The sequence below is a fragment of the Triticum urartu genome, chromosome 2 (assembly GCF_003073215.2).
Source record: "Triticum urartu cultivar G1812 chromosome 2, Tu2.1, whole genome shotgun sequence".
In the NCBI taxonomy this organism is placed as follows: domain Eukaryota; kingdom Viridiplantae; phylum Streptophyta; class Magnoliopsida; order Poales; family Poaceae; genus Triticum; species Triticum urartu.
The window spans coordinates 450296456-450368544 of record NC_053023.1 but is presented as its reverse complement, the minus strand read 5'-3'; the positions used below and the strand labels follow the sequence as shown (position 1 = coordinate 450368544).

The 72089-nt window shown below is 46.1% G+C and overlaps 1 protein-coding gene across 2 annotated transcripts; it reads right to left on the bottom strand.

Moving 5' to 3' along the window:
- Positions 1-24435: 24435 nt before the first annotated feature.
- On the bottom strand, positions 24436-35953 carry LOC125537819. 2 transcript variants are annotated; one of them, XM_048701126.1, is made up of 6 exons: positions 35403-35953; positions 35227-35306; positions 34016-34160; positions 33054-33830; positions 32542-32605; positions 24436-24746 (listed from the first exon to the last, which is right to left on the bottom strand). In XM_048701126.1, the coding sequence occupies exons 1-6, from the start codon at positions 35676-35678 to the stop codon at positions 24664-24666; spliced, it is 1425 nt and encodes a 474-aa protein (XP_048557083.1). In that variant the 5' UTR covers positions 35679-35953; the 3' UTR covers positions 24436-24663. The 2 variants fall into 2 exon arrangements, with proteins under 2 accessions (XP_048557083.1, XP_048557084.1); XM_048701127.1 differs by lacking the exon at positions 24436-24746 and adding an exon at positions 29716-30562 and having other exon boundaries at positions 35403-35952.
- Between the last annotated feature and the right edge of the window lie 36136 nt (positions 35954-72089).

The following is a 72089-nucleotide window of genomic DNA, read 5'->3' as shown; positions in this document are numbered from 1 at the left end:
TCGGGAGAAGCCATTGGAGGCATGAACAAGACTTGAAGAGTTAGACGACATTGAAGATTTATTGACCTTTAGAAGACCAAACCCCTGTTATATACCTACGTTAGATGCGATGTTTGTGAGCTGTCATTTGTTTGATGTTTTTCCCGATAGCCACAAATAAAATCTGTCTTTTCAAAACTTTTGTTTGTATTGTGTGTATCCCTCTCTATCTCTCTTATCTCACCCCAAACCCATGGACCCAATAGAGGATGAATGAAGATGAGCTTATATTTTCTGGGCTGATGAGTCAATTGGAGACGGACCAATGGATTCAGAACATGGAGGATCACATGAAGAATAACCCTATAGTTGGAAAGGATATGATCCAGCATGCTCTTTGGTGCTTTGAAAGAGGTGCTGCTGCTTGGTGGAGGATGTACCAAACCATCAATGGATGGCAAGGAGTAACCACTTGGAAAGATTTTAAGTTGACTTTGCTAAAGTCTCGGTTCGTGTCCCAGAAGTTGAAGCCTTATGGAAAGGATATGAAGAAACCTTGTGCATGCAAGATTTGTGGAGAAATAGGACACACCCATAAAGAACACAAGGATGAATGCCCTAATTGTGAAGGAAGTCACCCAGTTGAAGAATGCCCAACTAGACAGATTACTTGTTTCTTGTGTGAAGGGACTACCCACTATCCTGCTCAGTGTCACATTTACCCCATGGTACAACAAACCATCCAGCAGAAGAAACAAGTAAAGAAAGGAGCCCTTATGGGAATTTTAGAAGAAACTGTGATGAAGGAAGAGGTGGAGGACACACCTAAAGAAGACCCGAGTAAACCCTGCACTAAGTCTTGCTATTCATGTGGAGAAGAAGGACACATCTCCCAAAATTGTTTGAATGGGGATCTAGTAGAATTCCCGACAGAGGAAGTAGAATATGACCCATAGGAAATAGAAGCCCTGATTGGAATGGAAAAGTCCAGGAAGACAAACCGATTGGAGCCCAGGAGGGACCTGAGTCATATCATCTGTTACATGTGCAAGGAGTCAGGGCACTACCTCAACAATTGCCCAAAAAGGAAACCTCGATACTTGTCAGAAGTAATATGTTTTAGTTGTAATGGAGCAGGGCACTTTGCCAGAGAATGCCCTAAGGAGAAGGAAACTTGTGCTAGATAGTTGAGTTTGCAACAAAATAAATTGAGTAGTAGAAGTGAGAACATTTTCTTTTCTATTGAGGTGTTGAGTTGAGACATGTAATGGAAAAGAGAGAGATTTTAATCATTGGAGAATGAATAAAGTTAGCATCGTTGGTGCTGATATGGATTTTATGAGTTGTTACTCTATGAAGAAGGATTTTGACCATTTTTGAGGATATGAGAAATATGGTCTATGGAAGATTTGTGCATTTTAATGGTGGTAGTACCCTGTAAGAACCGTTGACCCCTGGAAAAGATAAGGATACTCCACTGAGTGGATTTCAGACAAAATGAATACGAGTTTTGTCTCGATATGTGTGATGCCCCAAGAGTATGTGGGATGAAGTTGGAGACCGTCAGTTGTTTGGACCAAATGTGATCAAGGAGTCAGAAGAGAATGTTAAGTTGATTCGAGGTAGACTGGAGGTAGCTCAGTCCAGGCAGAAGAGTTATGTAGACTCAAAAACTCAAGGAGGTAGTCTATGAAATTGGAGACAGAGCATGTCTTCGTGTGCCCCCTCTGCGAGGAGTTAAACGATTTGGAGTTAAGGGACAGTTGGCCCCGAGATTTGTAGGACCATACCGAGTTTTGGAGCGTATGGGAGAAGTGGCCAAACAGTTGGAGTCACCCGAAGGACTGTCAGGAGTCCATGATGTGTTTCACGTTTCCTAGTTGAAGACATGCCATGCAGAGATGGCCAATATTCCCCTGCAAGGATGCTTGACCCTGGAAAGGATAATGATGTTCCATGAAGTGGAATATGGACTCCATAAGTATAAGTTTTTATCTCGGTATGTGGGATATCCCACGAGGATGAAGAGATAAATTACTATTGGATATAAAGGAGGTATGATGTCGGAAATATGGATCAATGGAAACTCCATGATGAGTCTGAGTAATCATGTCCTAGTTTGGTGCCAATAGAAGGAAGGAAGATAGTACAATAGGATGGATTTAAGAATACTAGGAAGTTGGAAGTTGGAATAATGACCAGTTGCCCGATGATAAGTTCAAGGACTACAAGTGATAAGATGGGCCATAACCCACAGGCCCCAGGACCTGCCAAGGAACAAGCACACTCTTGCTGAAGGAAAAACCCTGGAGGAAGATACGACGTTTATCGACAGACAATTTTATAGGAGTAAGGCAAAACCTGAGAGTTGTGAAGGAACGATAGATGTTTGTTTGGCTTGCAGAATCCATGGAATTATCCGAACTTAGTTCGTCGACAAGAGAAATTCTGCAATGCTTGTGAGGATGACTGAGTGTTAGTATGCGAGATTCGCTAAACTGTATACATGGTAATGACTTGGGTGCAGGATGGATTGATCACCATACCGACTTACTCTTATTATTCGCCTTGCTATATGGGATGGTAAATCTGAGTGACTTGCCTATAGTAGAGAGACGACAATATTAAACCTTGTTTGAACCTTAGAATGGTATAGGTATTTTCCCTTGTACAAGGCAGCTTTGCCAATCGTAGGTTATACGGTGAGGATCAACCAGACCCATTTCCTGCAGAAGGAACCATAAATTGTTGACCGTCATGAGATATCGATAGTTGTTTAGTTTTGGCGCCAGACCCGTCAGCTAAGAAGACCCAGTCACAGAAGAACCTTACCAAGATGAAAGACACAAGAATTTAGGAAAAGGTTGTGCCACTACCGAAAGATCCCAGATAAGAAATTATCCTAAAAGTCTGAGAAGACCGACATTGTTAACAATATGGATGAAGTATATGAGTTTTGATGGAACCGTAACCATGCTTCTAAGGGTGGTAGCACCCCAGACCCCGGAGACGATTGATGAAATTTTGAAGAGACCCCAAACCTAACCTATTTCTTTCTAGCCTCTCCGAATCTCGAGGACGAGATTCATTTTAAGGGTGGTAGGTTTGTAACATCCCAAAATTCTAAATTTTGGAATGTTATATTAAATAGATAGATTTGATTGATTGACTGAAAGTGAGTGAATTCGAACTTTTTGAAAGTTAAATGGGAGGGAATAAAAGGACTTTCCCAAACTTTCATTTTTTCATTTATGATCTTCATGAATTCAAATTCTTTTCAAATACAAAACCCTAGAGAGAAGATGACATGACTTCTTCCTTTAAATAAATGAAAAGGGTGTTTGAAAAATATTTGAATTCCATTGGGAAATATTTTCCAATTCAGAAACTTTATGCAACTTAGTGATTTTCACGAGAGAAGATAAAATGACTTCTTCAAATTATGAAATATGAGTTGGGAGTTTCAAAGATCACATTTAAAGTCTCTTTTGGAATTATTTTTCAATTTGGAGTTATTTGGATTTTATTCAAATCATTTTTCTCCAAAAATAAAATACATGGAACATAGGGTAACATGATTCCCTACAACAGAAAATTGGAGAGAAATAAATTTGATTTCATTTTGGTATATTTAAAATGATTTTTGTTGGATCTTATTAGAGCAGGAACACTGTTAGAATTATTAGAATTTGTGTGTATTTTATTTAATGCCAGAAAAAATGTCCATGTCGTAGAAAATCTTTTTCTGAAAATTTTGATATATAATATGCCTATATAAATTTTTTATTTTATTTTGTTATTCGGTTTTCCTTCTATCTCTATTTAAAAAAAAACTGTACATGCAGCCCATATTTATTTATCGCCTACATGCGCAGTATGATAGTTTCTGGCGCCCCATTGTTTATTTTCTCTCTTAAATAGGCCAGGCCCAGCCAGCCTTTTTTTTCTCTTAAGTCGAATTTTGTAAAAAAAACTGCACCACAATGTGCGCGCGGCCGGCCGAAGGCCTTTAGGCCCATCCGCCTCTTTTCTTCTCTGTTTCGTATATTTTCGTCTACGTTTAGTCCCACATTGCCTAGCCTTTGACCCCTAAGCCTCTTTTCCACCAATAAATATAGACCCATAGAGCCTCCAAAAAAATCATCCGATTCGGGTTAAATCAATATTTTGGTTTGACTAGATTCATTTAAGAAAAATATATTTCTCCTTTCCGGCGCGACTTTTGGAAATTGTCTCCTTTCTCCAAAATTGTCTTTTCTCTGCCTTATAAAGGTATCTTTCTTTGTTTTTTCTTCTTATACCTCCGTAGTTTATTATTTTTAGACTAATATGATAAAATAATTAGATTATCAATTAGTCTATGTATTTATACATTAGACCCTAGCCCGTAGCTATTTTTTCTTCCGTAAAACAGCTTGGCCTTAATTTTTCAAATAGCCATAACTTTTTACTCGTTTGTCCAAATCCAGCGAAACCAACGCCCAGTTCTTCGTTATGATCTCCTCTATCTAGTAATCCAACTCAAACACGTTTTTGAAAAGTTTAAAATTTAAATTAGATCAAATTTGAGTTCAAACTTCATTTGATCATAACTTGAGTTTCGTAGCTCCGTTTGAGTTGATTCTTTTTACAAATCGAAGCTCTTGACCTAAACTTTTTGATAAGGCCAAATTCATATAATTTTGGTACTGTTAGAAATTGTTTTATGTTGCAAGAGTTATTTGCTTGGTTTTGATGTTTTCCGAATTGTCTTCTTCGATCTTTCTGATACTTTGAGTGATTGCTTATGTGTGGTTACTATTGCTTGCTTACGATAGATTGACCGGAGTGTGACGAGTAGAACTATCAAGAGTTTTGAGTGTGAATCATCTTCAGCAACATTACAGGCAAGTTCACACTTTGATCATACATCTTTCATACCCAGTTTTTATTGCATTAGACCAAACCTCCAACATTGCATGATTAGGATCTAATTAAATTGTGGGATGGGAAGTAGTTGAGGTAGTACCTATTACCTGTTTATTATCAAACCCTTGGGAGTTACTATTACATTATGCTTACATTGCCATGGTATGCTCGTAGACGTGGATTGGGTTTTGGGAGTATTCATGACAGATGTGAGAGTGTTAATTAATGGTTTACTTAAGGTGGCAACTTAAACACACATCTGGGTGGATTGAGGCACCTGGGTATTCCAGGATTGACTGTCTAGGCACCTGGGTAGACCAGGATTGCCTGTTTTTTTGGACCACCACCCAGGCTCAAAGGGATCATGAGATTATTCATACTAGAACCTTCTGTGTGCAGCCACAAGCTATTATGGGCTCTAGCATAGTTGATTAAGTCATGCGAACTCTTATAGGGTAGACTAGCAGATGTAGGGGAAAGTAGGTGTAACGGTCTATCCATCGTAAGGTGCTAGCGCTTCTGAAAGACTATGTCTCGGTCATCCGTCTTCTCAAACACCATGTAGTGCGAGAAACCCAAACGGAGTCGATCAAGTCTTGTGGGGAAAAGTGTGCAAACCTCTGCAGAGTGTATAAACTAATCATGATTAGCCGTGTCCCCGGTTATGGACATCTTGAGTATCTAGTACCTGGATTATCATGTGAATCTCAACATGTTACTCTAAAATTTAATTTTGTTGGGTTTTGTTTAATGATGATGCTTAATTGGGATTGAGAATGCTGTCAACCATTCTCAATGTTTAACAACTACCATGATAGTTAAATAAATTTTATTACTTTGCAGTAGGGAAAAATTGGCTTTACGCAAAACTATAACCATAGAGCTTTTCCACCAGCCAAATATGCATGTAGTGATAGCCTTTATTCATCATTCTCTATGGTGTGAATTTGCCAGTACATTCAATGTACTGACCCTTTGTGGCTGCAATGTCTCATGTTGCAGGATTATCTTACGACGAGTAAGTGATATGTTAGGGTTACGATTTCTACACTCAACTTTGCCGTTGGTGTTGATGGGAACCCACAACCTTGTTACTTCCGCTATTTGGATTGAGGTAATAGTATTTACGTTACTTTATACATGTGATTTACCTCTGTTATAAATCCTCGAGTACTGTGTGTGTCAGCATACCGATCCAGGGATGACACGTAAGCACAGAGACTTGATCCATTCGGATCGGGTCGCTACAGTAGCATTTCTGATATTATATGTAGATGATATATTGTTGATCGGAAATGATACTGAATTTCTGAATAGCATAAAAGGATACTTGAATAAGAGTTTTTCAACGGAAGACCTCGGTGAAGCTGCTTATATCTTGGGCATCAAGATCTATAGAGATAGATCAAGACGCTTAATTGGACTTTCACAAAGCACATACCTTGATAAAGTTTTGAAGAAGTTCAAAACGGATCAGGCAAAGAAAGGGTTCTTGCTTGTATTACAAGGTGTGAAGTTGAGTCAGACTCAATGCCCGACCACTGTAGAAGATAGAGAGAAAATGAAAGGTGTTCCCTATGCTTCAGCCATAGGCTCTATCATGTATGCAATGTTGTGTACCAGACCTGATGTGTGTCTTGCTATCAGTTTAGCAGGGAGGTACCAAAGTAATCCAGGAGTGGATCACTGGACAGCGGTCAAGAATATCCTGAAATACCTGAAAAGGACTAAGGATATGTTTCTTGTATGTGGAGGTGAAAAAGAGCTCATCATAAACGGTTACGTCGATGCAAGCTTTGACACTGATCCGGATGACTCTAAGTCACAAACCGGATACGTGTTTTTATTAAATGGTGGATCTGTCAGTTGGTGCAGTTCCAAGGAGAGCGTCGTGGCGGGATAGCGGAATACATAGCTGCTTCGGAAGCAGCAAATGAAGGAGTCTGGATGAAGGAGTTCATATCCGATCTAGGTGTCATACCTAGTGCATCGGGTCCAATGAAAATATTTTGTGACAATACTGGTGCAATTGCCTTGGCAAAAGAATCCAGATTTCACAAGAGAACCAAGCACATCAAGAGACGCTTCAATTCCATCTGCGATCAAGTCAAGGAGGGAGACATAGATATTTGCAAGATACATACAGATCTGAATGTTGCAGACCCGTTGAGTAAGCCTCTCTCACGAGCAAAACATGATCAGCACGAAGACTCCATGGGTGTTAGAATCATTACAATGTAATCTAGATTATTGGCTCTAGTGCAAGTGGGAGACTGAAGGAAATATGCCCTAGAGGCAATAATAAAGTTGTTATTTATATTTCCTTATATCATGATAACTGTTTATTATTCATGCTAGAATTGTATTAACCGGAAACTTAGTACATGTGTGAATACATAGACGAACAGAGTGTCACTAGTTTGCCTCTACTTGACTAGCTCGTTGAATCAATGATGGTTATGTTTCCTAACCATAGACATGAGTTGTCATTTGATTAACGGGATCACATCATTAGAGAATGATGTGATTGATTTGACCCATCCGTTAGCTTAGCACGATGATCGTTTAGTTTGTTGCTATTTCTTTCTCCATAACTTATACATGTTCCTATGACTATGAGATCATGCAACTCCTGAATACCGGAGGAACACTTTGTGTGCTACCAAACGTCACAACGTAACTGGGTGATTATAAAGGTCCTCTACATGTGTCTCCGGTGGTGTTTGTTGAGTTGGCATAGATCGAGATTAGGATTTGTCACTCCGATTGTCGGAGAGGTATCTCTCGACCCTCTCGATAATGTACATTACTATAAGCCTTGCAAGCAATGTAGCTAATGAGTTAGTTACGGGATGTAGCATTATGGAACGAGTAAAGAGACTTTCAGGTAACGAGATTGAACTAGGTATTGAGATACCGACGATCAAATCTCGGGCAAGTAACATACCGATGACAAAGGGAACAACGTATATGGTTATGCGGTTTGACTGATAAAGATCTTCGTAGAATATGTCGGAACCAATATGAGCATCCAGGTTCCACTATTGGTTATTGACCGGAGACGTGTCTCGGTCATGTCTACATAGTTCTCGAACCCGTAGGGTCCGCACGCTTAACGTTCAGTGACAATCGTATTATGAGTTTATATGTTTTAATGTACCGAAGGTAGTTCGGAGTCCCGGATATGATCACAGACATGACAAGGAGTCTCGAAATGGTTGATACATAAAGATTGATATATTGGACGACTATATTTGGACATCGGAATGGTTCCGGGTGAGATCAGGCATTTACCGATGTACCAGGAGGTTACCGGAACCCCCCGGGAGGTATATGGGCCTTATTGGGCCATAGTGGGAGAGAGGAGAAGGGAGCAAAGGAGCCCCCCCCAAGCCCAATCCAAATTGGGAGGGGGTCCGGCCCCCCTTTCCTTCCTCCTTCCTCCCCCTTCCTTCTCTCCTAATCCAACTAGGGAAGGGGGGAATCCTACTCCCAGTGGGAGTAGGACTCCCCTTGGGGCGCGCCTAGGAGGCCGGCCCCCTCCCCCTCCTCCACTCCTTTATATACGGGGAAGGGGGCACCCCATAAACACACAAGTTGATCATTGATCTCTTAGCCGTGGGCGGTGCCCCCCTCCACCATAATCCACCTCGGTCATATCGTAGCGGTGCTTAGGCAAAGCCTTGTTTCGGTAGCATCATCATCACCGTCATCACGCTGTCGTGCTGACAAAGCTCTCCCTCGACACTCTATTGGATCGTGAGTTCGTGGGACGTCACCGAGCCGAACGTGTGCAGATCGCGGAGGTGCCGTACGTTCGGTGCTAGGATCGGTCGATCGTGAAGACGTACGACTACATCAACCGCGTTGTCATAACGCTTCCGCTTACGGTCTATGAGGGTACGTGGACAACACTCTTCCCTCTCGTTGCTATGCATCACCATGATCTTGCGTGTGTGTAGGAATATTTTTGAAATTATTGTGTTCCCCTACAGTTATGGTTTGCGGGGCGTGGGGAGGGATAGATGTAGGCGGGGCGGGCCGGTTGTGTGGGCTGGCCTGGCCGACCGGCTGAATGGCTAGCTGGGCCACGAGGCTCACTGGGAAAGGGGGGTTTACTTTTATTTATTATATTTCTTTTCTGCTTTTATTTATTTTAGAGCATCTAACCATTCCCTAAAATTTTGGTTTCTCCGCCAATATTACCAAAAGATTATTTGTAACAACTTGAATATTTTAGTTTGCATGTTTAATAAATTTGAATCTTGATATTAATTTGGATTGATATTTGAAAGATGTTTGAAATCTAGTGAGGATTAGCAACAGTAAGAGCGATGACATGGCATCATTAGCATGGGCTTACTGTAGCATAATTATCCGAGCGTTACACCAAGTGAAACGGTTTAGTACTCCGTCCTGAAGTAAATTTGGGTTCAGTAGTCGAGCAATTGCTCCACTGAAGAACGTACCAATGTTTGGTGACACTGGCAATCTATCATCATTTGTCCCATGAACTCGCGTCGCCGCCGCCAAGTGCGGCTACGGCGGCAGATCCCAGTCGATTCAAGAGGCCGGCCGCAGCACCCAGCACACCCTAGTGATTCCCTTGCTCCCCTCCTCCATTTCCTCCTATCAGATCTCACTCCTCTTTCGTCCTCCAGGGCGACACCGGGGCGGAAACCCTAGCGCCGCCAAGGACACATCCTAGTGGCTCCCCTGCTGTAACGCCTGGATAATTGTGCTACAGTAATCCAACGCTAATCATGCCATGTCACCACGGTTACTGTTGATAATCTACCGTTAGTTCAAAACCGAGTCAAATTCAAATTTAAAATAAAGTTAAATAATAAAAGTTTTCAAAAGTTAAATAAAAAATGTTCGGGCAGTGCCATAAATTGCATATTTAATTATGGTGTAATAAACACATTTTTATAAAGTGCCTAAGAATTTTAAAATGGATTAAAACAGAAAAGAAAAATAAATAAAAAGAAAAGGAAAACACAAAAACAAAACTAACAAAAGAAAAAAAGAGAAACCCCCTGCCCCCGGGCTTCGGCCTGGCAGGCCGCAAGCCCCCCCCTCCTTGGGCCTCAGCCCGCCAGGCCCAACCGGCCACCCCCTCCCCTTATCCCCCCAGTACCGTAACCTAACTCCCACCGACACCCACTCTTTCCCCCCACTCCCTCGACTGGATCTGGATCGGGGCAAACCCCCGATCCCATCGCCCGTCGCCGCGACGACCTCGCCGCCCGGAGCACGCGCCACCTCGTCGGCCTGCCTCCTCTTCCTCGCCGGCCTGCATCCCGTCTCTGCCACGCTTGGCGTCACCGTCGTCCTCCCCAACAACCGTTGCCCCGTGCCCTACCTTCCCCTTGTGAGCCCCGACCTCTCCTCTCTCCCCCGCCGCGCTCACCGTGTCGCGTCGCGCCCCTTTGCTTGCTATGCCGCTCGGAACCGTGCCCCGTGCACTCGCCCGCCGTCTCGCGCGTGGCCTCGCCCCGGTTCGCCAGCCCCGCTCCGCGCCCTCCCATGCATGTCCCCGCGCGCGCTCGCGCTCGCCGCGCGGCAACCGCGCCCTGCCTTTACTCGTGGCCACCACGGCCACGGCCGCGCCCGCTCGGCGGCGCGTGTGCCTGCGCCTCCCCTCGTCCGCCCGCTTGCCGCTGCCCTACTCTGCACTGCCGCGACCTGTGCCGCGCGCCCCCACCGCCGTCCGCTAGCTGGCATGCTTCCCTGCTGCGCTGCTAGCTCCACCAGTGGTTGCTGCCGCTCCTACTTCTGCCTATGCCCATCGCTGGCCACCGCCCCGCATGCCTCCGTTTGCCGACCGCGCCGCGTGTCCACTCCCCCTCCCCGTCCGGCGCTGCTCACCGGAGATCCCCGCCGCTTGCCCCCGCGGCCTTCTCCTCGTACCCGCGTCGCCACCCGACGCCGCGGCCAACAGGCGTCGTGGCCGTCGTCCCCGCCACTGGCCTTCCACTCCCGGTGCTGGCGCCCACCACCGTTGGCCTGGGCAAGCGCCCAATTGGGCTGGCGCCCGCGCGCCCGAGACCCGTGCCCATTTGCCCGCTATGGCCCTTGGCCAATGACGAATGGGCCCACGCCCAGAACGAAAATTTAAAAAAAGAGGTTTATAAAAAAAATAAAAATAATAATAAATAGATAATAAATAAAATTAATAATTAATTAATTAACTTAATTAATTAAATAAATAATTATTTAACTTAATTAATCCTGCTATGATTAACCTAATCACTAATTAAACTAATTAAACATTAATTAATTTGTTTAATTAAAATGCGTCACTGACCAGTGGGACCCACTGGTCAGGTTGACCAGTCAACCCCTGTTGACTGCTGAGGTCAGCATGACATCATGCTGATGTCATAAATCTAAATTTCGAATTAAATTAAATAATTAATTAAATTCCAGAAATTAATAAAATCTTTAGAAAATCATATATTTTAATCCGTAACTCGGATTAAATTATTTTCAACATGAAAGTTGCTCAGAACGACGAGACGAATCCGGATACGCATCCCGTTCGTCCGCCACGCATCCCTAGCATAGCGAACACGCAACTTTCCCCCCTCCGGTTCGTATGTCCGAAAACGCGAAACATCGGGGATACTTTCCTGGATGTTTTCCCCCTTCGCCGGTACCCCCTCGTACCGCGTTAGGGCACACCTAGCATCAGCTTTGTCATGTCATGCATCATCATGCATTTGCTTGCATTATATTTATTGTTTCTTCCCCCTCTTCTCTCGCTAGACATCGAGACCGACGCCGCTGCTACCCAGTACGACTACGGTGTTGACGACCCCTCTCTCTTGCCAGAGCAACCAGGCAAGCCCCCCCCCCCTTGATCACCAGATATCGCCTACTCTTCTCTATACTGCTTGCATTAGAGTAGTGTAACATGTTACTGCTTTCCGTTAATCCTATCCTGATGCATAGCATGTCCTTGCTACTACTGTTGTTACCTTTACCTGCAATCCTAATGCTTAGTATAGGATGCTAGTTTATCATCCGTGGCCCTACATTCTTGTCCGTCTGCCATGCTATACTATCGGGCCGTGATCACTCGGGAAGTGATCACGGGTATATACTTATACATATATACATGCTATACAGGTGGTGATTAAAGTCGGGTCGGCTCGTAGGAGTACCCGCGAGTGATTCCGATGTTGGGGGCTGAAGGGGCAGGTGGCTCCATCCCGGTAGAGGTGGGCCTGAGTTCCCAAAGGCCCCCGACTGTTACTTTGTGGCAGAGCGACAGGGCAGGTTGAGACCACCTAGGAGAGAGGTGGGCCTGGCCCTGGTCGGCGTCCGTGGTTATTTCAAAATAACACGCTTAACAAGATCTTGGTATTTGATCTGAGTCTGGCTACTGGCCTATACGCACTAACCATCTACGCGGGGACAGTTATGGGCACTCGACGTCGTGGTATCAGCCGAAGCCTTCATGACGTCAGCGACTGAGCGGCGCGCGTCGGGTTGGACCGCGTAACGCAACTTCCTTTGTAATGGAGGTTGCTAGGTCTGCTCTCCGGCCGCGTACGCAACGTGCAGGTGTGTAATGGGCGATGGGCCTAGACCCCTGCACCATAGGATTTAGACCGGCGTGCTGACCTCTCTGTTGTGCCTAGGTAGGGCTGTGATGTGTTGATCTTCTTTGGCCGGGCATGACCCAGAAAAGTGTGTCCGGACAAAGGGGATCGAGCGTGTTGGGAAATGTGGTGCACCCCTGCAGGGAAGTTGATCTATTCGAATAGCCATGTCCCTCGGTAAAAGGACGACCCGGAGTTGTACCTTGACCTTATGACAACTAGAACCGGATACTTAATAAAATACACCCTTCCAAGTGCCAGATACAATCGGTGATCGCTCTCTCACAGGGCGACGAGGGGAGGATCATCGGTTAGGATTATGCTATGCGATGATACTGGGTGAACTTTCCATCTACTCTCTTCTTCTGCTTCAAGATGGAGGTTACCAGAAGCGTAGTCTTCGAAAGGACTAGCTATCCCCCTCTTATTCCGGCATTCTGCAGTTCAGTCCACATATGATACCCTTATTCCATTTGATACCAATGCATACATATGTAGTGTAGCTCCTTGCTTGCGAGTACTTTGGACGAGTACTCACGGTTGCTTTGCTCCCTCTTTCCCCCCTCTCTATACCCGATTGCTGCGACCAGACGTTTGAGCCCAGGAGCCAGACGTCACCGTCGACGACTACTACTACTCGGGAGGTGCCTACTACTACGTGCAGCCTGCTGACGACGACCAGGAGTAGTTTAGGAGGATCCCAGGCAGGAGGCCTGCGCCTCTTTCAATCTGTATCCCAGTTTGTGCTAGCCTTCTTAAGGCAACTTGTTTAACTTATGTCTGTACTCAGATATTGTTGCTTCCGCTGACTCGTCTATGGTCGAGCTCTTGTATTTGAGCCTACGAGGCCCCTGGCTTGTAATATGATGCTTGTATGACTTATTTTATTTGTAGAGTTGTGTTGTGATATCTTCCCGTGAGTCCCTGATCTTGATCGTACAAGTTTGCATGTATGATTAGTGTACGGTCAAATCGGGGGCGTCACACCTGCCGCCGCTGCCATTGGCGTGGCCACAGTGGTACGGGCCCCGGTGCCGAAGGTGCTGGGATCGAAAGGTTGCGGCCGTGACTCCCCGGGGCAGCTGGGGTGGCGTCAGTGGAGTTGGCCGGGCGCGGTGGCCAAGGCGGCATCCCTGGTCATGGGACGCATGTGGCCTCCACCCTGTCCATCTTCCCGTGAGGGGGCTGATTGTGGCGGGTGGAGAAGGCGGGCTGGCGGATTCCGGGGCAGTGGCCCAAGGTAGCAGATTTAGCGACGGCCTGCTTATCCGCACGACGGCAGGTCGGGCATGGCTGCCTTGGGGCGGCGTGCGAGGGATTCGGGACCTAGTGCCCGGATCTGACAGCCGCAACGGCGGTTGCCATTGTATGGGCAACGACATCAGCTAGCGCGGCGCTGGGTGCTCCATGTAGCACCCGGAATTGGGGCGGCGACCCTTCTTCTTCGATGGAGGCGGACTCCGGGGTCGTGAGAGCGACTCGAAGGATGGATCTCGAGGTGGAGGCGGCCTTTCTGAGGCTTGTCGCGGTATGTGTGACGCCCCGAGACCGATGTGCCAGGTGTCCCCCAGTTATTCGCCGTCGTTGCCATGTCATTTGCTTGCGTGTTGCATCTTGTCATGTCATCATGTGCATTGCATCATCATGTTTTCGAAACTTGCATCCGTCCCGGTCTCCTCGTTCTCTCTGCTGTCCGTTCTGAGCCCAGACACACTTGCACGCGCCCGCGGCATGTCCGAAATAGTATTTTATAAGTGGCTGGAAAATGTTCTCGGAATGGGATGAGAGTTGGCATGCGGTGTTGTTATAGTGTTAGTAGGTCGCTTGCCAAGTTTCATCGCATTCGGAGTTCGTTTGATAGCCCAACCGTTAAACTATAGCGGCAATATAGCCGGTCTAACGTCGGACGTTTTCGGTCTCCGAAAACAGACACCGGGCCTCCCTCTCTCTTCTCTCGTCTCAGTCCAAGGCCTTCTGCACAGCCCAACACCTCTCCAAAGTGGCCCAAAACCAACCTAAACCTCCTCCATCCTCTTGGTCGCTCGATCACGATCGCGTGGCTGAAAACCGTGCTCAATTTGGAGCCTCCTAGCTCCCTCTACCTATAAATATGTGCTCTCCTTCGAAAATTCTGCACAGATCAAACCCTAACTTTTCCCCTCACGCCGCCGGACACTTCTTCTACCGACGGACATGTCCAGCCGCCACCTCACTTCATCCAATCAGAAGCTGCCACGTCACCGCCTCTGCCGCCTCAGGGAACCGCGAATCGCCACCTGTCCACCGCCGACGTCCCCGCGCCGCCGGGCCCGCGGAGCCCATCTCCGGCCCGCCCCGGGCCGCGCCGGGCCCGAGGAGACCCGCAGCCTCGCCGCTCGCCGGATCTTCGCCAGACTTCGCCGCGCCTCACCGGAGTGCCCGCCTCCACCTCGCCCTACCGCACCTTCGCCCGCTGCGAGCTTGCGCGCAGCCCGAGCGCCCCGCTCCTCCCTGGTCGTGCCGCCGGACCTCCTCCTTGCTCCGCCGCCGCCATGGAAGCACCCCGCCGGAGCTCCTTCACTGCCTGCCATCACGCGCCGCCGCCGGATCCGGCCGGAACGGGTCCGGCGTGACCGAATCGGGTCGTTCCCGAGCGCCCAGCGCCTCCCCGCCTTGCTTCTAACCTCACCGGAGGTCTCTGCCGTCAGCGTCGCCGCCATGACCTCCTGCCTCGAGCGGTCGCAGGAGGGAGACGGCCGGTTAGCCTCCCGGGCCGGCCTCATCCGCTCGTGGGCCGCGCCAAGCCGTCGGCCCAGCCGCGCCGGCCTCACCCCTCCACGTCCTGGGCCGAAGCCCATGGTGAGCCTGCCTTATCCAGCACCCTGTGCATCATTTAGCTATCCAACGCTCACCTCTCAGTCCTGTTTTTTTCTCTAAGTCCCAGATCATGTTAATTATTTTGCCATTTTCATCATGTCGTAACTCTGCATCTGTAGCTCCGATTTGAGCGTGTAGCATATCAAAATGTTTGCCTAAACGAGTACATCATTTCATCTCATTACATCATTTTCATTTGAGCTCATATTGCTGCCCGAAATGTTGTTGGAAGAGGGCTATGTGAGTATTTTGTCAGATCTGTTTCAGCAAATGGCATTTTGTCATTTTTGCCATGATTAATGTGTGCATGCTATGACCCTGAGCTCTACATGTGTTTTGTTATATGCCATGCCATCTTCACAGTGCTGCTTGCCATGTATTTTTGGGATATTTGTGGTGACTAGCACAAGCTTGCAAAGTAGCGTAATCGGTAATGCTGATTTCAGGGACTTAGAATTTCACCAAGTCCTTGTCCTGTTTTTGTCGTTATGCCATATGTTCATATTGTTTCCTAGTGATCCGTACCTCTTTTGAGGATGATCAGTAAGCATGTTTTGTTAATATTGTGTTGCTCTATGCATCCATCTCTTTGTTTGCATTTATGGAGCACCCTAGCTTGAGTCAATCGAGCTCTACTTTTGCTATAAAATATTTCTGGCAGATCGCTGACATGATTAGCGATTTTGCCGAGGTTGTTGCTATTGATCCGTGCATGCTATGTTGTTGTTCTTTCCATGTCTAGCTTCTATGCCATGTATTCTTGATGAGTGTATGCTTAGTTTGTCATGCCATGCTCTGTAGTGAGTGCATCGAGCTCGTAAACATGCCTTATCGTTAACTGTTTTGCATACTCCAGTTTTTCACCAAGTCTGAATCTGTTTATGTTTTTGCCATGTTCACATGCTTGCAATTGTATTTTCTGATCCCTTTTGGCTCAAGGTCACTAAGGGACTTTTGTTAAGTGCTTTGAGTATCTTCATGCCGTGCCTTGCTTTGCCATGTCATGTTCCTATAGCATGTAGTTTTCATGCCCTAAAGTGTGCTTCCTGATGATAAATTCCAGACTTGTGTTAATTTCACTTAGTCTGAAACCTGTTATCATTTGCACTTTTGCCATGCTTTTTTGAGCTTGCTATTGAGTGAATTAGCCGTAGCTCAGTGTTCATCTTTTGTCAAGCATCTTGAGTGGATTCCTGCCATGTATTTTGTTGCCATGTTTGAGTGCTGTAGCATTTTTATCTTGATGCATTTAGTTGGTTACTTGCTGATTATCGCAGACCGGTGCCATATTTGTTTTGCTTGCCATTTCCAAACCGTGCATCCGATTCCGGTGATCTTTATATCGATTTCAACCGAAATAACCTCATCTTTCCAGTGGCACTCTTGGATTTCCAAGTTGAGGCCAGGTTCAATCATTCCTTTGCAAATCATGCATATGCATCACATACCGCATCCCGCATATCATACCATGTTCATGTGTGGTTTGTTTACTATGTTGTTTGCTTCTTTCCGGTGTTGCTTCTTCGGGTTGGTTCCGATAACGTCGCGTTTGTGAGGAACCATTCGACTATGTCCGTTTGTATTCTTCATGGACTCTTTCTTCTTCCTTGCGGAATTTTAGGCAAGATGACCATACCCTCGAAATCATTTCTATCTTTGCTTGCTAGTTGCTCGCTCTTTTGCTATGCCTATGCTGCGATACCTACCACTTGCTTATCATGCCCCCATATTGTTAAGCCAAGCCTCTAACCCACCTTGTCCTAGCAAACCGTTGTTTGGCTATGTTACCGCTTTGCTCAGCCCCTCTTATAGCGTTGTTAGTTGCAGGTGAAGATTGGAGCGTGTTCCATGTTTGGAACATGGATATTTTGTTGGGATATCACAATATCTCTTATTTAATTAATGCATCTATAAACTTGGTAAAGGATGGAAGGCTCGGCCTTATGCCTGGTATTTTGTTCCACTCTTGCCGCCCTAGTTTCCGTCATATCGGTGTTATGTTCCCGGATTTTGCGTTCCTTATGCGGTTGGGTTATAATGGGAACCCCTTGACAGTTCGCCTTGAATAAAACTCCTCCAGCAATGCCAACATTGGTTTTACCATTCACCACCTAGCCTCTTTTTCCCTTGGGAGTCACGCTCCCGAGGGTTATCTTTATTTTAACCCCCCCCCCGGGCCAGTGCTCGTCTGAGTGTTGGTCCGACCGAGTAGACTGCGGGGCCACCTCGGGGCAACTTGAGGGTTGGTTTTACTCGTAGGACGTCTCATCTGAGTGTGCCCTGAGAACGAGATATGTGTAGCTCCTATCGGGATTTGTCGGCACATTCAGGCGGTGTTGCTGGACTTGTTTTACCATTGTCGAGGATGTCTTGTAACCAGGATTCCGAGCCTGATCGGGTCTTCCCACTAGAAGGAATATCCTTCGTTGACCATGAGAGCTTGTGATGGGCTAAGTTGGGACACCCCTACAGGGATTTGAACTTTCGAAAGCCGTGCCCGTGATTATGGGCAGATGGGAATTTGTTAATGTCCGGTTGTAGAAAACCTGAAGTTGATCTTAATTAAAATACATCAACCGCGTGTGTAACCGTGATGGTCTCTTTCCAGCGGAGTCCGGGAAGCGAACACGGTGTTGGAGTTATGTTTGACGTAGGTTGTTCTAGGATCACTTCTTGATCATAGTTGTTCGACCGTGCTTTTGCCTTCTCTTCTTGCTCTCTTTTACGAATAGGTTAGCCACCACATATGCTAGTCGCTTGCTGCAGCTCCACATCATACCTTTACCTTACCAATGAGCCTAAATAGTCTTGATTGCGAGTGTGTGAGATTGCTGAGTCCCCGTCACTCACAGATACTTCCAAAACCAGTTTGCAGGTGCTGATGATACCAAGCAGGTGACGCAACTGAGCTCCGGAGGAGCTTGATGAAGACTTTGTCTGTTGTGTTGTTTCGTTCCAGTTGATCAGTAGTGGAGCCCAGTTGGGACGATCGGGGATCTGTGTAGAATTTGGGGTAGTCTTCTTTCATTTTGGTTCCGTAGTCGGACCTTGATTGTATCTGGATGATGTAATGCTTTATTCATGTATTGTGTGAAGTGGCGATTGTAAGCCAACTATGTATCTCTTTCCCTTATGTATTACATGTGTTGTGTGAAGATTACCTCACTTGCGACATTGTTTTCAATGCTGTTATGCCTCTAAGTCGTGCTTCAACACGTGGGAGATATAGCCGCATCGAGGGCGTTACAAGTTAGTAATCAGAGCCTTCCCCGACCTTAGGAGCCCCTTGCTTGATCGAATCGCTGGCGTTATTGAGTCTAGAAATGTTTTGAGTCATTTAGGAATTATATATATCGGAGAGTTAGGACTTCTTTTTACTCCCCAGCCCCTTCATCGCTCTGGTGAGGCATCCTGACGTAGAGTTTTGACTCTTCTCTTCTCAAATTTCACTAAAAAAATTTAGGATCGTGCGGGTATCTTGGAATCGTTCTGATGGTTTTGTGACGAGAACATTGTTCTTGGTGCCTCCTGACATTTAGGGGTTGTGGCAGTGTCCCGGGAGTTGAGCTCCGAGGTGTTGTCGTCAAAATTTTATCATTGCAGTTCTGGAATACCTGAGATTAGTTTCACCGACATCGAAAATCTCTTTTATGCAGTTGTTGGTGAGATAACCTCGACGCCACCCAGTACTGGGGCGGGAGTTCGGGAGTATTGCCATAACTCGTATAACGGATGCTTTTCGAAGGTTGAGGTAAACGATTTCCGAAGGTTTCTTGGTTATGTGTTGAAGGATGGATACAGCTGGATGTAGGATTTGCTAGTTTTGGGTGAGATATTATGCTTCCCCTGTATCCCCAACACCTGATTGCATAACCGGGAAAGTTTCGGGAGTTTATAAGTGGGAATTCAAGTAGCTCTTAGTATATCTTTCCGACAGATGTTTGATATGAAATTGGGGTTCGACGTCTAGTGGTCCGCCTATCCACGGTTGGTTTTACAGTGGTCTCGTTGTGTCTTAAAGAGTCCTTGGCTATGCCGACTCGGGGACACTTCGTATGTCATGTGCACTGCCTTGTACATGATGGTGCTGTACGATCGAGCCCGTGTAGGCCCCACCACGAAAACTGCGGACGAAATCTCTATCATATGTTTGTTCCGACTTATTTTGCAAGCCAATCATTTGTTTTGTTTTTGAGTTGTGGTATTCGAGTTGCTTCAATGTCAAGTGTTGATTCCATACCTTCCCCAAATGGTGTTCTCATACTCCGATGTGGATACCAATCCTTCTTGATCATCAAGATTGTTTTGTCAATCCTTTTCACCGGCGTGTTTCTCTTCAAGTGGATCCGATCATTTCAACATCAGCAAGATCAATTATCAGTCCTTCTCAACGATGTTTGCTTTATCCGTTCCGAGTTGTCTTTGTTTTCCCCCCCCCCCCCCCCTTTTTTTTTTTGAAGGATTTGGATTTCTTAATCAAGTATCCATTTTATTCATGTGAAGACTCTTCATTCTTGTCTTTGAATGTTCTTACCCGGTGATTCTCATGAAGATTCTAATGGAGCTTCAAGCTCGTCACTCTTCACTCATTTTCTTCTCCGGTGGATTCAAGTCAAGCTTTGTTGATCACATCCTTTTCCTCGTTTCAAAATGTTTTCTCATGCCGGTGCACCTCATAATCATCCACTTCTTCCTATTTAATTATTCCGGAGTGCTGAAAATATCTCGGAAGGCTCGTCTTTTCCTTCAAGATCCGTTTAAACCTATTCCGAGATTGTTATCTCATTCTAGCCATTTAATTCAACTGGCGCAATCTATCTTTTAAATCATTTCAATGGTGTATCTTTTCAGTGGGCCCTAACCCACAAGTCTTTTTCTAGGATCTTACCTGACTCTTATTATTTTCTCAGAGCTATCCTCAAATTTCTTTTCAAAGTTTGACGTAAGAATGATTCATCATCAGTCATATGTATTTCTCCAAGATCTTTCAAATTCTTTTCATAGTTGGCTCAACCTCTCCGCTTTTGATTCTTCCGGAGTATCTCAACAATACATGGTGGTGTTTCTCATCATAATTCTCAGATTTGGAAGGCCGAAGAAGATTTTCTCTCAATCTTGCAACATTCTCTTCAAGATTCGTGGTTCTAGTTCAAGGCCATCCTCTCATAATTGTTTTGATTGTGAGAATTCCTTTCACCTATCTGGAGTCCATCAATTCAGGTTTATTCATTCTCAGCTTTCAGTTATCATTATCCAATCTTACCGGTGCTTCGTTCAAGTGATCTCTAATAGGCTCGTGATCTCTTTGTTCTCATGTATCTAAATCCTCTCAAGCATCTTCATTCATTTTATAATTCTTCCTAGTGTTTCTTTATCTTCTCTTCGTTCATTTTCAATTCTTACGGTGGTTCGTTCAAGAATTCTCTTCCTTGGTTATCATATCAATTTATTCGTTGTTTCAATCCTTCTGGTGGACCGTCGAAGACCTTTCCAAGTTTATGCTATATCACTCTTAATCCCTTCTACGAGAATAAGTAGTATACCAAATCCGCTGCTTGTCATCAATTTAAATTGGTGAAGGATACGCATAACATAATTCTTATTCTTTCTTCATCCAAGTGATTAATTCCTTATTCTGGAGGCTCATAAAATTCTCGTTTTCATTTGTTTCATCTTTCTTTTCCGGAGTTCCAAGCTTTTCCCCATTATCTCGTCGCGAAGCTCCTTCTAAATCATCGCAAGGTTTCACTTTGTGTTTTCAACTTCTCTTTCTTTTCATTGTCCTTGTTGTTACCGGAGTTCTTCATGAAGGTTCTACATGATGGTTTATCAATGATTTAATTCCTTCTCGAAGTTTTTCATTGAGATTCTTTCTAAGGAGCTCAAGTATTCTTCATCTTGCAATCTGGAGTGCAATTCTTTCTTCCATATCAATAGAGGTGGTATTATATCATTCTTGATAATTTGAGTTCATGTTTCATGATTCACATGTTGTCAAGAATGAGGTATTTAAACCCATCACTTTCGGCATTGGAATTATCTTGGGCTATATTTCACCTAAAGCTTTCCCTAAGGAATGTTGTTATTTATGGTGCTTATAAATGACCCAAGTTCTTCTTTATCCTCCCGGTGAAATAGCTTTCTCGTCTCCTTGTTCATACCAATCCAATTCTTCTTCATGTGAGTGGCAGGTTGTCACCTCATAATTTGACATGTATTCCATAAGACCATATCAAGCTTATTCTTTTCATTGTTGGTTTTCCAACAACTCCGTTCGACCCTTCTCCTAAGGATGCCTTCTCAAGCTCTTTTTGGCAGAAGTTGGCATTTTCTCCTCATTTCTCCTATTTTCAATTATCTATATTCTATTCTTTTGTTCCGGAGGCATTGTGATGTTGATCTTCTCAACCCATCATCTCGTTTGTCAAAGATCATGTTCTTTACATGATTTTCCATTTAACCAGAGTGTCGTGTTTTCATTCGACCTCTCTCATCTTATCAAGTTTTGCCTCCCTTCTCAACCGGAGTGCCATCTGAAATCTTTCTAACCCCTTGTACCATTCTTTCAATAGTTCCGGAGGCAGTATGTTGTTGATCTCTTCAAGTATCCTCTCATCTTGTCAAGTTCATGTTCAATTCCTTTTCTTTTCAATCGGAAGGCTGCCCAAATTATATCATTCTTTTTCCTTCTCTATCTTGTTTAACCGGAGTATCATTTCTATCATTCCTCTTCTAACCGGAGTCTCATCCAAGTGCTTTCATTTGGCAAAGTTTATATTCTTTACCTTCCATGTCCAACCGGAGTGTTGTCGTAATTGATCCTTATCGTTCCTTGTACATCTCGTTTCAATCGGAGTGCTTGCATGTACCTATTGTCCATTGTAACACTTTTCTTATGTCTTTCAACCTACAAGGGTCTAGTAAGGTTCCTTGTTCCTCTTCTCTACCGGAGGTTTCAACTTTGTTCACCTTCGTTGTATTCTATTCTCGAATTTGTTCAACCTCGCAAGGTTCTTTGGTTTCACTCATTTGTCAAAGAAGCAATTAGTTTTACCTCTTCTCTTCCTTTTCCGTTTCCCTCCGGTGCCATTCTAGATCTCGGGACGAGATCCTCTCGTAGTGGTGGAGTGTTGTGATGCCCCGAGACCGATGTGCCAGCTGTCCCCCAGTTATTCGCCGTCGTTGCCATGTCATTTGCTTGCGTGTTGCATCTTGTCATGTCATCATGTGCATTGCATCATCATGTTTTCGAAACTTGCATCCGTCCCGATCTCCTCGTTCTCTCCGCTGTCCGTTCTGAGCCCAGACACACTTGCACGCGCCCGCGGCATGTCCGAAATAGTATTTTATAAGTGGCCGAAAAATGTTCTCGGAATGGGATGAGAGTTGGCATGCGGTGTTGTTATAGTGTTAGTAGGTCGCCTGCCAAGTTTCATCGCATTCGGAGTTCGTTTGATAGCCCAACCGTTAAACTATAGCGGCAATATAGCCGGTCTAACGTCGGACGTTTTCGGTCTCCGGAAACAGACACCGAGCCTCCCTCTCTCTTCTCTCGTCTCAGTCCGAGGCCTTCTGCATAGCCCAACACCTCTCCAAAGTGGCCCAAAACCCACCTAAACCTCCTCCATCCTCTTGGTCGTTCGATCACGATCGTGTGGCCGAAAACCGTGCTCAATTTGGAGCCTCCTAGCTCCCTCTACCTATAAATATGTGCTCTCCTCCAAAAATTCTGCGCAGATCAAACCCTAACTTTTCCCCTCGCGCCGCCGGACACTTCTTCCACCGACGGACATGTCCAGCCGCCACCTCACTTCATCCAATCAGAAGCTGCCACGTCACCGCCTCCGCCGCCTCAGGCAACCGCGAATCGCCACCTGTCCACCGCCGCCGTCCCCGCGCCGCCGGGCCCGCGGAGCCCATCTCCGGCCCGCCCCGGGCCGCACCGGGCCCGAGGAGACCCGCAGCCTCGCCGCTCGCCGGATCTTCGCCGGACTTCGCCGCGCCTCGCCGGAGTGCCCCGCCTCCACCTCGCCGTACCGCACCTTCGCCCGCTGCGAGCTTGCACGCAGCCCGAGCGCCCCGCTCCTCCCTGGTCGCGCCGCTGGACCTCCTCCTTGCTCCGCCGCCGCCATGGAAGCACCTCGCCGGAGCTCCTTCACCGCCTGCCATCACGCGACGCCGCCGGATCCGGCCGGAACGGGTCCGGAGTGACCGGATCGGGTCGTTCCCGAGCGCCCAACGCCTCCCTGCCTTGCTTCGAACCTCGCCAGAGGTCTCTGCCATCAGCGCCGCCGCCATGACCTCCTGCCTCGAGCGGTCGCAGGAGGGAGACGGCCGGCCAGCCTCCCGGGCCGGCCTCATCCACTCATGGGCCGCGCCAAGCCGTCGGCCCAGCCACGCCGGCCTCACCCCTCCACGTCCTGGGCCGAAGCCCATGGTGAGCCTGCCTTATCCAGCGCCCTGTGCATCATTTAGCTATCCAACGCTCACCTCTCAGTCCTGTTTTTTCTCTAAGTCCCAGATCTTGTTAATTATTTTGCCATTTTCATCATGTCGTAACTCTGCATCCGTAGCTTCGATTTGAGCGTGTAGCATATCAAAATGTTTGTCTCAACGAGTACATCATTTCATCTCATTGAATCATTTTCATTTGAGCTCATATTGATGCCTGAAATGTTGTTGGAAGAGGGCTATGTGAGTATTTTGTCAGATCTCTTTCAGCAAATGGCATTTTGTCATTTTTGCCATGATTAATGCGTGCATGCTATGACCCTAAGCTCTACATGTGTTTTGTTATATGCCATGCCATCTTTACAGTGGTACTTGCCATGTATTTTTGGGATATTTGTGGTGACTAGCACAAGCTTACAAAGTAGCGTAATTGGTAATGCTGATTTCAGGGACTTCGAATTTCACCAAGTCCTTGTCCTGTTTTTGTCGTTATGCCATATGTTCATGTTGTTTCCTAGTGATCCGTGTCTCTTTTGAGGATGATCAGTAAGGATGTTTTGTTAATATTGTGGTGCTCTATCCATCCATGTCTTTGTTTGCATTTACCGAGGATTTACAACTGATCGACTTATCACGTGCGGCGGCTTACAAGAGGTATATGTAATACAAGTGATCTAAGTCAATACTGATCCGTACCGCGGGGGGGCTTCGCCCTCCCCCCTCCCGCACCCCACAGGCGTCCCTGTCGATGGGCGGCGGCCCACATGGGCTAACTTCAGACTCGCTACGCTCCGCTTCGGCCCAAGCCCACCGACGACGGGCCTCGCTCCGCACGCTCGTCAGAAGTTAACCTTCCTCTTTATATTTGAATTTGGAGCATAATATAACAGACTCCACCTTTGAGACAAATTCCATCTTGTAGCATGAATGAGAATCTCCTCCCTGAACAACAAAGAAAACACTTTCAACGCCAAACAACCACTAGGGCTAATAAGTTATACCAACTAAGACTGAGCAAAGCTCAAACTTAGCAACATGTAGCTTTGTCAACATATCAGCGGGATTATCATGAGAATAATCTTGCATACCTTCAGTTTACCATTTTCGACTGACCAAACTCATTGCAAATGACAAATCAGGCCTAGAACACACCATTAAAGAATCAACGGCACTGGAATATGAAACTCTTGACATATACTCAAATTCTTCATTATTACTAGGGGCCCAAGCCTACCGGCGACGGGCCTCGCTCCGCTCGCTCGTCAGAAGTTAGCCTTCCTCTTTATACTTGAATTTGGAGCATAACATAACACAGAGAATGCGTGGGGCCAAACATTCTAGAATTCACGCGTGGGGTCAAACATTATAGGATTCGCGCGTAGAGCCCAACATGACTGAGGGTGTTCGCCCAAAAATGCTAAAATCTTAGGTCAGTTTTTAACATTCACGTTATCAATAGGAATTTTCTTAGGGGAGAAAGCACTATGTATATTTACTTGGCATAAGTTAAATAAGTTTTAATACTTACTAAAAGGAGATTCAAACGCCTGCCTTTGCATCATTGTGATGGACACAATTATCTTTAGTAGTTGATGCAAAGCAGTGAGGTCAAAGACAATTTTGTATGCAGTCAAACCTCATGGTACACCGTTTTTCCCGTGGCGTGCCAAAAGGGCTTGATGATACAGCCTCTAGTTTCTGAATACTATAGGATTCAGGAGTGCATGACATTCGAACCTTGCATCTTTCACATTCCCGTGTTTCTGAAATGCCGTGAACAAATGAGCCCATAATATTTCTTCGATCCAAATAATTTTCATACAAGCCATGAAAAAGCTCGAGTCTTGAAAGTTGAAACTAGTAGCGCAACCTCCAACATGACGCTGCCTCTGTGAATACTGTTATTATTGTGTTGAATTTTGTGATTTGTTTTAACTGAGTCCCGAAGAACACAAGCTAATATGCAGAGAGCCAAAGACAAATGTATCCAAGTAACCGACTAAACCAAATAATCATATATACTGCTAAATGGTATCATAATTTACACCTTCACTGTTATCCCAAAGAAAGAGGGAAAAAGGACAATATAATCAAAGAAGCAATGAATAGATCAGCATGAATCAAACACTGGTGGTCTGTATCATGCTCTCCAAAATGATGAATGAACGAACGAAGTCGTCAGAGTTGCTAGCTTAGCCGCTATGGAATGAATGCATGGTGAAACTAGCAGCAGTGCGTCGGGGGGCTAGACCCTGACTGCTTGATGCCGCCGAGCATCCGTGTCACCGTCCCGATCCCGCCCTCCCTCCATCCTTCACCCTCCAACAGCCTCGCAGCCGAAGCGAGGTGGACGCTGAAGATCAGCATCAAGAACATGAGCAGCAACATCACCTCCGCAATCCTCGCCATCGTCATCGCTGTGTATCCCAGAGAGAGACGGAGAGAGACTTGTCTCGTAGTATTTCAAATGTCAGCAGTTCTGGCGCTAAACCAGATGGGCTTCGGTTGATTTGGAGAAATCATGCCATGGGTGAGCTTGCTTATATAGGCATCGCTGGGGTTCAGAGTCGCACGCACTGTTTCGGCAGTGTTCATGCCGTTTGCAAGGTTTCAAGGCCTGTGTTCTCGCTTGGAGGAGCATGCATGACCTTTGGCGCCAAGTTTCTGACCTGTTCTGCAGGATTCAAACGCGAGGAAGGAAGAATTTCCTGGTGGTAATATTTGTTTTTTCTCCCCTACGCGGGGGATTTTGGTCTGAATCGGTGGCCTGCTCAATACGTGCACTTCAGTTACTTGAATCGTTCTTCCTAGCTTGTTGGACCTTGGAACTTTCAGTTAAGGTAATAGAATGCGCGTTTGAATTCCATTCTCTATTCTTTCAGAGGTCAAAATAATAAATGTCAACTCATCATTCGTCCAAAGTCAAGTGGTCAGCACTGAGCAGTACACATGTAAGCTCTCTTCGCAAATGCATGACGGTTACCTCATCAACCATCTCATGCAAGATGTAACCACGATGGGGGACCGAGTCGCATATCATGGGACTTATTTTTTGAGGTGTCATATCATGGGACTATACCTAGCCATCCGTCGGGCCGGGCCGGGCTTCAGGCCAGCCCTAACAAAGCCCAAGGCAGAAAACCTAGACTCGGTTTCGGCCCGACAATGAAAAAGCCCGCCGAGCCTCGGGCCTCTTCCCTAAAACGCAAAAAAGCCAAGCCCAGGCCTGGCCCGTGTGCTTCACGCTCAAAACTCAGGTCCAGCCCTGGCCCGCATGCAAGACCGGGCCGGCTAGGCCAGGTATACATGGGACATGAGCAAAATATCCATCTATGAGAAACTATTAAGAAAAATTGTTTAAAAATCTTTGTAAAGTTTGAGATTTTTTTAAATAATATGAACATTTAAAATACTAGATAAATATAACATAAAAAATATAATTCATGATAGATCTAGTGATACTTAGTATTGTAAATATGGCGTTGTATCTAGTGCATCCGGGATGGTTTGTGAATCCCTGTATCTATCGACTCCTCGACCGCATGCTGCAAGAGACTTGTGTGGGAAACGAGCACAGCCCGTTGCAAAGTAAACAAGGACCACGTCTATGGATTTTATTGTTCCTGTTTAACGTTTCTAGTACTTGCAAATTGTCGCTTGTGAGCTTATCCATTGCAGATTGTAGCTTGTGAGTTCAGAGACTAGTGAATGTAGCTTGTTGTGAATGAACAATTCAGAAATAAACAAATTTCTTTGATTTGTGGTGTTCCGTGATACATGATGCAATATAACTCAACCAGGGCATACTATAACTTGTGCTTATGCATTCCTTGTGATTCTGAATTCCTACTTTTTTTACATATATTCACAAACAAGAAAATGCTGTTGAAAATTCCCCCCCCCCCCCCCCTTGAACTGAGCAGGTGTTATCTTTGCCTCTACTTGTTGTTGCTGCTGCTATGACACCTAACTTCTCTACCAACTATTAGTTTTCTCTTAGGAAAGGCTACAGCTTTATAACCATTGAACTTGCTCTATCTACATTAATGAAAACAGCCAGTGTCGGAGCTAGCCGAAATCACGGGAGGCGAAACATAAATCATCAATGTTTGGGGGGCCAAATGCTAAAAAAATATCTACTCTAAGCCCTCCTTAAAAAATCTCCAGGAATTGATCTAAGGTTGGGGGGGGGGGGGGCACTGGCCCCCTGGCCTCAACATAGCTCCGCCACTGAAAACAGCCCAATGTTGCTCTTTTGTCAAAACAAGAAAAAAGAAAAGATGATGTTGTTGTTGCAACCTTCCAAACCACTGCTAAAATGTTGAACACCCACCACTGTTTAATATCTTTTTGACGGATGCTATTGTGGAGGTTGACGTGGATTTGGCAATTGATTTGTTCATTGCTTGATTCATATGCTACTGTCAAACTTTCACATCTGATGCATACTACTGCCGGTACATACACCTTGTAATAATTGACGACTCGATGAACTCGGTGCTTTTACTGTTATACAATTGAATAAGGGGATGAATGCTCATAGGCCGACAAAGTTTCTTGTACATGTATTTCTCCTGGGTGATAGTTGCTGATTGTTTGCATAAAAACAGAGCATGTTTCAGGTTTAAACATAATGTAAGATGGTGCTCTTGCTACTTGCTACACTCAATTCAATACGCATCAAGTCAGGAAAAATAAAAGGACGACAGTTTGACAAAACACATAATTCCATCAATTACAAGAATTCAGTGCATCAAGAATCAACAATAACTCATATAAATTCATGTTTTCTAACAGACTAGGGCCATTTACCTTACTATTCTTAGCTTCATTGTGCCAAGTTCGATACTCCCTCAGTTAGGCCTTCTTTGTTCGTAGGATTTTTGTAGGAATTCTATAGGATAGAATTTTCAAAGAAAAAAAATCTTTCGGAGCCCTCCAGTTTGTAGGAATGGGTTCATATTCCTATGTAGGATAGAAATCAATCCTTCATATTTCAAAGAAAATATAAAATAACTTAGACTCAATGAAAAAATTCCTATCCTATACATTACCGGTATGCTATTATTGTTGTTTAATATTGTGTGCATCGCTTGATGCAGAGGCCAGGGATGATAGTTTTGATTTATGCAACAACATAAGCGTAGTTTACATCATAGGGAATCCAGTTTGCAACGTCAACACAAACCATACTGAGATCGACATTTGTTTTGTATTAGATTGAATGTCCTTGGGACCTAAAAAAATGTGCGTGTAATTATTCAAATTGTTGTATAAGTAAGTAATATTTAGGAATCACATTTTAAAATATGTGTATTATTCTAAGTAATTAAAAAAACTTTATATTCTAGAAACACTATTTTAATTATATGAACATTTTAAAAAAATTACTTGAATATTTTCTATATAAGTTATTTTATCTGTATGTATTATATATATTTATAACACGCAAACATATGAACTTTCTTTTTATTACTATCATTATAATTTGGGTACTTAGTATAGTTTCTCAAAAATAAAAATAAAAACAATCATGTGCAAACGGGGTAGACCGTAGACCATTTAAACCCCACTTCGTCTACAACAAATTAAGCCTTTTATGGTCAAAAAAAATCTAAGCCTTGTAATCTTACTAGACATCAAAATGCTATCTTGAGGTTGCCTGTTCGAGGTGAGACCCATCGGTCATAGAGACGTATACTACACAAGCTATCATGTTTTATTGTTGCATGTGGGTCCTGTGCCATGCTGGCACGTCAATCGAAATATGATGTCATGTCATTGCATTTTGCGTGTACGGACCAGATTAACACCATATTTAGACGTGTGTGCTAAGTTATAAAACCAGTTATCTGTATTTCGCGATAGCGGGCACCAAAGTGAATATTTGTGTCAAGTTCAAGCATCAAGTGATGTAATTAGCTCTATCAAGTGCTATATTCACACTTCTGGTTTTAATATTACAAAAGGGATAACTTAACTATACATTCCACAAATCACGATAGAAATACAAGAAGAGCAGAAGCTCGATCATGTTTCCATTTTCAAGGTTTGATCCATCCTTTTCTTTTGACCTGTGATCCACCTATATATATTGAACCAAAGAACAGTTTTACAGGAGTAACTTGTGCATGCACGTCAGCAGCAGTGCGTGCGGGTGCTGGACCGTGACTTAGCGGCGCTGAGCATCTCCGTCACCATTTCGATCCCGTTCCCGGTCCACCCGTGATCTCCCTCCAATGGCCTCGCTGCGCCGACGACGACGCCGAGGACATGGATGACCAACAGGAGCAGCACTGCCACGTTCGCCGTCGCGGCCGCCATTGTCGTCCCGACGTGGTATCTCGCGCACGGCAGAGGCGGACAGCTTCAGCTGAGAAGAGAAAGAGCTCGGGCTGCCTCCGGAGCTTCAAGTGCGCTTCTTGTGCTTTAGGCCGCGGCTAAGTTGGATTTGGAGCTTGAGCTCGTTTATATAGATGCATCAAGCAAACATGCAAACTCAAGTATAGTCTGTGAGACTGTTCTCTTGGCGTGTTGCAAACGTGAAGGAGGGAGAAATCGTGCAAGACTCGTTCGTGTTCTCTGCGCTTAAATTTCCACCACGCCGCGCTGCCGGTCTCACACGCGGGGGGGTCAGTTGGAGTTGATGGCCTGTTGATCCCATACTTACGACACTTGAACCGTTCATGTTTGCTCAACTAGCAGGCTGCAGCGTCAGGCATGGGTACGCGGCAGCTGATGAGAAGTGTCGCGGAAACCTGCACTAACGTGAAGGAAGACATGCTTTTGAATCCGCGGTTCGTGCTTTCAGGTCAAACCGAAGAATATGAATATTATTATGTTCAACACAAGAAGTCAATAATGCGAAGTTGTGCATCGGTGCATGATCGGTCTCCCACCCACCATGGCAGCATTTGGAGGAGGTGGTCTCCAGTGATAAAGGACGACATTGACTATGGTTATCCCAGACAGTGGTCGCCAAAGGGTTATGAACGCCATATGCTTTTCTTTAGCCTTCTCAAGACATTTGTTCAAATTACATGTCCAAGGTACATTTCTGCTTCCGTTGTGTGAACTGCAACTTGGTCATGAGACTTAATTTCTTAAACTTTACTTGTTTAAAGTTGTTGTATATATATATGTATATGTTGCTGTTCTATCGGAGTTTTGTTTTGTTATCTGTTGTTCTCATCACTGAATGAGCGACTCATGTACTAAGTATATATTGAATTCATGCTACAGTCAACTTATCCAAAAGTCAAACTGATAGAGGGAGGTGGGCAATATATTTTAAGAAATTTATCACTCTATGCCAAGCGATGACGCTCCGGCTCAGTTGCATCGTGTGAGGCCTTTTGTATGATTTTCTACAGCTAGATTTGCATAATCTTGATTCCACCGCTACGGACAATACTCGAGTGTTCAGGTAAACTCAGAATTAGGGACGACCATATTTTTAAAAATTGGGACAACATATATTTTAAAAATGATTTTTTTGGGACAAATCTACAGAAACAAAAGACCTTTTCACTTCAAATCGAGTCAAACTGCTTCAATTACCTTATGTGGGGTGGGTCTAACAGGTTTTCTGTTACTCTTTTTTTTGTGGGGTTTCTGTTACTCAATTTGTGTAGATGATGGAATCCCAGAAAGATAAATAAGCATCAGGACCATACCTCTAAAATTGTCGCTAAACATGCAGAGCGTGTCTAACAGATCAGGAGATGCAGATTGGTTTGAAACAAATACCATCACAAGCGCCCCTTCTTCCTAGTTACACTACTACATGCAAGAGTTGTACTTAGCCTACATACATACGATCTGGACCGTTCATCTATACTACTCCCTCTGTAAACTAATATAAGAACGTTTAGATAACTAAAGTAGTAATCTAAACGCTCTTATATTAATTTACGGAGGGAGTACTATCTAAAACACGAGGTCGTGGGATCCATACGATCTGGACCGTTCATCTTTAACTCAAATCGAATATGTATCTCTAAAGTGGTTCAGGAATTTGTGGCACTAATCATGGTTGGCAGTACAGCTTTTCTTTTGACGAACAATGTCTGCTAAGACGAGGAGAACACAATTTGTACCTAGATGGATTTGTGGACAAGCAAGCAACTGGTACTGTGTGATTAGCCAAGCATGCTGTCCTCCCATATAAGGTTATTATCTTAGTTTTTTTTCTCAGTTTCCATCTATTTGGTATGGTACTAATCATCATCAGAAGTTGTATAACCAAGTTTTAGATGGCTTGAGCTTGAACTTTTAAGACGGATTACATTTATTCAACAAACAAACTATCGTTATTTGGCTACTGCAGTTTCGCAATCACTATGTTTACATAGTACCAGGGCAGTGGATACAACTTTTTCGGTTTAGAGTACAAAAAGATCGATGCCCACTTATCTGGACTGAAGCATGATTTTTTAACGACATTCATTACCTGGGACAACAAAATATGATGTGCATACAGGGAGTTAAAGAGGTTTTGCAACACTTAATGTTTTTACCATACAAAAGCATTAACACTCAACTATGACATTGTTTTAAGACTTGCTTTCTAAAATTCGGAGGTGGCTTCACTTTCGTGCTATATATATTGTGTAAAGCATGCATTGCGCGTCGATGATTGCTAATAACTAGTAGCAAGCCTTTGTGATGTCACTGCCACCAAGTAATAGCTGAGAGATAAAAAGTTGATGAAATTAATGCAAATTATTTAAGTAACCTTTACGACCCGAATCATGTGATTGAAGCTTATCCAAAGCAGTGATTTGAGCAACTGAGCCACCCTACATAGTTACAAGTTTACACAATTTAGCAAAGGTACATACAAAGTAAAAGATCTTGAACAACACATGATTGCTAGAGAACATCAAAGAAAGAAGGGGCATAATTACACGACTATCACTATCAAATCATCATATGATAGTTAGAGGTTATTAGTAAAAATGTTAAGAGTTCTACAGCTGGCATGCCACTCAACTATAGTGTGGCAGCATTGTAATCATCAGGAGCAAAGGTGAAATATGACAGAACATTTCATATCTAGAAACAATGTATGGTTACTGTAACATGATATGATTAGAATGCTACATGATGGTTTGTTTAGAAGAGAATTAATCCCAGAATGTAGCATGTATCATGTGGTCAAAACTGGAACCCTGTCGTAATTGATTTTCATTATTAAGTTAACTGTTTCTCATTGTGTTTTCTTCCAAGGTGCGAAATTCAACCTACCTTTTTGTGACAAGTCGGACCGGCAGGGGGTGTTGTCTCTTCAGTTGGTATCACCTTCATACACAATGTTTCGTGCTGCATTGTCTTCCTCTTGGAGTATCGCCTCTTCAATGACGCACCATTAGACATTCCGTACACTTTGCCGCTCCGTAGTCTTCTTGAACACTGAACACTTCCATTCTCTGGACTCGCCCCTTGGTTTAGTGCTTCTAACACATGTTCTGTTCCGGGACACACTGAGCTGTTGCCCAACTTGGAAGATCCATGTTCTTCTTCTATTTTATATATATCATTATTAACTAAAGTAGAGTCCATGGAGTGAGTAACAATCCTCTGCCCACTTGCATCTGTCTCTATATCTTCATGTGAATTATCTGCTCTAGATGCTTGACCATTACATGTTTCTCCAGGTCCAGGATCTTCAAAAGATTCATCAGGCATACCCATCCTATCATTACATAATCCCTCAGATGCAGCCATGTTGCTCACTGAGATATCATAACCACCACTATTGCCAGAAGGTTCCTGAATTCTTGGTTTTACATAGTTTGGAAGCCCAGGTCCATCTGTATTACCAGTAGACTCTTTGGATGTTCTGAAATCAAACTCTGTCAAAGTATGTTCCATTGAATTGGCAAAGCTGCTGCGCAAGAACTTCTCTACACAATATTCAGTTGATTTTGCTGGAGATAGTGTGTGTTCATTCGCCTGTTTCATGTTAGAATTAGCATATTTCTCCCATTGAATAGGAAAACCAAGCCTGAACTGTTCTGAAACCTGCATAAATTTAATGTGGTTAGATGATAAAAGCTTGACCATATGTTAAGGTACCATCCAAAAATGAAATTCACAGGGATAAACAAGACGGACAAGGGGAACTATTTAAGTATGAAAAACTACGAACAATCATTTTGGTAACAAAAAATCTAGAACAAACTGATGTATGAAGAAAGAAAGCAAACCTCACGAGAAAATCCATTCCAATGCATCTGTTCGATATTTAATGGACCCCTAGTTAATACAATTTTGTTATCTGCAGTCTCAAGAGTACCATCAGCATGCCGCACCGTAATGGAACCAGAACTGAATACTCGACCTGCTCGATTCCTGTTAGCAAAATGAGTATGTTAATGTTATGAGGTGTCGAGAAAAACTGCTCATTAACAAGCTAACAGATGGTGTAACACTGTAGAAATTTTGAATGCTACCAGTTCTGGTGCATACAACAAATAATACAACGAGGCAAAATTTCCTATTCATGGAGATACAGTCACATAAACCAGCATATGAGTTAAAGTGATGTTTTGACACACGATCAGAAATACAATCAAGGTTTATGGTTTTGTCTGCACTAGAAATATGATTTTTTAACACAAAACAATGAGAAGCGATGTTCTAAAAAAAACATAATCATGTTCACAGTTTATCCTCCCATTGATGTAACACTATGTAACATATCATCAGCACAACTTAATGGAGTTACATCAGTGGTAAGGTGTTTATTTTCAAAATAAGCAAATGAGCTGCTTAAACCAGGTACTTGAGAATCTTATGTTTCCCATCAACTATTTTCCACCATGTACTCCCGTATTTTTTTACATATGTCGGTTTCAGAAAACCTTTAAGAACTACTTATGGTAAAGATCAAGTTGGAGATGGCGCCAACAAGGTTTATGATGTATATACCTTTTCTTCAGTCTACTCATGGTGGAACCAGTTTCCAGTACCAGTACGAATTTATGTCCACTAAGATCATAGAGAAATTTAAAAATTACACATAGTGCTGATGATATTGTTCATAATTTATGTGCATAATGATGTATTGTTCCTACTTAAACTTTGTTAGTTTTTTTTTTTTTGAAGTCTATTTCCTTTAGCAAAAGCATAGCTGTTGACTGAATGTAAACTGTACACTCACGCCCAGATTTGCAGGATTGCAGGATGCAGCAATAGATTTTGGGTCAAGATAACAATGTTAATATTACTGAAACCTGAGCGCAGCAACAAACTTGAGGCATAGGAAATCCAAGCAGACTGAGATGTAAGTACAATTTTTGGGTAAACATCCATCTACATGCCTAGCACCGCAATAGCAAACAAATTACAGCGAGGGAAGCAACCTCCGAAAAATCCGGCGGGGGGAGGGGGGAAAGATAGGGGGGAAATGCCTCACTTCTCGACGTTGTCGATGTACCCGGCAACACGGATCTTGCCGCCTTGACCCCTCACCAGCCACCAGTCAAGGAGCGCAACCTAACCGAAAGAGGAAAAGAAGCAGGGGAAGACGTCAGGCCCAGTGCTTAGCAGGACGGAAGCGAAGTGAAAGGAAGAGGGGAAGTGCGAGCGTACGCATCTCTGCACGGTGGCACAGTAGGTGGGAGCACGCACGGAGGCCGGCGCTGGGGCACGAACCGCCGTCCCGTGGGTGGAGGCACTCACGGAGGCCGGCGCTGGGGCACGAGCCACCGTCCCGTGGGTGGAGGCACTCACGGAGGCCGGCGCTGGGGCACGAGCCGCCGTCCCGTGGGTGGAGGCACTCACGGAGGCCCGCGCTGGGGCACGAGCCGCCGTCCCGTGGGTGGAGGGGACTGGTTCGGGTTTGGACGCCATGCTCCGTGTCCTCATTTGAGAGATTTTTGGCAAGGGAAATGCTTATCGGTAGTGGAGGGCAAGTGGAGAGGACCAAGACTGGAAGGTCGACGGCGGCGGCGGCGGCGGCGCTTGGCGGCGGGGGGAGACTCGAGACGCCGGAGAAACCAAGAGGTGGCGGAGAGAAGGGCATGAGGAGCTTATTTCGGTGTCCTTTGCTTCAGTCTAAAAGCATTTGCACGCGACTCTCCTCACCGGGAATGCACTGGGCTACAGTACAGCTGGGCGTGTCCACCAGAGACGGGCAGCGCTAGGCATCAGACTACTGATGCCCAGCCTCCCATCAGACCACTCACGAGCCCTACGATTAATCTAATCTGATGCGTTGGCTGCCCCGCTTGGGCAGTAATTTCTCGTGCGTACATAATCCAGCCTATATAAACTGCTTCCACAAGTCATGCACTTTATTGGGCCAGCCGTTAAGTGAGCCTCTAATTACATGTAATTATTTGGCGATAATCAACCTTGGATTTAGTAGGATGCAACTTACAGATTTTAGGTAGGTTGCTCGTTAGGAAGCGAAACTTTTAACCAACACCAAATTTGCATCAGATGCACGTGCTTCCACCTCTGTTTGTAATTCGATTATGTTTGCATTAATTGGAGAATTTGCTTATGCGGTGAATGTCTGCTTCGATTTATTTGAAAAAATTTGTCCTATCTAACATTATATTATGTTTCAAAAACATGACAATCTTGCTCTCATAGACTATCTTTCCCTAATAATAAAGTACGGATTGACTCACTGGGTTTACCGTCATAATACGATTTTTTTCTCATGTCATAATACGCTTTTACGATTTGTATAGATAAAATCGTAATATAAACGAGGTGGTACTAATTTGCCTGACCTCTCTGGCCCCAATACCCCTCCCCGCTCCTCCCACCACGATCTCCGGCGGCGCTCCTGCGCCCCCCACCTCCCACCCGACCGCCAGCGGTGCTCTTGCACCCCAACCTCCCACCCTCCTCCCGCCTCCCACCCCAACCTCCGACGGGCCCCTGCGCTCTGCTCTGCGGTCAAGCCCCTGTCCTAGCTGGTCTCCTCCCTGCGCATCACCTCGCCAGCAGCGCTAGGTCGGAGGCGTACCCCGTTTAGCATGGTCGTGGCCGATATGTGCAGCTTCTCGGAAGAGGTCGTGGGGGAGTGGAGGCCACGCCAGCGAGGCGTTCCCACCTACTAACCCGGCCTTCGGCGGCGCTCCTCCCGCCCCGACGTCCAGCGGCGCTGCGAAAATGGAGCCCAAACTATTGCTTCTCTCCTGCCCCTTCCTGCTTTCGTTCTCCTCCTGAAACTCGGAGCAGAAGTCAACTCGGGTCAGAAAGTCTCTGTTGTGTCTTGCTCGAGCATGCTATCAAGCGGTGCTGGACACGGACTCTATATGAACCGCCATGCTTTGCTGCATAAAAAGGCCTCACACCTATACGGAAGCATCTAATCTGACTATTGTACAATATCATCGTTCTACGAACTCCGTCGGAAAGCCGATCGCCCAATCTCGTCGTTGTACCAACTTCGTTAAACGATGGTTGCCACTGTTCCACCTGAGGTATGCCGTACAATCAGCAGTTTCTGATTAAGCAAACAAATGATCACTTTTAATTTTGTTATTCCTGCTGGTTTTCTATGAAGTATGAAGCATCCAAACAACAATTTGATGATGATGCAGAATTTAAAGATAGGGTTCAACAAGCTTGATCTTCTTAGATGCAGAGCCTAGAAAGATCGTGGTCTTCTCATTCTCTTATAAGCGATATAAACACTACAGGGAGGGGAGCAGAAGACGGCAGGGATGAATTTGACCACGTTTACAAGCTCTTAGATTACATCTTGAAGAAAAGGTATTCTTAGTTTCTAGGGCATAAAATTGATAGAGGCTACAACCAAATTGCCACTTTTCCCATTTGAAAAGCATACAAAAAATCTAATTACGCCATGTTTCAGTCTGTTAATTTACTATTCAGCCAATGCAATATGTCACTGTTACTTCCATGGCCTCTTTTCTGCAAGGAACAAGGGGTATTTAGAATTCTATATCTATTTCTGAAGTGCCTTGTGATGGCTGGTGCTTCATTAGGGAGGAGGCGGAAGCTGGAGCGACAACCGTGGTGCAGGAAGTGGGGTGTCATGGAGGCGAGTTGGTCAGTGCGAAGTTGTGCGAAGCGAAGCCAGGCTACGCAGACAAGCAGACAAAGGGCGAAGGTGGCTGGGTGCGACAGATGGAGGCCCTAGGACAAGGTGGTGAGGTGAAGAGGACGGGGTCGAGAGCAGCTGCAGTGCGTGCATCTGCCCCCCTTCATTGTTTTTTCACCAAGCCTACATAAAATCTATCAAATTGTTCAGGATAAGATAGCTGAATACATCTACCTCTGGTTAATTTTATTTTTTAACATGCAAGTACTTTATTCAGCTGATCAGGTCTTCTTTTGCGTCCATTCCTCAATTGTATTCATTGGTTGATCGCCATGCATCGAGAACGTGTCGTCTTGATGCATCTATCAACATGGGTTATAGACCGAATTATCAACAAGTATGGTGTTAGCCAGTGTTACCGTGCTTTAAAACTATGCAATAGTGATCTAAAAAACCATAAATATCCAACATAGTGGTGGACTTTGGCATTTTGTGTTTTTGTTATGACTTGCCTTTGAATATTTTGTTAATTTTCTAATTAATCTTTCCTTACCAGCACTGTCAGGGTATGATTCACTATAGAAATTTTGATTTAAGATCTCAATGATGCCAATTCTTTACATACGTATAGTTGGTCAGCACCTACTTTCTGACAACTATATAGGAAATTTGATTGAAGATCTGATTGATGGCGAATCTAGGTATATTCAGCTCCTGCTTTCTAACCCATCAAATATTTTGGTATGCATTTATTTTCCCCTCATTAGTCAGATGCTTGCTGCCATTGGATATACAGTGACATCATTCTTTATTTCAGAAAAGTGATTGCTCCATCAGATTCACATAAAAAGAAATTGCACAACTGCTCCGGTTCTGATATCTGATGCAAAAGTGGAGTAATGGACTGACTTTTTTTTCACTCACTGCATAGGCAGCGTTACAGTAGAGATATGTTGTACTTCTCAGCATTATGTTCTTCCCTCAGTCTAAATAGTTACTGTTACTAATTATTATGTTCTTCCCTCAGTCTAATTAGTTAGTGTTAGTTGCCTAAATTAGAAGGGCAGTGGTAGAGAATTTTTACTTACAAAGCAAGTGTATTCTTTGGGTTTTTGGTCATAAAGGTGTCTTTACTTCTTAAAATTGCTAATTATTCTTTTTTGCTCACTCAATTTTGGCGGTTTCTCTAACCCGTTGCAACGCACGGGCTCTTTTGCTAGTAGTAATAGAGAATTGCTTCGAATATGCTTCCGTCAAAAATGAAAAATTATTTCCCATGTTTCATAAGCATCACGATTTTGCTTCCATCGACTAGAGAATTGCTTCGAACCTTCTTCTGTTAAAAAGGAAAAATAATCCATATGTTTCAGAAGGATCACGATCTTGCTTCCATCGACAAGACGACTACTTCGAACCTTCTTCTGTCCAAAAAGAAAAATATTCCACATGTTTCGGAAGGATCACGATCTTGCTTCCATCGACAAGACGACTGCTTTGAACCTTCTTCTGTCAAAAAAAGAAAAATATTCCGCATGTTTCGGAAGCATCACGATCTTGCTTCCGTCGGCTAGAGAATTGCTTCGAACCTTCTTCTCTTAAAAGGGAAAAAACAATCCACATATTGCGGAAGCATCACGATCTTGCTTCCATCGACAAGGCGACTGTTTCAAACCTTCTTCTGTCAGAAAAGAAAAATATTCCACATGTTTCGAAGCATCACGATCTTGTCTCCATGGACTAGAGAATTGCTTGCAACAAAATGTTGTTTTGCTTCCATTAAAGAGAAACATATTTTGTCTCCATGGACTAGAGGATTACACATGGTTCATACGAATTCTTGGTTAGTTTACAAAGAGAGAGAAAGTTCTACTGCCAAGTAAAGTCAATTTGCTTCCATACATAGAATTTCGCTAATTCAAATGTGACCTAGGCATCGTGATTGAAGGCGGGATCCACGGCGCGGGCGGGTAGAAGCTGGGGTGCCCCTGCCCAAGCCCCTCGATCTTATTTGCCATGTCGTCCTTGATGTTGTATTCCCTGACAGTCTGAAGCATCTGAGTCGTGGAGGAAGTAAGACGGTGACAAATCTGCATCCTGGTAAGAGTATCAATTGTTTGCATCGTACAATTTTGAACTGTGAAATTGACAAGAATAAGATAAATCAATAGATAGTGCAGCAGGATTGTTGGCCTTTCTGAGACATGCATTGTGGCCATGAGATATGGGAATGGGGCACGAGGAAGGTCACCGACGTGCAGCCTCGTTGAACCGGTGGTGGAGGCAACGGTGGAGGAGCGCATATAGCAATTTATCAGATTGGATCTGCCGCTTGCCGGAGTGGTCACAGCAGCTGCCTTTGTGGAGGATGCGAGCTGCTACAACCACCTCTTGCTGATGTGAACGCTGAATCACTGCTTAATCCCTGAGTAGTGCATGTCGTGGAAGTATGGAGATGGACATGGGCATGGCCAGAATGACAGGGAAGCGAACAATTGGGGATCTGTTTTGATTTCCCCACTAATCGTGGGTGCATGATTAACGGGTTAGTTGGCACCTTCCTTCCGTGATTAATGGGTGTGTGGGAGTGGGAAGCGAGGGAGAGCTTCTCGGCCATGCAATGGAAACCGAATTGAGGGTATAGGATTGGTCTGAGGATGGGAAACAATTAGACGTATGAGGAGAAGTGTTTCCCATAGAAAAATACCAGGCCCAGATAACACCTCCCCAAGTGAAAATATCTATGTATCCTTCCAGTAGAAGTAATCTATTTCCCTTCCGTCAGCTCCCCTCGCGGCTCGTTTCCTCTCCCACGCATCCCCTTTCCTTTCCAACGCGTCCAACCAGTCTTGAATCTCCGCCGCCCACCTCTAGCAAGATATCATCCTCCCCATCCTTTTTCTCGAATACGCATGAGAGTGCATATTATGTATTAAAGGAGGAGTGGGGTAAAGAGCCCCTCCACATTGGTGTTACATGATCAATTTACATGAACCCAACTCCACGCAAGTTACAGATAAGCCTATCCTCTCCCTGGAGCCCACATTGTCAACTAACCTAGGAAAGAGGCTATGTGTCCTTTAAGCAGCCCAGCTTGTTTCCACGTCTGTCCCTCGTCATCTATCCTACCAATTACATGGCTTATCGATGGTGTTGCTCCGTCAAAGACAATTGCGTTGCGGTTGAAAGGATCGATATAGTTGACTAGAGGGGGGGGGGTTGAATAGCCAACTAACAATTTTTTACTTTTCTTTACCAATTTAAACTTTGCATCAAAGTAGGTTGTCTAGATAAGCAACTAGGTGAACAACCTATATGATGCAACAACAACAAGCACACAAGCAAGCAAGGGATATAACATAAATAAGCTTGCACAAGTAAAGGCACGAGATAACCAAGAGTGGAGCCGGTGAAGACGAGGATGTGTTACCGAAGTTCCTTCCTTTTGAGAGGAAGTACGTCTCCGTTAGAGCGGTGTGGAGGCACAATGCTCCCCAAGAAGCCACTAGGGCCATCGTATTCTCCTCACTCCCTCACACAATGCGAGATGCCGTGATTCCACTATTGGTGCCATTGGAGGCGGCGACCAGACCTTTACAAACAAGGTTGGGGCAATCTCCACAACTTAATTGGAGTCTCCCAACGACACCATGAAGTTTCACCACAATGGAATATGGCTCCACGGTGACCTCAACCGTCTAGGGTGCTCAAACACCCAAGAGTAACAAGATCCGCAAGGGATTAGTGGGGGAATCAAATTTCTCTTGGTGGAAGTGTAGATCGGGGCCTTGTCAACTAATCCCTAAAGAATCAACAAGTTTGATTGGCTAGGGAGACAGATCGGGCGAAAATGGAGCTTGGAGCAACAATGGAGCTTGGGGATAGAAGAGGTAATCAACTTGGAGAAGAAGACTCCCCTTATATAGTGGAAGAACAAATCCAACCGTTATCCACCAACTCAGCCTGCGAAGCACGGTACTACCGCACCGAAGGCGCGGTACTACCGCTAGGGCACACGGTACTACAGCAAGTCATTGCGGTACTACCGCCCATGCAACAGAATCCAAAGCAGCCCTGATGCGATGAAGCAGAGGGCGATAGAACCGCTGGCGCGGTACTACCGCTCCCCCTTGCGGTACTACCGCAAGGCAAGGATAGTCCAGATCTGGGAAGTCATGGACATATCAAAATACATCCATGGCAACTTCCGCTGAGTTGGAATCTGTGCAAAAATCCGACATGGTAGTACCGCATGCCTGGAGCGGTACTACCGCGTAGGGCGCGGATGTAAAAAATTACATCTGCCTCTACTTCCGCTCATGTTGCTGTGCCAGGCCAGGGCTCACGGTACTACCGTACCCGTGGGGCGGTACTACCGTGTAGGGCGCGGATGTAAAAAATAACATCCGCCCCTACAACCGCTCGAGCGGCTGAGCCTGGCCAGAGGCCACAGTACTACCGCTCCCAAGGAGCTGTACTATCGTGCCAATGGCCGGTACTACCGCAAGGCCCCGCGGTACTACCGCTCTGAAGAGCAGTACTACCGCGTGCCCCAGAACAGCAACACTAGGAGTCCTTCATTTTGCAAAGACACGGAGAGATGGAGGATGCTCCAAAGAGCCAAAGGAAAGGTGGTGCAAAAAGGAGTAGACGTGTACGTGTTGATTCCACCCAAACCTTTCCAACGCGGACCCCCTCTTAATAGTACGGCTTTCCTACGACTCAAGACCACCAAAAAGAAACGTAGAGAAACGCCGTCTTCGATAAGCTCCGAGGGGTACCAAATCATCTTGTGCTTAGACACGGTATATCTGAAATGCTCATTGCACACTATTAGTCCGCAAAAGCACTGTCATCAATCACCAAAACTACTAAGGGATAAATATGCTCTTACAATCTCCCCCTTTTTGGTGGATTGATGACAATACGGGATTTGCACAAAGGGATATAAAGAGAAACAACGGCAATCCCACCATCTATAAATATAGACGGGCTCCCCCTAGATGTGTGCATATTTGAGAAGTGCTTTGGACTGCATGATACACATGCTAGGATCAACACTCCCCCTATATTTTATAGACAAGGCATATCCAACAAAAATGAACCTATCACTAAGCAAGATACAAACTATGAGTATAAAGTAAAGGACACAAGATAGCATAGGCTCAATAAGGTATGCAAGAGTGCATATGTCTTACACCATATGATTGAGGGGACTCACAAGCACAAACCAAACCAAAACAAACGAGGTTCAAACGGAACGAAACGAGAGCAAAGCAACAAGACGAAACACGACACATGACGCACACACAAATCCTACTCTCTCCCCCTTTGGCATCGGGACACCAAAAAGGCAGAGAGGACGCCTACGACACAGGTGGTAGCTCAGGCTGAGACGATCACTCGTCGCGCTCCTCATCGCTCTCGGCAATGGGAATGGTCTCCTCCTTCTCCTCCTCAGAATCAGTCCACTTGTAGCCCTGCTTTGCCATCCAAGCTGCCTCTGGGGTGATGAGATTCCCAGACCCGCTGGAAACGTCCTCGCCAAACATCCTCAAGATCCTATTGTCGCACCGGTGACTCTCCTTCTGAGCAACATAAGACTGGTACTTCCCCTTAGCCTTCATGCAGAACAGAGCCTTCATCTTGTTCTTCAGCTTCTTAGCCCAAGAAGGCTCAGAAGATGAAGGCGAGTAGCCAGCATAGCTGTCCTCATCAGCGTCCTCCTCCTCAATCTCATCCGCATCCACAACCATCTGAGCAGCTGTTGCCTCAGCACGGGTAGTAGTGTTGGCCCACTGAGGCTTGACACGGAGCTTGATGGGCTCATGACGAGTCCAGTCAGGGGCAAGAAACTCATCATCGGGATAGAGCTTCTCCCAAGTCTTCGAGATCAGCAGAAACAGGCAAAGTCCATATATGGGTACCTTACGGTTGAACACCGCAAACCGAAGCTCGCACCACATGATATGTGAGACATCAAGTGGTTGTGTCTGAGTATGACACGCCTCTTCACAAATGAGCATCATATCCACAAGATAGGCATGCACCTTGTCCTTGTCACCAATGCGTGGAAAGAGGGAGTTGCGGAAGATGCGATACATGATTTCAAGGAATGGGTTCAGCCCCACGCCTTCTTGCCACTAGGAAGCAACTTCTCAACATAGTAGGACTGAAGGTTGTTCTTGTTGGCTGACTCGGTATTGGCATGAGGGCATACACCAACGGGCGTGTTGAGCCCCTCATCAGGAACCTGAAGCAAATCCATGAAGTCCTTCCATGTAGCAGTCAGCTGCTATCCATTGGTCATCCAGGTCATGGTCCGTTCCTCAACAGGATGGAAGTGGACCGAAGCAAAGAACTGGGCCACAATCTCAGGGTCATAGTCTAGGTGGAAAGAGATCACATCCTCAATGCCAAACTGCTCCACCAGATCCAAGGCCTCACCAAAATAGGCACGATGCTTATCCTGCCTCATATGATTCATGTCAATCTAGTGCACGTCCACATAGATGTTCTGCTTGGCCTTGATCACATACAGATAGATAAGATTCTGCTGCTTAGTCCAAAACACGTCATTCCCTCTGAAGTTTGCACGGGGATTCACATAGGGGTTGATCTTCCCGCGAGTGACAAACTCAACAAGTGGTATATCATCCATGCCCATGGCGGGCTCCTTGTTCTTGGTGGTGGTGGTCTTGGTCCTGCGTTGGGGGGTATTGGATCCCTCTGGAGCTTCATCTTAGTTGCGCAAATGCTTGGAGCCCGTGTCACGGCTGGGATTGGAACGGCATGCAGGAGCACCGGAGCCACCACCTATGACACAAAAACACAGAGAACACGCAAGAGAAGCGAGAAGGATCAATGCAACGACCACAACAAAACAAGAGAAACAAGTAGAACTAGCAGTGTGTAATTGACACTTGAGAGATTTGACACCAACGGTAGTATCGCATGTATGCGCAGAACTAAAATTTTAGTACCGCTCCTAGTCACGGTAGTACTGCGCCAGGATGGCACAGTAGTACCGCGCCTAGGAGCGAAAGTAAAATTTAAGTGCCGTGCCTCGCGCGGTAGTACTGCTCCTGAGGAGCGGTAGTACCATATGAGTGGTAGTACCGCAAGGGTGGTGTGGTAGTACCGCACGGGGCCAGATCCGAACAACAAACGGATCTGAGCACAACCATGACAGCGGAGCAGTACTACAGTTGATCAACTCTACCAAGGGGCAACATATCAAGTACCAATTCTGCACATTACTACTCTCCTACATCCTACTCTTGCAAAGATTTGGCCTAAAATCTCAAGAACACCATGCATCTCCCCCAAAAACCTAGAAACGAAAGAACGAACCAAAGAGAGAGGTATTTGGGGATAAATCTTGTTCCATGGCAAGAGGAAGTGGTGGGGAACGATCCCACCGGTCGGAATGCGAGGAGAGCGGCCGGAGACGGAGATCCAGTGAGGTTCTCCAGCGCCGTTCTTGGGAAGGAGAGAGAGAGAGACGGCGTGGGAAAAAAGAGTTGAATGGGTATGGAGGAGTTGGAACTCCCCCTGCCCGCTCTTAACCCCCACGTGCTCGCGACTGCTCGGTAGTACCGCATGTCATTGCGGTAGTACCGCCCGAGCAGAAGTACCGCTCCTCCAGCGGCAGTAAAAAATTAATGCCGTGCTGGGTGCGGTAGTACCGTGCGCAGCTCCTATGGTAGTACCGTGGCAAGCCACGGTAGTACCGTGGGCCCAAGAAAATGCAAGTTTCAAAACAGAGAAGAAAAGGGCCTTTGCAATGCAATCTTCAACCAAACGGACACACCAAAGAGGTAACACACGAGGCAACTCAGACACAAGCTCGGCACGAAGAAGGGAGGACAAAAGACAACAAGCACCAACCGCGATACACAACCTCTCCAAGGAGAGAGAGGTGGCCGGAGCCACCTATGTTTGAGTCAATTGGTATGGCACCGCGATGAATTATCCTTGGGCCCATGACCAAAACTCGTCTTTGAAGCACAAGAACCGTCACAAAAGGCTAATGTGAAGGAGTTGATCAATTTATGCATAATGGGGGGAGGGAGAGTTCATTGAGAGAACAACACTCCCCCTATGTCCATGCCTACACCTAAATAAGAAATAAGTTGAGTATGGTGGGATGTGCAAGGGTTCAAGCAACATTGCTCGAATCAATGATATTTAGCTCATGCCTTAACTCGCGAAATCTTGCTTCATCCAAAGGCTTAGTGAAGATATCTGCAAGGTTATCATGAGTGTTGACATAGTTGAGCTCGATCTTCCCTCGCCTAATATGATCCCGTATGAAGTGATACCGGATCTCAATATGCTTCGTCTTGAAGTGTTGCATCGGGTTGAGAGAAATCTTGATGGCACTTTCATTGTCACACCAAAGAGGCACTTTGTCACAAATGACACTGCAATCCTTTAAAGTTTGCCTCATCCAAATAAGTTGTGCACAACAACTACCGGCAGCCACATACTCCTCTTCGGTGGATGAGAGAGACACACAACTTTGCTTCTTGGAAGACCAACTCACCAAAGAGCAACCAAGAAATTGGCACCCTCCGGAAGTGGACTTCCTATCCACTTTGTCTCCCGCCCAACCGGAGTCCGAATATCCCACAAGGTTGAAGTTAGACCCTCTTGGATACCATAAGCCAAAGTTTGGGGTATGAGCCAAATATCGAAAGATTCGCTTGACCGCCACATAGTGGCTTTCCTTAGGTGCGGCTTGAAACCATGCACAAATTCCCACACTCGACATGATATCTAGTCTAGATGCACAAAGGTAAAGCAAGGAGCCAATCATGGAGCGATATATATACCTTTTGATCCACCGCTTTACCATTGGGATCTATGTCAAGTTGGCATTTGACGGGCATTGGAGTGGAAGCCGGCTCGACATCACTTAGCTTGAATCTCTTGAGCATGTCTTGAGTGTATTTGGCTTGGTTGATGAAGGTTCCTTCTCTTCGTTGCTTGACTTCGAACCCGAGAAAGAACTTCAACTCTCCCATCATGGACATCTTGAACTTGGAGGTCATGAGTGCGGCAAATTCCTCATTGAAAGCTTTGTTAGGGGAACCAAAGATAATATCATCAACATATAGTTGGCACACAAACAACTCCCCTTTGACCTTCTTAGTAAAAAGAGTGGGGTCGATTTTCCCAATTTCAAAACCGCGATCTTGCAACAACTCGGTAAGGTGGTCATACCACGCACGTGGTGCTTGCTTAAGGCCATAGAGTGCCTTATCGAGTTGGTACACATGCATGATCGGGAAAATAGGGATCCTCGAACCCGGGGGGTTGCTTGACATATACCAACTCATTAATAGGACCACTAAGAAAAGCACTCTTCACATCCATTTGTTGCAACTTAAAGTTATGATGAGAAGCATAGGCAATCAACATGCGAATGGATTCAAGGCGAGCAACAGGAGCAAAGGTTTACCGTGGTCAATACCCTCGACTTGGGAGTAGCCTTGTGCTACCAAACGAGCCTTGTTGTGAATGATAATTCCATGAGCATCTTGATTGTTCTTGAATACCCGCTTGGTTCCAATGACATTATGGTTCCCGTTGGCCTTGGCACCAATACCCACACCTTGTTGTGCTCGAAGTTGTTGAGTTCTTCATGCATGGCATTAAGCCAATCCGGATCTTCGAGTGCCTCATATACCTTTTGGGGTTCAACACAAGAGACAAACGCGTGATGTTCACAATAGTTTGCCAATTGTCTACGAGTGCTTACCCCCTTTCGTATGCTTCCAAGCACATTTGTCATGAGATGACCCTTGGTAGATAGCCTAGATGCAATCTTGGCGGTGCGATGCTCCAATTCCTCCTCGGGAGAGAGATGAGGAGCGGTTACTTGATCATCTTGAGCGTCATCTTGAGCGTCATCTTGAGCTTGTTCTTGATCTTGAACTTGCTCGGAGGGAAGAACTTGACCTTGGGCATCACTTGGTGGTTCAACGCCATCTTGAGGTTGATCTTGCCCTTGGTCTTGTTCATGAGGTTGAGGGCCTTCAAATTGTTCTTCGGAAGCGTGTGGGTCTTGGGTTGGTGATGGTTCCACTTGAGTAGAACATTGTCCTTCTCCTTCGGCTACAAGGGGTTCCTCAATGGGTAGGATAAAACCAACACCCATTATTCTTATAGCTTGGGGAGGAATTTCATCACCTACATCACAAGTACCACTTTGCTCCACTTGGGAGCTGTTATTATCATCAAACTCCATGTTACACATCTCCTCAATAAGTCCCGTGGACTTATTGAGGACATGGTAAGCATGAGAGTTTGTAGCATAACCAACAAATATGCCCTCATGAGCTCTAGCCTCAAATTTAGACAAACGAACACCTTTCTTGAGAATGAAACACTTACACCCGAACACCTGGAAGTACTTGAGGTTGGGCTTGTTACCGGTGAGTATCTCATAAGGAGTCTTGTCGTGGGTTTGTCATGGCAGATGTCCTTGTGAAAGGACTTAGTCGTGGAGCCATCGCAATGGGTTAGCTTAAAGGGGTTAAACCGAACAAGGGGACATGGGGATTTTATACTAGTTCGGCCCCTTCGGTGAAGGTAAAAGCCTACGTCTAGTTGTGATTGGTATTGCTGGGGTTTCGAAGGCCAGGGGGCGAATCCGCTTTGTCTGGCTCTCGAGTTGTTCTCTATCTTCTAAACCGCTGCCGGGTCGTCCCTTTATATACATAGGTTGACGCTCGTCGGTTTACGGAGTCCCGAAGCCGGATCATAAACGTGTCCGGTTCGGTCTCTACACTTCCTATCTTACAATGCAAGTTACATAATTAGGTCAGTTTACATCTACAGGCCTTAACTCACCTCTGGGCCTTGGGCCTTCATAAAGTGTCATCATTCTTACATCTTCATGGGCTTCTAATCTTCGTAAAGCTAACCCAGCTATTCCTGGCTGGTTTACATCCAGTAGTAATATCCCCAACATTAGTCCCCAGATTGGTTTCAACTTGTTCATGTCAATCTTCAATACTTAGAAAAATTCCTCCCTTGCATCTTCACCTTGATCTTGTAAACCGCCGTGACGTCATACTTCAGGATCATGATAGACCGCCCTGACATCATCTATCCGTTGAAGCTGAAGATTACCTTCATTAATGCATATCCAGTCATCGAAGCGACACCATTATTAACTATCTGTTTTTGAGCTCCTCGATTCCCGCACTTGTCGCCTTATCGCTTCACCTTATAAATAGGGCCAGGGTCCTTATCATTTTTCCCCTTGTCTCGTTTGCTTCTTCTTCCTCCTCGCGACACCTCCGCACCTGAGCGCCGCCGCCATCGTCAAGCCTCGCCTCTGCCTCACCATTGGCCGTTGCATCAACCTGTTTGTACCAGAGTTCCGCAGCACACCTCCGCTGCTTTCGCGGCCGCAGTAAGTCCTTTCCTCCTTCCTTAGATTCATTAGGGTTTCCCTGTTCTTCACAGTTCTTTGAAGTTCATTAGTGCTTCAGGGCTGTTCTTCCCTGTTCCTCCTTAGTCTATAGATGGACACTTCACGCTTGACGTATCCCTTGCCGTGGCTAATCTTTTGTTACCACCACAAACCCTTATGCGCAAAAAACTGATCTAGTCCTTCATAAACTGTTTCGGGTCCTACCCTTTTTAGGTCAAAATATTTTTGCCTTTCTGTCTTCGGTAGATCCAAAATTCCCATGTGATCCTGTGAAACTTGTTTTTCCTTACTTAGCCCTTTTCTCCTTAGATCTATATCTTCTGTACTACGTAGGCGGCTTACCTTTGTAAAAACAATCTATCTCATACCATTAGTCCCCTAGTAAACCAGCAAACCTTCTTTATGTTGATTGTAATAGTCCGGTTTAACAACACATGTATGCCCTCGATATGACCTTGTCATTCACTATTGTCTTCGTCTCCGGTTTACGCAATTTCACATACCTGTATATCTTTATTCCACTGCATCTTGTATACCATCGTGAATGATTTGTAAACCGGCATTTCTTTTCCAGCTTTTGTTTCACAATGGCCAAACAGTTTGCCGCTTGAAATTGGGCTCGTTCCCGGGTCACCGAGGAACAGTTGAACGGGATGGTCAACATTGGCACCTTGCCTAAGAAAACTGAAATTCGATGGCGAGTTCCAGGAACAGAAAATCCTCCAACCCCGAGGCAGGGTGAGGTTGTGGTCTTTGTCGACCACATAGGCCGTGGTTTCAAACCGCCAGGGTCAAAGTTCTACCGAGATGTGCTTGCCAGTTTCCAACTCCATCCTCAAGATATTGGACCCAACTCGGTATCCAATCTATGCAACTTCCAGGTCTTCTGTGAAGTGTATTTACAAGAAGAACTGACTGCTGAACTGTTCCGGGACTTCTTTCATCTGAACCGGCGCACATAATTTGTAAATGGTCCCAATACTGAACTTGGTGGTGTTTCTATTCAAAAGCGGAAGGAAGTTGAATTCCCTCATGCCAAACTGCACAGCCATCCTAAGGAATGGAACCAGACTTGGTTTTACTACAGAGATACTTCTCCTGATGATGAGAATCCCCTCCCAGGCTATCGTGATCACCGTCTTTCCAACAGCCATCCAATGCCGCAATGCTTAAGTTCTGCAGAACGGGCCAAATATGCCCCTCAACTCGCCAAGCTCCGGGCTTTTATGGCCAACGGTTTAACAGGCGTTGATTTCGTGCGCTGTTGGATATCTTGGAGCGTCTTGCCGCTAAGCCGCCACCCCGGTTTGATCTGTGAGTACACCGGTGATGTTGAAGACCCTCAACGCCATATCAACATTTAGGTGACCGATGAAGAAGTCACTAAAAGTGTAAAGAAAATTTTGAATGAATCGGAATCAGTCTGTAGTCAAACCAGCTTGAACCCCTTCTATACTAAGAACAAACCGCCTGCTGTAAGCACTATACTTCCTTTTCATCTTTGATATCCGTAACTTGTTCAACTTGTAATCATTCTTCTATGTATGTATGAATAGGGTGATGTTCCCTTCTGGAAGCGGAAATCCGTAGATAAAGTGGTAAAGCCAACCGGGGATAAAGCAGTCAAACCATCTCCTCCCAAAACCAAAGCCGTCAAGAGGACCTCAAAGCGGAAAACGGCTGACCGGATCAACATGGAACTTGATGAAGATGCTGAGGATCCGGAAGTTGAGGTAGAAATTGACTCACTTGGCTCCCTTTTCATGCACCTCATTAACAATGATCTTTATTAGGAGGACGTAGAAGGCAGTCAAGCTAATGATGTAGAGGTAATTACCCTTTCCTCCGGTTCAGACTCTATGCCAACACAAAAAACCCGTCAAGCAGTCTGGAAAGTAAGCTTTTCTCATCCTCTTGTTTACTTGGACCCAACATTTATTTTGAAGACACAGCAGCATGAAGCTCGCCGGACAACCCGACACAGTGGCCAACAGGTCACTTCGGCCGGTTTACCTGATACCCCGGTTCGAAAGCGCCGGTCTGAGGTCTCTTCCACTTCTGACCATTCTTATCCCAAGGTAGGTTATTTCAGACAACCTCTTAATCCGTCCGATTCAAATTATCAGGTGACACCTCCCTCATCCTCTGGCGAGTCGACAGCAACCCAACTCCCTCCTCTAAAACTGTGGCTGGGTAAATTTTCAAACTCCTTCTTCCAATGTGTTACAAATCTTGAATAAGATGCTAACCCTCTTTTAATTTATTTGCAGAGCCAAAGCCAGACCTAGCAAGAAATCTCAGGTCAACAATCCGTTAGAGGACCAGGCAGTTTTTGGAGAAGAGCAGAGAGGTGAACCGGACCAAACTCGTGAACCGGAGGGTCCTCATCCTGAAGCTGCCTCTGATGAACCGCCCCTTCAAGATCGGAATACTGATGAACCACCAGAAGCTGACCCTGCCGTGCCTGACACTGAACTGGCAGCTCCAAACCGGGCTAGTCCGATGAGAGATACTGAAACTCCGTCCTCACCCGCAAAAACCACTGAAGGCCAAGGAGATGATGTTATCATTTCTGGCATGGGCCACAGCTCTCCTGGCCATCCTGTAATCTTGGCCCAACATAGTGCCAAAGAAGAGCGTGCTGCTAGGGAAAAAGGCAAATGGAGTATTGACTTATCAAGTTATGCCCATCTCAACGCTGAAGAGCTTCACTCCGGTTTCTTAAACCGTCTGCACTCAAACCGCGACTATGAAGCCGGTTTGGTGAATTTGATGAAGGAACGCTATGAGGTACTTTCATCTCCCTTTACTTCTTGATTCTAAAGTTGAAATGCTAGCCCAAGTAGCCCCCAAGGGCCGTTTTATGATGTTAATCGTGAACCAGTTCTTTGTAATACTTTAAGTCTCTCCCACTGACCCTCAAAATGTTAGGTCCTTAGTGAAAACCAAGACTGATACTTTACCAATGTGATGATATAGCTTTCCTCAGCGTAGCCCCCAAAGGCCGGTTTAGCTTTGCAAGGTAATCCGGGTTTTAATCCATGCGTCCGTTTTGAACAGATGTACATTAGCCCCCAAGTGTCAAGGATAATGCTTGCATTGTTCTGGAGACTTTATAAAAGATGTAGTGAATCAGAGGTACGAAGTGCATAACTTGTTATACGCTTTGTACTTTAGCTAAATATATATCCTGTTGTTTGACATTTCTTCATTGTTGTAGGCCAAACTAAGCAATAGAGATGCCCGGACCGCTGATTTGCAAGAGAATGTGAAGTCCCAACAAGCAGAAGCTGCGAAAGCTAAAGAGGAGCTGACCAAAGCCCTGGCAACGATGGAGAAGCTGAAAGAATCTTTTAACAAAGATCGTGCTGACTGGGAAACCGAGAAAGCCAGTTTAACCAAAAAAGCTGAAGATGCCGAAGCAGCCATGAAACCAGTTGTAGATGAACTAGCTGGTTTGAAACGGCAAATCAACACCATGACTTCCGTTGTCTTTGGTAAGTATCTCCTTGTGCATTTTATCCAATTCATTGAACCTTATCATTCATCAGAACACTGATTTTAAACCATCACGGGCACTCGTATTGCTCATCTGGGCACAAATATGCGGATGAAGCTTAAAGCGGCGTATACTTTGATTGAACAGTTGTACTCTGGATCCCAGCGGGCTATTTGCACCGCGGCTTACAATAAACCGACACCATCATTGATAAAGGAAACTCTTGAGAAGCTGGCCATGTTAGCAGCCCGGATTACCAAACTGAAGAAGGCAGCTGCAAGAGCAGGCGCATTAACCGCACTAATCCGAGCCAAGGCATGGATTCCAGACCTTGAAGCGGAGGACATCATTAAAGGATACCCAGGTGTAAAGGAGGACGGTTCAAACTTCGACAATGATGACCTCTGAAGGTTGACCAAAGAAATGCGGCCAATAGCTAGCAAATTGGCAGAGGACACAGACTTGTCTCATTTCCAGCCGGCTTATGACGTTGAAGGGAAGAGACAGCCTGCCGAAATCCATGAAGTCAAAGAACTTGTGCCTCCAATCCATAAGCATACCTTTGCTCCTGATATTAACCCCTCCAGCCTTATCCATGAAGAGGTCGTGTTTCAAGCTTTAACTGGAGTCGATTAGTCGACGGTTGATTTCCAGCGTCTAGGGAGGGATGAAGAAGAAGTGATCGCACCAACTGATCCTCAACCTTCAAACCGTCCAGACGAAGCGTCTTAAACCGGCAGCCGTTTTACCAGATATTTGTATGCCAATGCCAAAAAACAATTATGCACTTGTGTCCGCTTTGAAGCTTCTTGTAACAGAATAGAAAAAACTCCTTTATCTGTCATGCCATCGAGCATGTTTTGTGACACTTCGTGAAAATTTGTTCCACTTTTTGGGATCTATTTATGCATTGCCCATGATGAGATGTGTTCCTGGATACAAGAACTTGAAAGTATCCTAGCGGTTTACCACTGGACGGGTTATGATGCTCAACAAATATACAATTCTTAGATGAATGATCAAAGTTTTTGTATAAAAAGTAATATGTGCAACATACCTCGTTTGTTGACCAACTGCTTGTATGGTAAAGGTGTCAACACCAATCCCGAGTGTTGATAACTTCATCCTTATTTTGCCGGATTATGATAATAAACCGTACCAGGATATAATAATCACAGGGTTTTCTTTATAGCACTGGCGATTTAGTCAAACCAGACCGGGGTAAGGAATGCCGGCTTGTAACTGATCATGTATTGACAACGTGTAGTTGAAAGTCAAGCCGGGCCAGAGACACCGGTTTATCAGAATATATTATGAAACTCAATAAAGGCAGAAAACTTAGCAAATAGGATTCCAAAAAAGAAATATGCAAGGCTTTTTACGAGCTGCCAGGCTCCAAATCGAGGCTTTTCATGGGCTGCCAGGCCTCTGAGTTAAACCGTTTAACAAAGCCTTTTAAGATGGGCCTCCAATTAACCAATCGTCGTTTTAACTTTGACAAGTTCAGGGTCTGTAGAAGATTGACTTGTCAAACGTTCGGCGGGTCATACCAGGATTACCTGGACAGGAGTGGCTTACTTGATGAAGGCAGGTTAACCTGGGGTTTTAGGTGAATACACCAGGCTTCCAAGCCATGGCTTGATAGCCAATTACAAGGGTCCTTTCAAACTCTTTGCTGCTTTGCACAAAGAGCCCCCAAGTAACTTTGTGAGTTGTGCTCAGTGGGTGCCCATGTTTGAGTTTGTGCTGTGTGCAACACTCTCTTTGGCCCCACATAACTTCCTTTGCAGCTTAACGCCTATCAAAGGTGTAGCTATGGTGTGATAACAACCAAGCCCCCTAGTGAAATCTCTTTGTATCTGTGCGGCTGCAGAGACCGGTTTAACAAAATTTTGCTTTGTTAGTAGAAACCCTTATAGGCACACACATGATGTAAAAAGAATAGAGACCCCGCTTTATTCGAGGCTCCAGTTTATTATATAATATATACATTGTCATAAATATGTACATATGAAGAGCCTATGGCTCAAGTATAGTAAGGCCAAAGAAGAGCTATATTCCACGGCCGCTTGGTCTCTTCCTCCGATTTACGTGAGTCTTTGTGCTCTCGAACATCAATGAGGTAGTATGACCCGTTGTGCAGATTCTTGCTGACCACAAATGGTTCTTCCCAAGGTGGGGATAACTTGTGCATATCAGTCTGATCCTGGATGAGCCGGAGCACCAAATCACCCTCTTGAAAGGTTCTAGTCTTAACCGGCCGGCGGCTGTGATAACGTCGGAGATCTTGCTGATAAATCGCCAAATGAGCTACTGCAAGATCACGCTCTTCATCTAATAGGTCCAGGGAATCTTGACATGCCTTCTCATTGTCAGCTTCAATGTAAGCTGTCACACGAGGCGAGTCGTGACGGATGTCACTAGGAAGAACTGCCTCTGCTCCATAAACCATGAAAAAAGGTGTGTAACCCGTAGACCTGTTGGGTGTGGTATTGATGCTCCATAACACAGAGGGTAACTCCTCAACCCAACAACCCGGTGTCCGTTTCAAAGGAACAATAAGCCGGGGTTTGATACCTCGTAAAATTTCTTGATTTGCCCTCTCCGCTTGACCATTAGACTGGGGGTGAGCCACCGATGCTATATCAAGCCGGATGTGCTCACTTGGCAAAATTCCTCCATCTCTCCTTTTGACAGATTAGTACCATTATCAGTTATAATGTTGTGTGGAAAACCAAACCGGAATATTGAACCGCCGTGGCCGCATCACACTTACTGACTGGCTCTGCTTCCACCCATTTGGTGAATTTATCAACTGCCACTAACAAGTGGGTCCTTTTGTCCTTGGATCGCTTGAAGGGTCCAACCATATCAAGCCCCCAAGTCACAAACGGCCAAGTTATTGGAATCATCCTCAACTCTTGAGCCGGAATGTGAGCACGGCGTGCGAATTTTTGACAACCGTCACATCTCATGACTAAATCCTCCGCATCAGCCTGAGTTGTTAACCAGTAAAAACCATGGCGAAAAGCTTTAGCCACCAAGGACTTTGAACCGGCATGGTGACCACAATCCCCTTCATGGATTTCTCGCAAAATCTCACAACCCTCCTGAGGAGAAACACAATGTTGAATTGCCCCTGAAACGCTGTAACGATGCAATTCCCCGTTGAGTATAGTCATTGATTTGGAACGCTGTATTATCTGCCGAGGCGAGGTTTCATCCTCTAGTAACTCGCCTCGGTTCATGTAAGCCAGGTATGGGATTGTCCAATCCGGTATAACATGCAAAGCTGCCACCAATTGAGTCTCCGGGTCAGGAATAGCCAACTCCTCCTCTGTTGGTACTTTGACCGACGGATTATGTAGCACGTCAAGAAAGACATTTGGTGGGACCGGTTTACGCTGAGAACCAAGGCGGCTTAAAGCGTCCATCGCTTCATTCTTTCGCTGGTCTATATGGTCCACCTGATAACCCTTGAAGTGACCAGCCACTGTGTCCACCTCTCGTCGATATGCAACCATGAGTGGGTCTTTAGAATCCCAAGTACCAGACACCTGTTGGGCCACCAGATCTGAATGCCCAAAGCACTTAACCTAGCTTAAGTTCATCTCCTTAGCCATTCGAAGACCATGGAGCAACGACTCATATTCAGCTGCGTTATTAGTACAAGGGAACATTAAACGGAGGACATAACAAAACTTGTCACCTCGTGGGGAAGTTAGTATGACCCCAGCCCCCGAGCCCTCCAACTGTCTGGATCCATCAAAGTGAATAGTCCAATACGTGTTATTTGGCTTCTCCTCTGGTGCCTGTAACTCTGTCCAATCATTGATGAAGTCCACGAGTGCTTGGGATTTGATCGCTGTGCGAGGTATGTATTTGAGCCCGTGAGGTCCAAGCTCAATAGCCCATTTGGCAATCCGGCCCGGTGCTTCTCTGTTTTGAATGATATCTCCCAGAGGAGCCGAACTGACCACTGTGATAGGATGGCCCTTAAAATAGTGTTTAAGCTTCCGGCTTTCCATAAACACTCCATACACCAGCTTCTGCCAATGTGGATACCTCTGCTTTGACTCGATGAGCACCTCACTGATATAATAAACCGGCCGTTGAACCGGATATTCCTTGCCAGCTTCCTTGCGCTCCACCACAATAGCCACGCTAACAGCTTAGGCATTAGTAGCCACATATAGCAATAACGGCTCCTTATCGATCGGTGCTGCAGGCACAGGCGGTTCAGCTAACTGCCTCTTTAGATCCTCAAACGCTTTATCAACTGCCTCGCTCCAGACAAAATCATCCGTTTTCTTGAGCATCTGATATAAAGGGATAGCCTTCTCCCCAAGACGACTAATAAACCGGCTCAAAGCCGCAATCCGGCCGGCCAGACGTTGAACGTCATTGATACACGCCGGTTTAGCAAAAGATGTAATTTCTGAATTTTTTTCCGGATTAGCCTCAATGCCTCTATTTGACACCAGAAAACCCAAGAGTTTGCCTGCTGGAACACCAAAGACACACTTTTCCGGATTGAGCATCATCTTGTAAACCCGGAGGTTGTCAAAGGTTTCTCTCAAGTCATCTATCAATGTTTCTTCCTTTCTGGATTTTATCACAATATCATCCACATATGCATGAACATTGCGCCCAATTTGCTTATGAAGACAATTCTAAACACAACGTTGATAAGTCGCCTGGGCACTCTTAAGCCCGAAGGGCATGGAGACATAACAGAAGGCTCCAAAGGGAATGATGAAAGCTGTCTTCTCCTGGTCCTTAACTGCCATTTTGATCTGATGATAACCGGAGTAAGCATCCAGAAAGCACAAACAGTCACAACCCGCCGTAGCATTGATGATCTGATCAATACGAGGGAGGGCAAAGGGGTCTGCAGGACAAGCTTTGTTCAAGTCTGTGTAATCTACACACATACGCCAAGTGCCATTTTTCTTAAGAACCAGCACCGGATTAGCCAACCATTCTGGGTGAAAGACCTCCATGATAAACCCTGCGGCCAACAACCGAGCTACCTCTTCACCCATAGCCTTACGCCTTTCTTCACTGAAGCGGCGGAGAAACTGCTGGACCGATTTAAACTTAGGATCAATGTTAAGTGTGTGCTCAGCGAGTCCCCTCGGTACACCTAGCATGTCAGAAGGTTTCCATGCAAAGATGTCCCGGTTCTCACGGATGAACTCGATGAGCGCGCTTTCCTATTTGGGATCCAGGTTAGCGCTGATGCTGAACTGCTTGGATGAATCACCAGGAACAAAATCAACCATCTTAGTATCTGTGGCCGATTTAAATTTCAACGCCGGATCGTGTTCTGTAGTTGGATTTTTCAAAGAAGTCATATCTCCCGGATCAACTTGGTCCTTATAAAACTTCAATTCCTCCGTGTCACAAACCGACTCAGCATAAGCCGCATCACCTTCCTCACATTCCAAAGCAATCTTGCTGCTCCCGTGTACTGTGATGGTCCCCTTATGACCGGGCATTTTAAGCTGTAGATAAACATAACATGGCCTCGCCATGAACTTAGCATAAGCTGGTCGCCCAAACAAAGCGTGATACAGACTTTTGATTTTCACCACCTCAAAAGTCAATGTTTCTGACCTTGAATCATAGTCATCTCCAAAAGCCACCTCTAAGGCTATCTTGCCTACTGGATATGCAGACTTGCCAGGCACCACACCGTGAAAAACAGTGTTTGACGGTTTAAGACTCTTATCTGTCAACCCCATACGACGGAAGGTATCATAATATAGAATGTTGATACTACTTCCCCCATCCATGAGTACCTTTGTGAACTTATATCCCCCAACTTGAGGTGCCACCACTAGGGCCAAGTGACCCGGATTGTCAACCCGGGGTGGATGATCCTCTCTACTCCACAAAATGGGTTGCTCAGACCAGCACAAATACCGAGGCACCGCCGGTTCAACAGAGTTTACTGCCCTCTTGTGAAGCTTCTGATCACGCTTACACAAGCTAGTGGTGAAGACATGATATTGCCCACTATTTAGCTGCTTAGGATTGCTCTGATAACCCGACTGCTGCTGTTTGTTGTTGGTTCCCCTAATAGTTGTAACCTCCCTGGTTGCCTTGGTGCCCTTGATTGATGTGTTCGGTTTGATTACCCTAAAATCCTGAACCGGAACTGCCACCTCCATAACCCGGCCCATGGAAACCACCTCTTGAACCGTCGGGCGGGCCATTATTGTACTGAACATATTGGAGTTCTTGAAATCTCGCATGATATAACAATCCTTCCAAAGATGCGATGCTAGCTTCTCCTTTGATCCATGCTTTGGACAAGGTTGATTTAACAGGCGCTCCAAATTGGGGCCTGAACCTCCGCCCCTCTGGGGCTGCTTTCCCTTACGGCGCTGGCCATTCTCTTGAGCATTGGTGTTAGCGACAAAGTCCAAGCTGTTGTCGGCTTTGCGCTTACTATTGTTCCCATGGCCTGCCGGATTATGCTGCTGACTCTTGGTGTTGCCGTTCTTTTTCCCTTTCCCTGGTTTGTCCTCCTCTGAGTTAGGGTCTTTGGTATTATCTGAATCGGCGTACTTAACCAAAGCGGCCATAAGCGTTGACATATCATTGCAGTGACGTTTGAGCCTCCCTAACTTCTGTTTGAGCGGCAGAAAATGGCAATTGCCCTCCAACGTTAGCACTGCGGTATCTGCATTGATACGATCCGATGAATGCAAAATCGCTGAGACCCGCTTGACCCAATGGGTCGTGGACTCCCCCTCCTCTTGGATACAAGCGGCTAGATCCACAATTGACATGGGCTACTTACAAGTATCTTTGAAGTTCTGGATAAACTGGTGCTTCAATTCGGCCCATGATCCGACAGAGTTAGTTGGTAAGCTCTTCAACCAAGTACGAGCTATTCCTTCCAACATCATGGTGAAGTATTTAGCACATACCGCTTCATCCACATCTAGCATCTCCATTGCCATCTCGTAGCTTTCAACCCATGCTTCTGGCTGTAGATCGGCGGTATAATTGGGTACCATACGAGGTCCTTTGAAATCCTTGGGCAGTCTCACATTACGCAAAGCGGGGGTAAGACACGGCACCCCTAAGGAACTGAACACCACACCTGGCTCTACTGAAGCGGTAGGGTCAACCGGAGTAGGTTGATGGGCTCCGTGCAGAGCTGCTGACTCGGCCTCTCGACGCGCGCGACCATGGTCTACCACATCTTGCGCATTAGCACCTCCCCCTTCCTGGTTGTGCCCTCACGACGGATTACGGTGACGTGCGCTGCTTGATACGGCCGGTTCATCCTCAACGTGCCTGCTGTAGCTCCTTCTTGGACGGGGGGTGGAATGAATCCTCTCGCGGCTGTGTGAATATGCCTGCTGCTGGTTTAGAGCTGTTTGAAGGAGATCTCTGGCCCGTCGTGCCTCAATTGCAAATGGTGATTCACCGTCGGTCGGGAGGGCTGCCAATCGTGAAGCGGCGGCCACAATGTTGTCCAACGGGTTGGAGTAATGCCCGGGAGGTGTTGGAACATACTATGGCACAATGTTGTTCTGACGAGGCGGGTCCATCGTGCGCGGCTGAAGCGACGCTCCTGTTCCTGGCGCCTCCGTCCGGTTTAATACTGGATGGTTACTAGTTCCTGCTCCTGGCGTATTGAAGAGATTTCGTGGCTCATAACCCGACGGGAGATACAATCGGTACCTTCTTCTCATGACTTCTTCAGAAGCGTTCTGATCCAACCTAATCCGGTAGGCCTGGGCTTCCAACTCGGCCCGTTCTGTAGCCATCCTAGTGTTCTCTGCCGCTAGGTCCGCTTTGGCCTGAGCTATCTGATCCTTCACCTTTGCAATCTCCGTGTTGTGCTGATCCCGGGCTGCTGCATCCACCTCTGCGGCCATCAATGTTGCCAAAGCGTCGAACAAGTCAGACATGACTTGAGCCGGAGGCGGCGTAGAGCTTCATGCCCCTGCCGGCGTGGCCGTTGCTGAACCAGAGAGTATTGCTGCGGCAGCTGACGAATGAGGCGCCGACTGTGTACTGGCCATGAAGATAGCGGCCCAGTTTGGCAGATCAGGGGAGTCCGGAATTCTATTGCCCTCGGATCCTCCACCAATTCGGCCATCCTGCAACTGATAGAGCGACTCGGTCTCTCCAGAAGACTCATCATCGGAACAGATGACGGTTTCCCCATCGGACGCCGGTCCGTCCTCGTATTCTGCTCCATGGATGATGCCTACGAAAACATGCTTCGCCATGGGCTGAACCGGTGAAGGGCTTGCGCGCTGAGCCGTCTCGATGATGTCGGTGCAGATGTCCGACTCAGGGGCCGGTTCGCCAATCTTGCCGATGAAGACGTGAATCCCACCAAAGGGGACCCGGTACCCGTATTTGATTGAATCGGCCTCGGGACCCCATCCTGCGTTGTCGATGTAGAGCTTGCCGCGACGACTTTTCGTCATCCGGCCCACAGCGTACCCCTTGAGTCCATCAAAGCTGCCCTTCAAGAACTCGAAACCATCCTGCGATAGCCCCACGGTGGGCGCCAACTGTCGTGGGTTTGTCACGGTAGATGTCCTTGTGAAAGGACTTAGTCGTGGAGCCATCGCAACGGGTTAGCTTAAAGGGGTTAAACCGGACAAGGGGACACGGGGAGTTTATACTAGTTCGGCCCCTTTGGTGAAGGTAAAAGCCTACGTCTAGTTGTGATTGGTATTGCTGGGGTTTCGAAGGCCAGGGAGCGAATCCGCTTTGTCTGGCTCTCGAGTTGTTGTCTGTCTTCTAAACCGCTGCCGGGTCGTCCCTTTATATACATAGGTTGACGCTCGCCGGTTTACGGAGTCCCGAAGCCGGATCATAAATATGCCCAGTTTGGTCTCTACACTTCATATCTTACAATGCAAGTTACATAATTAGGTCGGTTTACATCTACAGGCCTTAACTCGCCTCTGGGCCTTGGGCCTTCATAAAGCGCCATCATTCTTACATCTTCATGGGCTTCTAATCTTCGTAAAGCTAACCCGGCTATTCCTGGCCGGTTTACATCCAGTAGTAATATCCCCAACAAGTCTTGTTCAAGCCTTTGTGGAGGTAGAGTTGATTGGATGCATGACACGCAGTGTTGATGGCTTCGGCCCAAAAGTTGTATGGAGACTTGAACTCCACCATCATGGTTCTTGCCGCATCCATCAACGTCCGGTTCTTCCTCTCCGCTACACCATTTTGTTGAGGGGTGTAAGGTGCGGAACATTGATGTTTGATCCCATCATCACTAAGAAACTCATCGAATGTGTAGTTCTTGAACTCGGTGCCGTTGTCACTTCTTATTGTCAAGATCTTTGCATTGTGTTCACGTTGAGCTTCATTTGCAAAGTCAATGACGGTTTGTTGGGTCTCACTCTTCCTCTTGAAGAAGTACACCCAAGTGTATCTTGAATAGTCGTCCACAATCACTAAGCAATACTTTCTACCCCCAAGACTATCAAAGGATGGAGGCCCAAAGAGATCCAAGTGAAGGAGCTCCAAAGGCCTCTTTGAGTAAATGATAGTCGTGGGAGGGTGGGCCTTCTCATGTATCTTTCCTTCAATGCAAGCACTGCCAACACGATCTTTGGCAAAACTAAAATTTGTTAGTCCACGGACATGGCCCCACTTGAGAAGACTTTGCAAAGATCTCATATTGACATGGGCTAAACGGTGATGCCAAAGCCATCTATCAGTGTCAAAACCGGCGGATCTCGGGTAGGGGGTCCTGAACTGTGCGTCTAAGGTCGATGGTAACAGGAGACAGGGGACACAATGTTTTACCCAGGTTTGGGCCCTCTCTATGGAGGTAATACCCTACGTCCTGCTTGATTGATCTTGATGAATATGAGTATTACAAGAGTTGATCTACCACGAGATCGTAATAGCTAAACCCTAGAGGTCTAGCTTGTATGGTTATGATAGTGTCGCCCTCTCCGAACTAAGTCCTCCGGTTTATATAGACACCGGGAGGATCTAGGGTTACACAAGGTCGGTTACAAAGAAAGGAATCTACATATTTAGTCGCCAAGCTTGCCTTCCACGCCAAGGAGAGTCCCATCCAGATACGGGTGCGGTCTCCGGTCTTCGTATCTTCACATCCCATCAGTCCGGCCCATGGCTAACAGGCCGGACGCCCGAGGACCCCTTAGTCCAGGACTCCCTCACCATCCCACGCAACCTTTAGCCATTAGGCATGTCGTGGTCTTAGTGGGTCGCTCCGAAAAGTAATCATATAGAGACCATTCTCGACATGCCCAACAAAGGCTACTTTAAGAGTCTTGCTCCACAAGAGGGCCACGGTATCAATATCATAGAAAGTGGCAAAGCCCATGATTGCAAGTTGATGAACAGAAAGTAAATTGTATGCAAGGGACTGAACAAGCATGACCTTATCGATCGTGAGATCATGATAAATGACAACCTTGCCAAGCCCCAATACCTTAGAGGACGAGGCATCACCCCACTCGACGTTGGTGGGCATAGATGGAATCTTTTGTACGTCCACCATCAAGTCCTTGCTTCCAGTCATATGATTAGTGGCTCCACTATCGAGCAACCATGATCCACCACCAACACCTACAAGAGATCAATGCTTGGTTTTATGTACCCATTTTGTAATGGGTCCTTTGATGTTAGTGACAAGGGTCTTAGGAACCCCAATAGACCATTCAATGTACTCATAAGAAGAACCAACAAATTTAGCATAAACATGCCCATCACTAGCACGGCATAACACATAGGAAGGGTTAAAGTCACCGGCGTTGTTGGAAGGGGTGGCATTGCCCTTCTTGACACCACCACCCTTCACATTGTTCTTCTTCTTCTTAGAGGCACCCTCTCCCTATTTGAAAAAAGTTTGCATGAGAGGAGGATGTCGTTTGGCCTTGTCATTCTTGTGCTTGGACTTGGGTGCAAACCCTATCCCTTCCTTTGCCACAACTCCATTTTGATTGCTCAAAAGATCATTGAGGTTCTTCTCACCTTGTATGCATGACACAAGGCCTTTCTCAAGTTGCTCCTTCAACTTTGCATTCTCCTTAATAAGATGCACATGCTCACAACAAGGGTTAGTAGCATTTGCATTATCAATTAAAACCATATGAGGAAAAATGGCTTTCTCCTTGGTTAGCCTCACTTGGAGTTGATCATGAGACTCTTTAAGATTAGCATGAGTACTCTTCAAGGCCTCGTGAGCCTTGTCAAAGATATCAAACTCCTCCTTGAGTCTAGCAAGATCAACACCAAGTTTGGCTGAGGGAGTCCTGGATTAGGGGGTCTCCGGACAGCCGGACTTTATCCTTTTGCTGGACTGTTGGACTATGAAGATACGAGATTGAAGACTTCGTCCCGTGTCTGTATGGGACTCTACTTGCCGTGGAAGGCAAGCTAGGCAATACGGATATGTGTATCTCCTCCTTTGTAACCGACCTTGTGTAACCCTAGCCCCCTCCGGTGTCTATATAAACCGGAGGGTTTTAGTCCGTAGGACAACGTACAATCATACCATAGGTTAGCTTCTAGGGTTTAGCCTCTTTGATCTCGTGGTAGATCAACTCTTGCAATACTCATATCATCAAGAACAATCAAGCAGGACGTAGGGTATTACCTCCATCAAGAGGGCCCGAACCTGGGTAAACATCGTGTCCCCTGCCTCCTGTTACCATCCGCCTTAGACGCACAGTTCGGGACCCCCTACCCGAGATTCGCCGGTTTTGACACCGACATTGGTGCTTTCATTGAGAGTTCCACTGTGTTGTCACCATAAGGCTTGATGGCTCCTTCGATCATCGCTAGCAATGCGGTCCAGGGTGAGGCTTTCCTCCCCAGACAGATCTTCGTATTCGGCGGTTTCGCACTGCGGGCCAATTCGCTTGGCCATCTGGAGCAGATCGAGAGCTACGCCCCTGGCCATCAGGTCAGGTTCGGAAGCTTAAACTACACCGCCGACATCCGCGGAGACTTGATCTTCGACGGATTCGAGCCCATGTCGGATACGCCGCACAGTCATGACGAGCATGACATAACTCTGCCATCGGACAGTGTTCAGGAGATCGCATCCGCAACTACTCCGGCCGTTAATCCAGAGCAAATCGCGCCATCCGAGAGCGGAGGGATAGACCCCGCCATGGAGGCCGCCCTCTCAGTGGCGATAGAGCCAGATACTGACTTCACCCCTTACGAGAGCCGTATTGCCGAACCACTGGGTTCATCTCCGGTCATGGACTCCGAGCCGCTCACATCCGTGCCCGTCGAATCCGACTGGGCACCGATCATGGAGTTCACCTCCGCGGATATTTTTCAGCACTCGCCCTTCGGCGACGTGCTAAATTCATTAAGGTCTCTCTACCTGTCAGGAGAACCTTGGCCGAACTATGTCCGGGTAGAATGGGATGCGGACGACGAAGAAATTCGCTGCCCACCCACCACCCACTTAGTAGCCACTGTCGACGACTTAACCGACATGCTCGACTTCGACTCCGAAGACTTCGACGGTATGGACGACGAAGCCGGAGATGAACCAGAACCACCGCCCTCAGGGCGCTGGACCGCTACCTCATCATATGATATATATGGTGGACACCCCCAAACAAGGCAATGGCGACGAGACAGCGGAGGATGACCCCTCCAAGAAGCAACCCAAGCGCCAACGTCAGCGGCGCCGCTCTAAGTCCTGCCACAGCAAGAGCAGTGATACTGGCACAGGAGATAACAACAATCCCCTCCAGCACGATGTAGAGCTGGAGGACGAACAAGCTAGCCTTCCAGAGCAGGCAGCAGATGGAGAACCGGAGGAGGACAATTACATGCCTCTCTCCAAAGACAAGGCGAGCCTCAGCGACGACGAATTTATCGTGCCTAAGGACCCCGTCGAGCAAGAGCGCTTCAAGAGCCGGCTTATGGCCACGGCAAATAGCCTGAAGAAAAAGCAGCAACAGCTTCAAGCTGATCAAGACTTGCTAGCAGACAGGTGGACCGAAGTCCTTGCAGCCGAGGAGCATGAACTCGAGCGCTCGTCCAAGAGTTACCCAAAACGCAGGTTGCTACCTCACCTCGAGGGGGAAGCATTGAAACCTCATTCACCAGTGTATGATGCGGCTGACCGGCCACTACGCGGCCGAGCCAGAGAGGTGTTTCAGCCTGAAGTTCAGCCCGCACCCCGTCGCCACTCAATCAAAAATACTAAGTCCCAGGGTAACACAAAGGACCTGCGAGACATATTGGACAGTAAGGCAAAAATCGCAAGGTCAATATACGGGACACGGGTACGCGCGCCAACACGGGACGATGATCGTCGCGTCGGATACACCAAGAGTAAATATGGTCGGGCCGGATACAGCAGAGAAGACTCATACGAACTGCGTCGGGATATAGCCCGGCACAGAGGCGCCGCACACCCCCTATGCTTCACTGATGAAGTTATGAATCATGAATTCCCGGATGGTTTCAAACCCGTAAATATCGAATCATACGATGGCACAACAGATCCCGCTGTATGGATTGAGGATTTCCTCCTTCACATCCACATGGCTCGCGATGATGATCTACATGCCATCAAGTACCTCCCACTAAAACTCAAAGGACCAGCTCGGCATTGGCTGAACAGCTTGCCAGCGGATTCCGTCGGCAGTTGGGAGGATCTGGAAGACGCATTTCTTGAAAACTTCCAGGGCACTTATGTGCGGCCATCGGATGCTGATGACTTGAGCCACATAACCCAGCAGCCAGGGGAATCGGCCAGACAATTCTGGACACGGTTCCTGACTAAGAAAAACCAAATTGTAGACTGTCCGGATGCAGAGGCCCTAGCGGCATTCAAGCATAACATCCGCGATGAGTGGCTCGCCCGCCACCTCGACTAGGAGAAGCCGAAATCTATGGCAGCCCTCACAACACTCATGACCCGCTTTTGCGTGGGCGAGGACAGCTGGCTGGCTCGCAGCAACAACACATCGAGGAATCCAGATACCTCGATACCAAAGATGTTAACGGTAGGCAGCGTCGTAATAGACCAAAGCGCCGCAATAACAGCGATAACACCGAAGATACGACAGTCAATGCCGGATTCAGAGGCTCCAGATCCGGTCAGCGGAAACAGCCATTTAAAAGAAATACTCCGGCTCCGTCCAGTCTGGATCGCATACTGGATCGCTCGTGTCAAATCCACGGCACCCTCGACAAGCCAGCCAATCACACCAATAGAGAATGCTGGGTGTTCAAGCAGGCCGTCAAGTTAAATGCCGAAAACAAGGACAAGGGGCTGCATAGCGATAACGAGGAGGAGCCCCGGCCGCCGAACACAGGAGGACAGAAGGGGTTTCCCCCACAAGTGAAGACGGTGAACATGATATACGCAACCCACATTCCCAAGAGGGAGAGGAAGCATGCACTAAGGGACGTCTATGCGATGGAGCCCGTCGCCCCAAAGTTCAACCCATGGTTTGCTTGCCCGATCACCTTCGATCGCTGGGACCACCCCACTAGCATCCGTCATGGCGGATCCGCCGCACTGGTCCTAGACCCCATCATTGACGGATTTCACCTCACTCAAGTCCTTATGGACGGCGGCGGCAGCCTGAACCTGCTTTATCAGGATACAGTGCCAAAAATGGGTATCGATCCCTCGCGGATCAAACCCAGCAAAACCACCTTTAAAGGCATCATCCCAGGTGTAGAGGCCCATTGCATAGGCTCAATCACACTGGAAGTGGTCTTCAGATCACCGGACAACTTCCGAAGCGAAGAGTTAATCTTCGACATCGCCCTGTTTCGCAGTGGCTATCATGCACTGCTCAGACGGACAGCATTTGCAAAATTCAATGCAGTGCCGCGTTACGCATACCTCAAGCTCAAAATGCCAGGACCTCGCGGGGTCATAACAGTAAATGGAAACACAGAAAGCTCGCTTCGTACGGAAGAGCACACTGCAGCCCTTGCAACAGAAGCACAAAGCGGCCTGTTCAGGCAGACCACTCATTCGGCGTCACAGCCCCCGGACACCTTCAAGCGAGTCCGGAACAAGCTGCAACAGGATTGCCTGGCACGATCAGAGCTCGCCTAGCAATTTGGCCCCCATCCTAGTCCCAGTGAAGCCACGAAATCCGTGCCGCGCGTACATAACTACGTATGGAAAATACCATGGACATAGGCGGGGGCACGATCAGGACACGCCCCGCATTGTGGCTTAACCGCACTAGGGGCTGTATACCTTTGTCATTCCTTTTCTCTTTCAGGGCCTAACTCTCTGGAAGCCCTTTTCGGCAGTACGATTCCCAGACACATTCCGGAAGCAACAACCAAGGCGGCAAGAAGCTAAGATGAACACGGGAACTGCCAGGTGGTCTCTAGTAATAATTGATATACTTGCTTTTCACTATTTATGCGTAGCTTGCCCTGGGATAGGACATTTCGAATTGTCCTACTTTATGCTTATTGCACTACTTGTACCAAGTACGCTTCGACGTATTATTTAAATAACAATGCATATCATTAATCTGTCATTGCATTATTTAAGTTTTTCTCTTTCTCTTATATGTCCACTTACGACAATCCGCACCAGCACGTTCGGGTACGGTCAGTTCGCCAGGGGTTCGCGTTTACCCCATAATATGGCGCAAGAAGTCCGAACACTTTTGACAGTGCGGCATCCCGAACTTATAGCATTATATGCAACAGCTCCGAATCATGTCTTTGGTCAAATGTTGGATTGCCCGGCTCCCATGCTTTGGTACCTTACGTTCAGCTATGTCGGCTAAGGTAGCGGTGGGAGAACTACTGCAATTGTGTCCCGGTTCTTCCGGACGAGCACCTCAGTAGAGAAAGCCAAAAACTGACTGTCATGATAAGGCGAGAGACTGGTCGCTGTTCGAGAGGTCTCAAGTTGTAACATCCCAAATTTCCAATTTGGAATGTTATACACTAGATCATCAATGCATATCATATTTATTGCATTTTGGTTGATCCTAGAAATTTCACGCAACTCAAGGACCCTCGGAGAGAGTTGGGGATTTCGTTATTTTCAAAAATGGGATCATTTGATTTTATTTATTTATTATTCAATTATTTCTATTACAAAAAAATATGAGAGAGGGAACAAAATGACTTTCCCAAAATAAAGAAATATTGAGGATTTAATAATAAAATCAAATAAGTTTTATTTAGGAGTTTTTCGTTGTTTTTTTAATTTAGGAAAAATTGCACGTTTTCAAGTATTGCATTTAGGGCCAAGAAAATGTTCATCCTATTCTAAATATTTTATTTAGACGGTGAAAATTTGCTTTGGCATTTTTAGATTTTTATTTATTTTTCTAGAATTTTTTTAGTCCGGCGAAATTATTATTTTTTAAATAAAAAAACCCGCGCTCGACTGGGCCAAAGGCCCAGCCGAGCCAGGCCGGCCCACCAGGAGCCGCCGCCTCCTGCGCCGTGCTGCCGCCGAGACTCAGAGTCCGAGCCGGAGCCGCCGCCGCCCGACCCCCTCCCCAAGCCAGGCCCCCCCCTTCCCCCTTTAAATAGCCACCCGCCCCCCTAGAGCCCCTAGTCGAGCCGCGCCGCCCCGCCCACACAGCCCCACCGCCGCCGCCGCCCGCGCCGCCTACCGCCGCCTTGCCCGCGCCGCCGCCGCCTTGCGCCCCGCCGCCGCCAGGAGCCACCGCCCCGCCCACGCAGCCCCGCCGCCCACCTCGCCGGAGTCTGAGCCAAGGTAGCCGCCGCCGCCCGGTTTTCTGAGGAAAACCGATTCGTTTTTTAGAAAACCCTAGTTTTCGGTTTTTAAAATAGATCGGTTTTTTTGGTTTATTTATTTAGCGAGCATTCTCTCGTTCGTTTGTTTTAACGAACGCGTTCATCATTAAGTTCCAGAAAATGAACATTCGTTCATTATTCTGTTCGTCATTTCTCCTTTTCTCGGATTTACCGCGATTATTTCTGATCGCGATTTCTGATCCGATTTTCGTTCTAGTATAACTTTTCGCTCGTTTATCGGAATCAGGCAATTCAAGCACCTGGAGTTTTGTCTCGAAACCCTCTTTCCGTTTAACCAACTCAAACAAGTTTTTGCCTCAGTAAAATTTGACCTAGATTCAGATTAGTAAATGGAGTTTGTTTCTTTTGCCGTTTGTCGTTCGTTCTTTGTTCGATTTGATTCTTTTGCCAACCGGAGTTCTTAAGTTGAACTATCTGGTTAGATCTCTTATTTGAGTTTTACCTGTGCATTAGATGAGTACTTATTGTATGCTTGTTTGTTTGCGATAGAGTACCCGGATTGCGCCGCTTGCTACTTCGAATCCCTAGGTTTCACGGATCATCAGCAAGGCAAGTAACACTTTGATCATACTTCCTATTACCCAGTTTTTATCGCATTAGATCAATCCTCACACATTGCATGTTTAGGATCTAATTAAATTGTGGGTTTTGGGAAGTAGATGAGGTAGTACCTATTACCTGTTTTATTTTCAAACCTTTGGGAGTTACTTCTATGTTGCTTATCGCTATGCTATGCTAGTAGACGTGGATTGGTTGAGTGTATCCATGACAGATGTGAGATTGTTAAATTAATGGTTTATCTAAGGTGGCAACTTAAACACACATCTGGGTGGATTGAGGCACCTGGGTATTCCAGCGATTTCCTGTTTTTCTTTTGGACCGCCACCCAGGCTCAAAGGGATCATGAGACTATTGATACTAGAAACTTCCGTGTGCAGCCACAAGCTACTATGGGCTCTATCATAGTTGACTAAGTCGTGTGAACTCTTACAGTGGTAGACTAGCAGATGTAGGTTGGTACGGTCTACCCGATCGTAAGGTGCTAGCGCTTCTGACAGACTATGTCTCGGTCATCCGTTTCTCAAACACCATGTAGTGCGAGAATCCCAACGGAGGAGATCGAGCCTTGTGGGGAAAAGTGCGCAAACCTCTGCAGAGTGTATGAACTAATCATGGTTAGGCGTGTCCCCGGTTATGGACATCTTGAGTATCTAGTACTTGGATTATCATGTGAATCTCATCATGTTACTCTAATTCATTTTGTTGGGTTAATGCTGATGCTTAATTGGGATTGAGAGGGTGTCTACACTCTCAATGTTTAACAACTACCATGATAGTTAAATAAAATTTATTCCTTTGCGGTAGGGAAAAATTGGCTTTACGCAAAACTATAACCATAGAGCTTTCCACCAGCCAAATATGCATGTAGTATAGCTTTATTCTTCCATTATTCTCTATGTGTTACTTTGCCAGCATATTCCATGTGCTGACCCGTTTTCGGGCTGCAACGTTCATGTTGCAGACTTTTTAGACAATGAGTAAGGAGACTTTTAGGTCATGGTTCTATACTCAGTGATGCCGTTGGAGTTGATGGACTCACTTATCTTCTAAGCCTTCCGCTGTTATCGTTATTAGATGGCCTTAAGCCATATTTATTGTAATAAGTTCTCTTTTGAGACACTCGATGTAATAAGTGTGTGATTGCTACTCTGTTATAAACCCTTCACGTACTATGTGGTGTCAGCATTACTGATCCAGGGATGACACCGGAGCACAGAGATCAGACTGGTTGAGGTCTGGTCGCTACAAGATGGTATCAGAGCACACGCTGACTGTAGGACACGACCACTAAGCTAAAAGCCCTAGATCACTACTCACTCTTCTCATTCTGACTCCTCATATTTTCCTACTCTTTTAGGATGGCGGATGCAAGGAACAAGTTCACGCAACCGGATGAAGATACACCCTTTGGACGTCACCTGAAGGAAGCCACTAGATATCTGAACATCGGAGTACCAAGCTTCACCGGAACCTACAACGCCACTTTACCTGAAGAGGAGCGCTGGATGATTCAAGTTCAAGTTCCAGGAAGGATGTTCATGCCAGTCACCGAACCCATAGAGTTTTCCTTTGATGCACCAACCTGGAGTCTAGGAAAGAGCATGGCAGCTCACATCACCATGAGACGTATTGGAGAAGTTTACCGCAATGATCTCAAGGATACTATTTACCAGATTTGTGGGTGCCGAGATGAGCACTGGGAGATGATCAACACCAAGAAGGATAGATCCATTGCAGCTTTTATCCAGGATTTGAACCAGCGCATTCGACGTCAGGAGAACCAGATGTGCGCAGACATGATAGATCTGAAGAAGGCAAGAACAAGAATCAAGGAATTGGAGGAAGAACTCAAGGCTACACGTGAAGATTATGAAGAGGAAATCAAAGTACTAGTGGAGAAGAATGACGACCTGATCAAGAAGATCGGAATATTCATGGGAGGCCCTACACTAGTAGAAG

Coding starts and splice junctions, on each gene's coding strand:
- LOC125537819 (XM_048701126.1), bottom strand. CDS start 35,678: ATGAGGACACGGAGCATGGCGTCCAAACCCGAACCAGTCCCCTCCACC. Junction 35,307..35,402: donor GTGCCACCGTGCAGAGATGC/GTACGCTCGCAC, acceptor TCTTTCGGTTAG/GTTGCGCTCCTTGACTGGTG. Junction 24,747..32,541: donor ACATGATTCGGGTCGTAAAG/GTTACTTAAATA, acceptor TTTGTTGTTCAG/GGAGGAGATTCTCATTCATG.